The 72089-nt window shown below is 40.1% G+C and overlaps 4 protein-coding genes across 16 annotated transcripts in view; all 4 read left to right on the top strand.

Moving 5' to 3' along the window:
* The window catches only part of LOC148870781 (26S proteasome non-ATPase regulatory subunit 7 homolog A-like), a 7213-nt gene extending 3661 nt beyond the window's left edge, over positions 1-3552 (top strand). For all 3 annotated transcript variants that reach the window (XM_088969293.1, XM_088969294.1, XM_088969292.1), the window contains 8 exons: positions 49-130; positions 694-790; positions 1052-1127; positions 1333-1391; positions 1590-1712; positions 2773-2830; positions 2930-3015; positions 3139-3552. In XM_088969293.1, the coding sequence (XP_088825419.1) occupies positions 49-130; positions 694-790; positions 1052-1127; positions 1333-1391; positions 1590-1712; positions 2773-2830; positions 2930-3015; positions 3139-3210 (653 nt within the window). In that variant the 3' untranslated portion in view covers positions 3211-3552. The remainder of the gene's footprint in view (positions 1-48; positions 131-693; positions 791-1051; positions 1128-1332; positions 1392-1589; positions 1713-2772; positions 2831-2929; positions 3016-3138) is intronic.
* Positions 3553-31815: 28263 nt separating this feature from the next.
* On the top strand, positions 31816-53727 carry LOC148870779 (S-adenosyl-L-methionine-dependent methyltransferases superfamily protein). 8 transcript variants are annotated; one of them, XM_088969379.1, is made up of 15 exons: positions 31818-31852; positions 31935-32039; positions 37513-37662; positions 37959-38010; positions 38210-38254; positions 38374-38467; positions 38862-38911; positions 47391-47440; positions 48031-48139; positions 48864-48924; positions 49008-49060; positions 50517-50609; positions 51956-52019; positions 52330-52437; positions 53257-53727. In XM_088969379.1, the coding sequence occupies exons 5-15, from the start codon at positions 38228-38230 to the stop codon at positions 53484-53486; spliced, it is 939 nt and encodes a 312-aa protein (XP_088825505.1). In that variant the 5' UTR covers positions 31818-31852; positions 31935-32039; positions 37513-37662; positions 37959-38010; positions 38210-38227; the 3' UTR covers positions 53487-53727. The 8 variants fall into 8 exon arrangements, with proteins under 8 accessions (XP_088825499.1, XP_088825505.1, XP_088825507.1 ...); XM_088969381.1 differs by having other exon boundaries at positions 38184-38254; XM_088969378.1 differs by having other exon boundaries at positions 37513-37777.
* SETH1 (phosphatidylinositolglycan synthase family protein) lies at positions 34627-35617 on the top strand. Its single transcript, XM_088969382.1, has one exon. It carries the CDS (start codon positions 34627-34629, stop codon positions 35536-35538), a length of 912 nt encoding a protein of 303 aa, XP_088825508.1. The 3' UTR covers positions 35539-35617.
* Positions 53728-65942: 12215 nt separating the features above from the next.
* Positions 65943-72089, top strand: part of SQD2 (sulfoquinovosyldiacylglycerol 2) — a 6521-nt gene continuing 374 nt past the window's right edge. The window contains exons 1-11 of one of the 4 annotated variants that reach the window (XM_088968481.1): positions 65943-66443; positions 67163-67229; positions 67553-67623; positions 68036-68153; positions 68271-68344; positions 68872-68927; positions 69029-69112; positions 69828-69915; positions 70000-70077; positions 71032-71088; positions 71723-72089. The exon at positions 71723-72089 is cut by the window's right edge and continues 374 nt beyond it. In XM_088968481.1, the coding sequence (XP_088824607.1) occupies positions 66319-66443; positions 67163-67229; positions 67553-67623; positions 68036-68153; positions 68271-68344; positions 68872-68927; positions 69029-69112; positions 69828-69915; positions 70000-70077; positions 71032-71088; positions 71723-72089 (1185 nt within the window). In that variant the 5' untranslated portion in view covers positions 65943-66318. Of the gene's footprint in view, positions 66444-66861; positions 66960-67137; positions 67230-67552; positions 67624-68035; positions 68154-68270; positions 68345-68871; positions 68928-69028; positions 69113-69827; positions 70078-71031; positions 71089-71722 lie in introns of those variants that run through there. The other 3 variants (XM_088968483.1, XM_088968482.1, XM_088968479.1) reach the window with 3 other exon arrangements.

Here is a 72089-nt window from a genome sequence, read left to right as displayed (position 1 = left end):
ATCTTCAATCTGTCATTATTTGATCAAATTGACTGTGATGTGTTTCAGCCAAGGAGCATGTTGTAGGTTGGTACAGCACAGGTCCAAAACTGCGGGAAAATGACCTGGATATTCATGGATTGTTTCACGAGTAAGATCCAGTCTTTACATTAATAGAAGTGTGAGCTATTTTGCAAGTGCTAAGGAACTAACTTTATGCATTTTTAGTATTATCCTCTTTCTCTCGGGTACTTTTGGAATTCTGTTTTTTTTGTAAGCAATGGAATATAAATATTTTATTAAGCAAAAGGTAAAACTTCCGCAGAATAGTTTATTGGGATCCATAAAATTTTTATGGTTGATCACTTGAGCAACAGCTGAATTATAAGCAATGCATTTTCTATGCACAGACCTTTCAAGGAAACAATTTATCTTCCTTTTAAAGCGTGAAGTCTGTGCATTGTATTTGGCATTCCTTTTTTCAGACATTTTGACATTTGGTGGGGAGTTCCAAGAAACTTGGTTGAACTAATCAAAGAGTGCTCCAAATCTGGTCTTGGTCATCATAGATATTGTTTTTTAGTGTAGAGCTCATTGGTGTGCTTTTTGGTGTTTATTGTTTATCAGAAAATTTTCTGTTTATTCTATAAACATTTAGTTTAACCACTGGTTCTTCTTTTGCTTGTTTACTTTTTAATTGAATTGTGATTACAGCTATGTTCCAAACCCTGTGTTGGTCATTATAGATGTCCAACCAAAAGAACTTGGAATACCCACGAAAGCTTACTATGCTGTTGAAGAGGTTAAAGAGGTGAGTAAAACTAACTAGTCTTGCACAACACAATAATTATCTTGCATTGCTTTGATGCCTTATTGGTCATATTCTGTTTTAATCAAGGTTCAAAGTATCGATACACCTCTGTGTATTGACAGAGGTGTATCAGTACTAAAAACCATGTGCTTTTATATTTTTTTAGTTTTTTTTTTCAAAAATTGGTTTTAATGTTCAAAGTTTTCTTTCCATGCTGCTTATTCCTATGTATTAGCAAATGATGTTTGGATATGGTCACAGAATGCCACTCAAAAAAGCCAGAAGGTGTTCATGCATGTACCTTCAGAAATTGCTGCTCATGAAGTAGAGGAAATTGGTATACCCATAGATCTTTTTCCTTAGCTCTTTTTGGGGGATGTTGGAGAACAATTTTCCTCACTTTTAATCGGAATATCTGTTCAGTTATGTTTTCTTGTCACTGTTCATATGTTTCCTTTAGTGTGTGTTGGAGGGGGAGGGGGGATGCTGGGTTAATTGACATCTCCTATACTGAATATGTGATCTTTCTTCCTCTTCAACAGGTGTGGAGCATTTGCTCAGGGATGTTAAGGACACAACTATTAGCACCCTTGCAACTGAGGTAAACTCCCAACCCTGAAGAGAGACAAATGGGAAGAAGAAATCTTTAATGTGGACACTTTGTTATGTGAAGTTTATTATTAATCATTTTTATTTAATTTTGGGAAGAACTGATATGAGGTGGGTGGAAACTTAAATTTCTAGTTCTGATGTTTTCCCTACAAATGAAGCATTAGGCCTACTTTTGTTCTGTGTATAGGTTACCGGGAAACTTGCAGCATTGAAAGGATTAGATGCACGATTACGAGAAATACGTGGTTATCTTGATCTTGTTGTTGATGAAAAGCTCCCTCTAAATCACGAGATTCTGTACCATTTACAGGTACATTGTTCTGTCTCCTTATGCCACTTTGCATCTTGGCATTTTGCAAACACTTTCCAGCAGTGTCCTTAAAAGTATTACTTTTGTGTATGTGTGTGTGTGTGTGTGTGTGTGTGTGTGTGGTAATATGCATACGAATTACACAACTGAATCTAGGACAATTTCACTATATTTATTTCTTGAATGTTATCCCTCCCCCCTTCCTCTCCTTTCTAGAGTGCTTCTATCGTAGGTGCTTATCATGCACCAAATTCCCTCATAAATAAGCTCAAGCTAGGAAAGCAAAGACTTATGGTTGACTGAGGTTCCAATAGCAGCCATTTGAACACATTGCCATTTTCATATCCGAGCTCGTTCTAGTCCATCCATATGCTACGATAAACTTTATGTGCATTTTTTCGGAATTTTGAAATTGAGGTTACTTTATTGAAACATCACATCTTTTCTGTCCAAATTGATAAAGTTGCTTTATGTTGATTAAACAATCAGGTCCAACGCCCATCCTCCCCATTTCTTATTGATCAGCTCTTAGTATTTTGTTACTGCCTGGTGAGAAAGCAAAGTTGGGAGAAATAGGTTTTTCTTTGGAAAGGAGGGGGGGGGGGACTTTCTGTTGTTGTTGCCTTGACTATGGAATAGTCTTAGTCTCATGGATCCTATATATTATTGCATTAAGTGCCTTTTTACAAAATTTTATTGAAGACATTGTATTTTTACCCAAAGTAAAGAAGCATCTGCTTTCCCTCTTTCAAATGTATAGATAATATTATGCTCTCAGTCCTGATTCCTTGAGCTGCAAATTTATCTCAGGTTCAGATTATTAATGGCCCTTGGTAGGGGTACATTAAGAGTGATGGGCCTCATGTCCATCATGGTTCTGTGAGTTCACTTACATGCATCGAGGGTGATGAACTCTGGGTTGACCACGGATCTATGAAGAAATTTTGTTGTGTTTTCTGTGTTTGTTTTAAAAAAAGCCAAGTGCTCATTTTGTTTGGATATCTTCAATCTACTTCCGTGGAATAATTTTGGATTCTTACTACAGCATTCCCATCTGCAGGATGTGTTCAACCTACTTCCGAATCTGAATGTAGCTGAGTTAATCAAGGCTTTTGCTGGTATGCAGTGATCTTACAATCCGCACTTCTATTTTTTATAATTTTTCCCATGAAGTGATCTTTTTGGAACTTTATTTAACCTTTGTCTCTGTTATTCAGTGAAAACAAATGATATGATGTTGGTTATTTATCTTTCCTCTCTCATTCGAAGTGTAATTGCTCTTCATAATCTGATCAACAACAAGGTAATAAGCTTTCTCCTGTGGTAATAGTTTTTGTTTAGTCTTTATCTGATGTAGAATTTAATGTTGACATGATGACCTTGTGACTCGAATCTGATGACATCAAATTCTGGGATTTGATTTCAGATGCTCAACAAAGAACATGAGAAAGCTGAAGATGCAAAACCAGCAGCCATACCAGCTGCTGCTGGAAGCTGAAAATGGGGATTATCACCAGGCATGGATATTCTATTGTCAAGAGAGCTCGAGTTTTGGGGAGCACATTGCCAGTCGTACCTTTATGGGGGCTCGAATTCCTGGGAGCTATGTTTTCTCTGAGGATAAGAGGAGAGGGTGTGGATCCTAACCTTGGAGATCCATTACCCCCATTCATTTGTTTGGATAATTAAGAGCTTTATTTTACTAACGTCACAATTTCTGAAAGAGCATTTCATGAGACGGAATGAATGACTGAAAGGCATCTTGTTTCTGCATTTCATACTTTGATGTTTCAGTGCAATTATACAGTGGGGGATTTGTTTTCGCCTTGAAAGTCTAAAACATTTTGTTGTGCCTTTTCCAATCCAAGCAACAACAAATTGGGAGGGGGGGAAGAGTAGGGGAAAATGATTAATCCATTGATTGCAACTGAAACATAATTTAAACGGCAAACGCGATCGAACATCCTTAACTGCAATTACAGAATGACATTTCTAAATCTCAAAATTCACCATTTTAGCGTAAAACAGTGACACATCAGTGTCGTGTTAGAAAAAATGGTGCTTTCAGGAAATGTCTGTTTGTTTGGAATAGTTTTTCTCTCTAAACCACGCTTTAAAAATTGAGGTGTGGTTTGGAGCAATACCGAATTTGATGTTTTCTGGAGTTGCAACTTGTTGCTGTTAACAGAGACATGACGTGGCACTGGATAATAGATACTAGTGCTGAAAAAAGTTTCTTAAGCAACATTTCCAAACAAAAAATCGTTCTCAGAAAATGGTGCTTCCAGCCCACATATCTAGGGGTGCTGACGGTTTGGGTAACCGAACCGTGGACCTTTTTTTTTTTTAACTGAATCGGCAGTACTGGTTTTTGGAAAACCGGTAACCGGAACCGAATGTAAACCAGTTGGTTAACCGATTGATTGGTTCGGTTTGCTAGTTTTTCGGTTTTTTAGTTTTTATAACATATATTATAAAAATATATAAATATATAATAAAAAGTTATAAATATATATAAAATATTATATTTTAAATAATAAATAATATATTATAAATATATATTTATATATAATGCACATTTATTAATTTATAATATATGAAAAATATATATAATATATACAATACATATATATGTATAAAATATATAGAAAAACATGTATATCGGTCGGTTTGGTTAACCGTTGATTGTTTATATTGATTAACCGGAACTGAACCAGTACCTTTGGTTTTTTTAAACCACTAAACCAAAACTGAACCGATTGATTCAATTTACCGTTTTTCGGTTCAGTTTCAGTTAATTCGGTTTTTCAGTTTTTTTTCTCACCCCTACACATATAAGCAGCAAGTTAAAAAAGTTTTATGCCACGTGCCACCCTTTCATGTTCAATTAGAATTACTCACAACTACATATTACAATTTGATACATCGAGACCTGAAATAATTTGAGTTTTATTAAATTTATCTAGCCACATCAATTCACACAAAATTGCATTATATAGAGGTGGTGAACGTTTTCTCTTTGCTAATCTCGTTGGGTGCAAAGGATCAAAATATTAATATGGTACACATTATTATACGCGGATACACTGATATGAACATATTTTAAAACTTTTAAAACATTAAGAAAAAAAAATGATAGAACATAGAAGGAATGTCTAATCATTAATTCATTATAAAATAAGCAACTGGCTGGTTGGTAAAGTCTGGTTGTAGTCTGTAAGGGAGACTTGGGATCAAATCTGCTTGAACCAGGGTCGGGGTTGGGGGAGGGGTATGGGTTTAGGGTTTGATGCCCTCGGAGATAAATCATCAAGTTAAACGCTCGACATCAGATACCGCACAAAATCCATCCTTAACTGTCCTGCATTGTAGCATTTTAATAGTAATTTTAGGTTTAACCATACCACTTGATGTAGGGGTATTGGCAGACCTGCCGACTTTGACATGTGGCATCGGCCAGATGCATCCCGGCCATCCCGTAGATCCTGACACGTGACGTTATCTAGATACATCCTGACCATGCATCGTCAACCACTATCAATCTCCGCCACCTGCTCCCAACTACATTTCTTCTAAGGCAATTTTGGCTATAAAAGGGGCTCCCACATTGAGGTAAAGGGACACAAACATAAGCTCTAAGTTTCATCTCTTGTTTGGTCTAACCCCTCAAGCTCTCGACTAATTTGACCATTGGAGTCTTTGCCCCTAGGCCAATTCCCGGGACCTTTGACATATTTCTTTCTCTTAGCAGGTTGGACTCATTGACCTTGAACACCAGAAATTATGTTGTTGCCCTCGGATCCTTATTTAGCAACAACAATTGAAACCGTCTGTGAGATGATCTTCTAAACTTTCCCTAAGGAAAACAAATTTGAATTGATCAACTACTAGTCTCTGAAATGCATGACAAGCAAGACCCCACTCCTAACATTCAGAACTAAGTCATGATTGACTAGTTCGAGCTGGTCCTAAAGAGGCTAGACAACCCTGGCTCAACATTTGGACAATATAGGGCGTTTGGCAAGAGGCCACCCACAAGGTGGCCGCCCCGTCGAAAGCCGTAGACAACACGATGAGTGATCTACCCATACCTCACTAAGCCAACACTTGGGGGTCCGAAAGGGCCAACCCCTTGGAGTCCACTAGTAGCAGCCGATGGGCTAGCAAACCCCATTCCAAGACCCCTTAGCTCCCTAGCCAAGGGGTAGAACCCATAAGGTCCCACGCCGAGTGCAAGAACCACGATTGACAGCATCGCCGCGTTGTGACCAATCGGGACGATGGCAAGCACTCAGGCCACTACAGTCCCCCCAGGGGCGAGAGGCTGGAACCGTGCCTCTTCCCCCACCAGTTTCTGACCTCCGCGACCTCCTCATTGATCACTGTGCCCGCAAGGCTCAGGACGTGCCGGCGTCTGAGCACTCTAGGAATAGGGCCAGCCCGTCCAGCGTGAGAGAAAATCAGGACCAAACCAAGGCAACAATGCCTTAGATAGACCAGTGCCTCAGAGATATCTAGGAATAGATTGGCACCATTCAGGATAAGTTTCAACAAGTAAAGGAGGGTCAAGGTGACGTCTCTACCAGTTGCCATGCCTCATTCACCTGGATGAAGGCCTTTGTGGCCATCATCTCCAAGCCCCTCCTACGAATTTCAATACCCCAACGCTGGAGTCCTATGACAGGAGTATAGACCTCGAGGAACAGTTGAAAAGCTTTCATGCCCTCATGATCCTACACAAATACTTCAACGCCCTCATGTGTCGAGCCTTCTAGGCCACATTCAAGGGAGCAACATGCCAATGGTTCTCGACATTGCCTCTACACTCCATCAACTCATGGGAGTAGTTCGCGGACCTCTTTCTAAGTCACTTTGTGAGTAACCAACGATGTTAGAAAACCGTCATCTCCCTGATGTCTGTCAAGCAGAAGCGCGATGAGAGCCTTCAGGACTATATGAAAAGATTCAACTAGGAAGAGCTCGAGTCCCTCATCCATTGCAAACACCAAAAAGACTATGTTGAAGGCAATGCCTCGACGTCATTGAAGTCATAGTCAGGGGCTCGTTCTTAGGGGGAGCATCCGCCTCGTCTCGGAAGGCATATGCTAGGCAGTGTAACGTTTAGAGTCCAACACCAAAGAGGCCAAGGCTAGAGGACCTCATCTCCTTTTCGGATGATGACTTACAAGGAATCTCAGTTCCCCACGATGATGCATTTATGGTGTCAATGATCATCGCCAACTACATGGTGAAAATGATCCTCAGAAACAACGGCTCCTCAGTCGACATCCTATTCTATGAGACATTTGAGAAAATGCAGTTAACACTAGATCAACTGCAGTCCATTGATGTGCCATTCATCAGGTTTTCTGGAGCAGCTATCAGACCTAAAGGAAAGATATCCCTACCGGTCACTATAGGGACTGAACCTTGGCACGCCCATTGGATGACTGAGTTCTTGGTTGTGAAGATAGGCTCACCTTACAACGTTATCATAGGGAGGCCAACCCTTCACACACTCAAGGCAGTCATCTTGTCTTACCACCTCGCCATGAAGTTCCCCACAGAGCATGGCATGGGGATAGTTAGGGGAAACTAGCAAACTGCCAAACAATGCTACGTTGTGGCACTAAAAGGTAATAACAAGGAAGCCTTACCACCAGAGGGGGTTGACCTCAAGGAGAAACCGTCAAGCCGAGGACCTCATCTTAGTTCCCCTAGACAAGGCTGAGCCTGAGAAAATGGTACAAATTGGGTCTCACCTCCCTCAAGACACACTTTTCAAACTAATAAGCTCTCTTAAAGCCAATACCAACGTGTTTTCTTGGTACGCTGTGATATGCCAGGAATTGACCCATCGGTCATTTCTTACATCCTAAGCATGGAACCGAATTGTAGGCCAGTTCAGCAAAAGAAGAGGAACTTTGCACTAGAGCGCTAGAAAACCATTGGAAAGGTGGACAAGCTACTTGGCATTGACTTCATAAGAGATGTACACTACCCTAAATGGCTATCTAACATGGTCATGGTTAAGAAAGCTAATGGAAAATGGCACATATGCATTGACTTCACAGATCTCAACAAGGTCTACCCCGAAGACATCTTTCCTTTATCGAGGATTGATCACCTCGTCGATGCCACCATGGGGTATGAGCTACTAAGCTTCATGGACACTTTCTCCGGCTACAACTAGATAAAGATGCACCTAACTGACGAGGAAAATATCTCATTCATCACCGAGCAAGATAGCTACTACTATAAGGTGATGTCTTTTAGACTGAATAACACTGGGGCCACTTACCAAAGACTAGTGAGAAAGATTTTCAACAAGCAGATGGGGAGGAATGTAAAGGCCTACATGGATGACATGGTGGTGAAGAGTCTTAGGGCTAGCTAGCACACCTTGGACCTCAGCAAGACATCTAGGGTGTTGAGAAAATACAACATGAAACTGAACCCCACCAAATGAGCATTCAGAGTCACCTCAGGAAAAATTCATGAATTTTGTAGTCACCCAACAAGGCATAGAGGCCGACCCTGAGAATATACAAGCCATACTGAACATGGAGCCCCTGGGTCAATTAGAGAAACCCAAAGGTTCACCGGCCGAGTTGTAACCCTTAACCAATTCATGTCCAAGTTGACTGACTGATGCATATCCTTCTTCTGAGCCATCAAGAAGTTAAAGGATTTCCAATGGACAAAAAAATTCCATAAAACCTTCAAAGTGTTAAAGTCCTACCTCGCATCGTCACCCTTGCTTGCGCAGCCCATCTTAGGAGAAACCTTATTCTTGTATCTCTCGATTGGAGATGAAGCAGATAGCTCGGTGTTGGTTCGAAAAGACAAGGGAATTCCGAGGCCGACCTATTATGTTAGTAAGGTCCTCCGTGAGGCCAAGACTAGATACCTAGAAGTGTATAAATGCATTGGTGGTCTCATCCAGGAAGCTAAGGCCCTACTTTCAAGCCCATAGTATCTCAGTGTTAACCAACCATTCCCTAAAGTCGGTTCTTACAAAGCCTAAGACCTCAGGTCGACTAACCAAGTGGGCTATTGAATTGCTAGAGTTCAACTTACACTATCAACCGAGGCCTGCAATAAAGCTGCAAGCATTTGTAAAATTCTTGGTTGAATACATCTTCAGCCACGACCACATCCACACCCTTGAAAATGAGGAGCCTCGACCAACCTAGACCTTGTTCATAGGTGGATCCTCAAACACCAAAGGAAGTAGAGTCAGCCTTATACTTCTTACCCCAGATGATAAGGAACTGGAGTATGCACTATGGTTCGGTTTCCCTGTCTCTAATAATGAAGCTAAGTATGATGTCTTGCTTGTCGGCCTCCAATTTGCAGAAGACCTCGGAGCCGAGCACATTGGAGTCTTCAGTGACTTGCAATTAGTTGTGAACCAGGTGAATGGTGAATATGAGGCCAGGGAGCCAAATATGGTCAAATAATTGGGCAACGTTCAAGAGTTAACTAGTTACTTCCAGCGCTTTTCTTTACACTAGATCCCATTGACCGAGAACATATGATCTGATGCCCTATCAAAACTTGCAAGCTATTTGGGATTGGCCCTTAGTCGCACTATGCACCTTGAGAAGTTAACACATCCCAGCATCGAAGAGAGGCAAGTGTATCCCGTCTAGGCTGAACCTTGCTAGATGGATCCCATTTTAGCATACTTGCAATATGAGCAGCTGCCATCCGACAAGAATGAGGCAAGGAATATCCGATGACAGTCAACATGGTACACCATACTTAAGGGCATGTTGTACAGAAGATCCTTCACCCTACCCTATCTCAGATGCCTTTACTGAGAGGAGGGCAAGTATGTGCTAAGAGAAATCCATGAAGGCATCTACGACAATCATCTAGGGGGCAAGGCCTAGGCACAAAAAGCACTCAAGCAAGGATATTTTCATCTAACTATCCAGAAGAATGCTATTAAGTTAGTACAAAAGTGTGGCCGATGCCAAAGGCACTCCAACATCCTCCATCGGCCTACGACAACCCTCAATAGCCCCTGACCCTTTGCAAAATGGGGAATGGACCTCTCCTTAGACCCCCCCCCCCCCGGCGCCATAGGGATCAGAAGACACCTTCGTCATGGTAGTAGACTACTTCACCAAGTGAGCTGAAGCCGAGGCCTTGACAACCATTATGACTAAGATGATTCAGAGCTTATTTAGGAAGAATACCATTTGCCAGTTTGGTATCCCATACATGTTTATCACCGCCAACGGTCAATAGTTCGATGACTCCAAGTTTAGAGAATGGTGTGGAAGCCAAGGGATAAGGCAGTAGTACACCTCAATCGGCTACCCTCAATCTAATGGGTTAGTTGAGGTCATCAATAGAATGATCATAGACAAACTGAAGTCAAGATTAGACAAAGCCAAAGGGCTTTAGACGGACGAGTTGTTCAACATTCTATGGGCCTATCGAAAAACACCTCGAACTGCCACAAGTGAAACTCCCTTCAACTTGACATATGGGACAGAGGTTGTTGATGAAGGGTGATTTGGCCCGACCTAGTAAAAAGGGGACACGTTGACACTACCTGACCAAGAGATGATAACTCACCCTGACAAGTTCAAAACGCAGTGGTTGAGCTCGCATATTTAGTCACCTCGGCTTAAGGCCCACCTCGAAGTAGGGCAACCTCAACGCAAGTCTCAACTCGACATCGAGGCGTCTCGATATTCAAACCAATTCAGAACTAAAAGACCAAAGTACCAGTTCGGAACCAACAACTCGAAGTGCCACGTAACTATCGCGTAACCCATTCCGGAGGTCTCTCCAATGAATCTCGAGTCCCTCGAGATCACGATGAGTTACCAGACCCTGATTTTTCCTGGATCACTATAAGCACTTATCCTCACTCCACTAGAATCGGAGGAGGAACGAGATAAGCCTTACCTGTATGTTGTTCCTTCGGAAGCGGAGCGAACTCCATCTCCACATCCCGGATACCCCGAAACTCTTTCGTGTGCCCCATTAATACTCAACTATATAAAGGCTCCAACCCCGGTGGCATGAGATATGCGTGATTTCTCTACTCTCTAGCTCTCTAGCTCTCTACATTCTCAAAGATATTTAGATCGCAACAACTTACTAACTTAACCATCGGAGTGACCTCACCGGGCTAGCCGCCCTGGGTTCTCTAATCTTATTTTGCATATTTACCTAGCTTGCCATCTGACTGGAAGCCAGATCATCCTCCAGCAGGGAGCAGCCAGATCATACTACATCAATTGGCGTCGTCTATGGGAAGACGATCAAAAAGCCTTCTTTACAATCAACAGTCTTCATCTGAAATCAATGGCCTCTTCCAGTCATGCCGAACAGAGCAGTGAAATTAACGTCTCTGGGGGGCAAGCTTAGTTCCCATCAGTGTGCATTGGTCAGTTCACCATACCGCTTACTACGGATGTGGTCCCAACACTGATCGCGCCACAAAACGCTACACAGGTGAACGCCTCGCTCCTTCCAGTGATGGGCGCAACCTTCGCTGAACTGTCTGTGGTTCCCCTGGAGTCGGGCAATCTCAATTCGATGACCTAGTACACTGTGTGCGGGCCATTCAAGTCCAAATGCAACAGGTCCAATAGTTCTAGCAATACCAGCAACATGTGTTTTATCAGTACTACCAGTAGCGGTTCCCTCCACTGCTGTAAAGCCAGTAGCCGGTTCCACCTCGGCACCCAGCAATTCAGTAGAACCGACCTCGTGTGCAAAACATTACTTGATCTCCCCACTGAGGCAAGGAGACTTCCCAGGTCCCACTTCCTCTCGAGAGCCACGTCTCACCTCATGGCAGGAGAGACAGACAAATCACCCCGCCTGCTTCGCAAGGCAACATTGGAAATAGGTTCGGGGACACTCAGCCCAATAGAGCTATTCTTCCTCGGTGTTTGCATCAAGAAGGTGGATCACTCGCATGTAATCGGTTCGGGGTTTTGGCCGCAAACTCAAGGCAAGGCCCTTCTATCCGCAACAATCAGCCTCAAAACCCAAGGAACCAAGAGCTACCTCGCATCAGAGTAGTGCTGGACCATACAGAGGTTAGCAGCACTAATGCAGAGCCGATGAAGCAGCAACAACGAAGGCGTCTCAAGGCACGCTGAACTTCAGTTTAGAACAGCCACCTCGTGAGGCCAAACCAATAGGAACCGGTTAAAGGTAAAGAAGAGGCGAGCTCGGTAGCTACAAAGACCGCTCCCCTACTCTCTAGGTCGTCCCCTTTGTCTCCAGAGCTCTTGGCGACCCCAATGCCCAAGGACATCAAGATGCCTCCCCTCGATAAGTATGATGGATCTTTTGATCCTAACGACCACGTGGACTCTTTTCAGTCCTAGATGCACCTAGCTGGTGCTTTCTCCACCACATTCAAAGGAGTAGCTCGCACATGGTATCGGACCTCGTGCCAAGATCGATCAAGAGTTGGGCGCAGTTCATGGAGTTGTTCACCTCTCACTTCATCACCAGCAAGAAGTGTCCGAGGTCCCAAGAGAGTCTCCTTAATGTAATTCAAAGAGAAGGGGAGTCCATCAGAAGCTATATCAAACACTTCAATGATACACGCCTGCAGATCCCCGACCTAGATCTAGCGGTGAGACTCACGGCAGCAAAAAAGGGCATAACTCGCAGGGAATTCAAATGGCATGTGGTGGCCAACAAGACAAAAGATATCACAAAATTCCTCAAACTCGTCGACTAGTTCATTGGAACATAGGAAGAGACGAACCCGAAGACCGACAATCCAACTGAGAAGAGAAAAAGAGATGGTGACAATACCGGTAACGACAGTCGTAAGAAAAGAAAGAAGAAGTCTCTAAGCAGGGGAGGAAACAAGTCTGGAAGTCGATCTCCTTCGCGATCTCACAAGTCAAGTTAGCGCTCCAGAACCCCACCTCTTGACTTGACTTGTGAGATCGCGAAGGAGATCGGTTTCCAGACTTGTTTCCTCCTCTGCTCAGAGCACTCCAGAACCCCACCTGTTGAAAGGACGAACTACACACCCCTAAACGCTAAACGAGGTGAAATCCTGATGGCCATCAAAGACTCCTCTTTTGTCAAGTGGCCACCTAGGTTGAGGGGAGATCCTGCAACCATAAACCAAAACGTCTACTGTCACTTTCACAGAGACCATGGACATAGTACGGAGAACTGTAGAAACCTCAGCGACGAGATAGAGGACCTCATCCACCGCGGATATTTGAAGAGCTCCATACAGCAAGAAGGAAGAAGCCAGGCAGACCGCCAACCAGACCGGTAGGGGGACCAGAGAAAGAATGCCCCCGAGTCTAGTAGTAGACAGAGTGAGCAGCCACCATGGCAGTTGCCCAAGGAAAGGCCGATCCGCGGAGTCATCAATATGCTTACTGGCGGGTCCATCATCGCAGGGTGCACTTCGGTAGCAGGACGAACTTCAGTCTGTGAATTAGAAAGCGAAGAGCAGAACCCACCAAAGTGACCTAGAATTGAAGAGTCGATCTATTTCATGGAGGATGATGCGTGTGCGATCTAGTATCCACATGACAATGCCCTCATGATAAAGCTAAGGCTCAACGACTTTGAAGTCAAGTGCATCCTAGTGGACTCAAGTATCTCGGTCGACATACTATTCAAGGACGTCTTCGACAAGCTCCAGCTCCAGGAAAGCAACCTAAAGCCGACGAATACCCCCTTGGTGGGCTTCAGCGGCGAGGAAGTCAAACCCCTAGGGCGAGTTTCAGTACCTATGGAGGTCGGCACATGGCTAAACATAGCGAGGTTTGAGCGCACGTTTCTAGTAGTCGCAACCCCATGTCACTACAATGCCATAGTAGGTTGGCTCATTATGCATGCCCTACATGCGGTAGTATCCACCTACTACCTGGCAATGAAGTTCCCTATGGACTATGGAGTAGGAGTTGCAGGAGGAGATCAGCTCGAATCTCGCAAATGCTACGTAGCTACCCTCAAGGGGAAAGCCAAACTAGCGGCTGACGTCGAGCTCGAGCGACCTACGGAGTATGCCGAGGAGCGAGCTACACTGACAGAGGAGATGGTTCACATCCCGGTCTCAACAAATGGTCCAGCTAAGACACTCCAAATCGACGCTTTCATCGAGGAGCCACTTCGCTCTCAGCTGGTAAGTTTTTTTACTTCATAATTTAGATGTATTTGCTTGGTCCGCAACAAAAATGCCTAGAATAGACTCTAAAATTTTAACTCACAAGTTAAACACCGATCCCTTAGTCAGGCCCCGGAACACTGGAGGATAGTCGATGAAGAGGTTAGGAAGCTCTTTGCGGCAGGCTTCATCAGAGAAGTCCATTACCCGAGCTGGGTAGCTAACCCAATTCTGGTGAAAAAGGCCAATGGTAAATGGCGCATGTGTGTCGATTATACCGATCTGAATAGAGCCTACCCAAAGGGCTGCTTCTCACTGCCCAAGATCGACCACCTAGTGGATGCGACATCAGGGCATGAGTTGTTGAGCTTTCTAGATGCATACACTGGTTACAACCAGATCAGGATAGACCCCGCCGATGAAGAAAAGACAACCTTTATAAATAATTGAGCTCGGATTGTACTGCTATAAGGTTATGCCCTTCGGACTAAAAAATACCGGGGCAACCTTTCAAAGACTTGTAAATAGGATTCTTGAGCCGTTAAACGGCAATAAAGTTGAATGTTATGTAGATGACATGGTCATTAAGACCCAATTTTCAAAATTTTTATTAAATGATTTGCAAAATGTTTTCGAAATTTTACGAAAGTACAACATTAAATTAAATCCCAATAAGTGTGTCTTCGGGGTCACCTCGGGTAAATTCTTGGGCTACATAGTCAACTGACGTGGCATCGAAGCCAACCAGGAAAAGATAAAGGCCATCTTAGATATGAGACCACCTCGCAAACTAAAAGAGGTTCAGAGGCTGAATGGTCGCATAGCCACTCTGAGCCATTTTATGTCTAAGTTGACAGATCGCAGCCTACCCTTCTTTTAAGGCTATAAAAAAAAGTAAAGACTTCAAGTGGACTACGGAGTGTAAGCTCGCCTTCGACGAACTAAAAAGATACTTAGCTAGTACCCCAGTTTTGACCCGACCTGAGGAAGGGGATATTTTAAATCTGTACCTCTCTGCAAGTAACGAGGTGGTCAGCTCGGTACTGATAAAAGAAGTAGATCGGGTCCAATGACTCATCTACTATTTTAGCAAGGTTTTGCAAGATGTTGAAACAAGGTATCCAGAAATCGAAAAACTAGCGTATGCGCTAGTCATAGCAGCTCGGAAGCTTCGTCCGTACTTCCAATCCCCCACTATCGTCGTCCTCACCAACAAGCCTCATAGGCAGATCCTACTCAAGCCCAAGGTGTCTGGCAGATTGACAAAGTGGGCTATCAAACTCATCGAGTATGACATTTGGTACGAACCTCGGACGACAATTAAAGCTCAAGCCTTGGCCGATTTCGTGGCAGAATGTACATTCAGTACCGCAACTCCCGATCTGGCTGAGCTCGAGCACACAGTGGAAGCTTCAACCAGTGTGACACCAATCCCGATTGAAGCAGGTCCGACCTGGAATGAGGAGCCCTGGATCCTCCACGTTGACGGCTCGTCCAACCAACAAGGAAGCGGTGCAGGAATAATTTTGTACGGTCCAAGTGGGGTGAAGCTGGAATACGCGCTTCGGTTTGGGTTCACAACATCGAGCAACGAAGCAAAGTACGAAGCATTAGTCATCGGGCTCTCTCTAGCAAAGGAAGTGAAGGCCAAGCATCTTGTCATATGCAGCGATTCCCGACTTGTGGTCAACCAAGTAGACGGTGAATATGAAGCCCGCGACCCCACCATGGCAGCCTATTTAGCCAAAGTCAGGGAGATACTACACAGCTTCATCTCCTATTTCATCAAGCAGATCCTGATATTCGAGAACGTTGAGGCCGACGCCTTGTCCCAGTTAGCTAGCACAAGCAACAACACCATGCAAACCGTGTACATAGAGGATTTACCTCGGCCTAGCATTCTTGGGGGGCAGGAGAGGTCGCTCCTGTAGCACAAGTAGAGCCGAGCTGGATTGACCCACTCGTGAGTTATCTGCTTTACGGAACCCTCTCTATAGAACGCAATGTGGCCCAAAGGGTAGAGCGCCAGTCGGCTAAGTACATCATCATAGACGGACAGTTGTACAGGAGATCTTTCACACTCCCTTACTTGTGCTGCTTGCAACCCTTAGAGGCCGGGCTCGTTCTTTGTGACACCCATGAAGGCTTGTGCGGCGGACACTTGGGGAGTAGGGCTCTTGCCCATAAAGCACTACAACAAGGTTATTACTGGCCCATGATGAAGGTAGACGCACTCGATCTCGTCAAGAAGTGCGACAAGTGTCAGAGGCACGCCAACATCCACCACCAACCTGCTGCCGACCTCAAATACCTCCCCAGCCCATGGCCCTTCGCACAGTGGGGAATCAACATATTTGGCCCATTCCTGCCTGCAATAGGACAAAGGAGAATTCTAGTCGTAGTAGTGGACTATTTTATGAAGTGGGTGGAAGCGGAACCCCTAACGACGATCATGGCCCGCAACATACAGAACTTCTGGAGGAACATAGTATGTCACTTCAGGCTACCTTGGGTACTCATCTCTGACAACGGGAAGCAATTCGAGGACATTAAGTTTCAGAATTGGTGTGCCGAGATGGGAATACAGCAAAACTTCACCTCGGTGGCACACCCCCAGGCAAACTAGCAAGCAGAAGTCACCAACAGAAACATACTTCATGGACTGAAAGCTCGCTTAGCTTGAGCAGAAGGACTGTGGGTAGACGAACTGCCTAGTGTTCTATGGGCCTACCGGACCACCATCAAGACCACCACAGGTGAGACTCCCTTTAATCTCACTTACGACATGGAAGTGGTGATCCCAGCAGAAATCGAGGTGCCTACGCTACACTTGGAGGCCTACAACGAGGAGACAAATAATGCCCGGGTCAAGAAGTGCGAGACCTGGCATACATTCAGACTGCAGCTTACCAACAGAGAGTAGCTTGGTATTATAATGCCCGGGTCAAGAAGCGACACTTCCGTGTCGATGACCTGGTTTTGTTAAAGGTTATGGTACCTGAGCCCGGTATTGGTAAGCTCATACCGAACTGTGAAGGTTTGTATCGAGTAAGACGGGTATTCAGGGAAGGTACGTACGAGCTCGAGACCTTGGAAGGGAAGCAAGCACCTCGAGCGTGGAACATCAGCAACCTGAGAAGATACTACTTGTGATCGCCGTGTTGGAGAGAGGACTGCGAGTCACTCCCAGAAGCCCAAGGGCCATGTTGTTGAGCTGACATATGACCTTAGCACTACGAATAAGTCCCAGTCCCCTCTTCGGCATGGGCAAACAAGTCCCAGTCGCCTCTTCGGCATGGGCAAACAAGTCCTACTCGCCTCTTCGGCATAGGCAGATAGGTCCTAGTCACCTCTTCGGCATAGGCAAATTAGCCCTCATGCCTAGGCATAGACAGTTTGGGAATAAACCTTATGACGTCTAGCCCACCTAGGCATATAATAACAGGTTGGTCCCACTAGCTCTAAGGGACAACCGACATTTAAGCGAGTAGCCCGTGGGCAGACAGGTCGGGTATATACCCTACGATGTCCGCCCACCTCGGCGTACATTATGTGAAGTTACCCCTACTCCTAGTCTAACTCATTAGCTCAGCAGTTCGGGGTAACCTACACTTGGAAAAATTTTATTTTGGTTATCCCTAGTAGTCCAGCTCGATAGCTCGATAGTTCGGGGTAACCTACACATTTCTACTCCTACATGGTTCAATTCACTAGTTCGGGAGTTATGTACACAACACTTTTGCATAAAGAGTGTCAAAATGTTTATATTTCTATATTTCATTGATGCAATTTTGAGTACAAGCAAAAAAAAAAAAGAAGAGAGAAATTTCCATTATACACCAAGCTCGAAGGCCTGGGGTACACAGTATAGAAGATTGGGAGACATCTAGTCGTCTTGGGGCTCCTCGCCCTTGTCCGAGGCTTCAGCAGGAGGGTCCATCTTCATACAGCTCTCATTAGCGTCGGTCTCCTCGAAGTCATCGAGCAAGTCGCTATCACTTTCCGCTTCGGAGTCCGGATCCTCAGCAGCTTCGGCGGCCATTTCCTTCGTAATCCTCGAGGTGGTAATGGTACTGAGATCGAGCTGAGGGAACTTGCACTGGGTCAACCACCTACTGAGCTTGAAACCTTTCCAGTAGCTCACGGTTCCCACTTTGATCATCTCTTTCCAGTACTCTTCCGAGGCTTTGTATTCCTCGATGGCCTTGACCTTGGCCTCCTCCACCACTTGAAGGAGTATCTCAGTCTGCTTCTTTACACGGGCCTTGAGATTCTCCACCTCCCCTCTTCAGAGTCGCTTTCTGCTCTGCGAACTCCTCCTTCTCAGACATCAGTAGCGTGATCAACTCCTTCTTAGCCCGCACATCCTTCTTCAATTGGTTAACTTCATTGTGGAACAAGTTTAGCTTGGCGTGAGCCTCGCGAGAAGAAGACTCAGCTGTGAGAGCCCGCTTCAGATGCACCTCGGACTGGTAGATCAGGGCGTGGATAGCGGAGTTCACCTGCCAAGAGAAGAGAACAAGAGTTAGCACAAGAGGAGCTAAGTACAAAATCGAAGAAGTCAAGACAGAACTCACCACCATGTAGTGGGTAGCCGCTCGTGCTCCGAGCTGAGCGACTGGCAGCTCGGCCCAGCTAGCAACCTCCTCGGCTATACTGCGCTTTGGCTCTTGAGAAGGCTATATTTTGGAGTCAGAATGCTCTGAGCTGCTTTACCGCTACCTAAAGAAGTGGCAGTTGCAGGGGTGGGCTCTAAAGACATTGCCTCCTCAGAAGCGCGGGGTGGGGAGAGCTTCCTGGATTCCTCTTTGACCAGATCGATCACGGGCGGTTGCTCGGTAGATAAGGGCTGCTCAAGCTTTGAAACGGTAGTCTGCAGAGACTCAATGCAAGCTCTTTTCGAATCTCGCTTCTTCTTCCCCTTCTTCATACTTCCGAAAAGCTCGGTCGTGGGGATGTCCATGATAGTTGCAACCAAAGCACAGTTAAAAATGATACAAAGATAAAGCAAAGGAAATACAACAAAAGACGACCTACCAAGACTCAGACTGGCCTGCACAAGCTTGTCCTCAGTCACGTAGTCCACGAACTTCAGACCAAGCTCCGCCTAAGATCGGAGCGCTTCCCTTGTCTTCAGGTCCAACCTGACACTGGGGTCTTGGATGCCCACCCTCCAGTGGGTCGAGAAAAGCCACCCCTCAGTGTTGTGGACCACAAAGTAATGCCTTTTCCAGGTCGGGACCTTGTTTGGGAGCTCGTGCAAGAGTTTGTAGCCGGGGCGAGGGGACACGTAGTAAGCTCACCTGTGTTCAGGCAAAACACAGGATAAATTCTTCTTTATAGAGATAATGGAAGAGAAGATATCAAGATTGAGGGGAAGGTTGTAGTCATGGAAAAGGGAGATTGTTCCTACTACGTTACGGATGGAGTTCGGGTGTAGCTGGTCTATGGTAATGTTGAAAAGCTTTATGACCTTGACTATTAAAGGGTGTAGTGGAAGATGAAGACTAGCTACGAGTTGTTCCTCGAAAATCACGATCTCGTCATGACCGTACTCCCAAGGAAAGTTACCTAGGGGAATACTATAGTCTAAGTTGCCTGGAAGCCTATACGGAGCTACTAGGGGCAGGAGCCTGTCTGCCGTCATTGTCAACGGACCAAAGTTATTTGGCTACCGACCTCGATGTGAGGTGGACGCCAGATCACCTGAGGCCTCTCGCTCCTCCTAGGGTGATTCCACCTCAGGAGGATCGCGAGCCACATCTTGACCCAAAGTAACTTCTTCGGTATGGCGATCTACGACCTGAGCTGAGGTACCTACCTCGGCCCTAGCGGATCCACCGCTCCCATCTAAAAGACTGTCGAAACTAAAGCTAGACATGGAAAAGACACAGAATAAAAAAGGAGAGCTAGGGAAGACTCACCAAAGAGAAACCGAAATGAAGGAAGACGACCTTGGGAAGACATCGAACTGAAGAGACACCAAGCTAAAGAACTTGAGCACGACCTCAGACCAAAGGCTAGCAAATTTGTAGCAAAGTAAATGAGTCTCGGGCCCCCTATTTATAGCCGATGTGTTTGAGAATCAACAATCGAGATTGAAGTGATCCAATGACTCCTTGGAAAACCGGCTGTGCGACCCCCGAGGTTGAAATCAGTTTGGCGTGTGTTTTGACGTCCGCAGAGTTTATAAATCGTGTGACGTCTACACGAAAACTGGACGCGACCTGGGTTATTCCTGGTTGAGCCGGGTGGCCGAACAGGTCTAACCAGCGATTTGCCCGACAAGCCGCCTAGACCTCATGCCAAATCCACCTGGACTTGTCATGAACTCCCCGCACCAGGTTGGGACCCCTGGCTCGGGGAGTGGTACAATTGATGAAGGGTAATTTGGCCCGACCTAGTAAAAAGGGGACACGTGGACATAACCTGACCAAGAGATGACAACTCAGCCTGACAAGTTCAGATCGCAGCGGTTGAGCTCGCGTATTCAGTCACCTCGGCTTAAGGCCCACCTCTGAGTAGGGCCACCTTGGCGCAAGTCTCACCTTGACATCGAGGCGTCTCAGTATTCAAGCCTGTTTGGAACTAAAAGACCGAAGTACCAGTTCGGAACCAGCAACTCGAAGCGTCATGTAACTACCGCGTAAGCCATTCCAGAGGTCTCTCCAATGAATCCCGAGTTCCTCGAGATCACGATGAGTTACTAGACGCTGACTTTTTTGGGATCACGATAAGCACGTATCCTCACTCCGCCAGAATTGAAGGAGGAATGAGATAAGCCTTACCTATATGTTGTTCCTTTGGAAGCGAAACGAACTCCATCTCCACATCCCAGATACCCCAGAACTCTTTCGTGTGCCCCACGAATACTCAACTATATAAAGGATCTAACCCTGATGGCATGAGGTACGAGTGATTTCTCTGCTCTCTAGCTCTCTAGCTCTCTACATTCTCAAAGCTATTTAGCTCGCAACAGCTTACTAACTTAAGCATCGAAGCGACCTCGCCAGGCTAGCCATCCCGGGTTCTCTGATCTTTTTTTACATATTTACCTAGCTCGCTGTCTGATTGGAAGCCAGATCATCCTCCAGCAGGGAGCAGCCAGATCGCACTACATCAGTTGTCATCCTAGTAGAGATTGGCCAACTGACACTTCAGATCGAGGCATACCAGGAAGTTGAGAATAGTGAAGAGTTAAGGAACAACCTTGACCTATTGGAAGGTGTCTGAGAGCAAGCCCAAATCAGGGTCGTGACCTACCAACAAAGAGTTGCAAGATATTACAACTCTTGAGTTAGAGAGTGTCACTTCAAGGAAGGTGACCTCGTCCTCGAAAAGGTCATGGTTCCTGAGCCCGACATTGGAAAGCTTAGCTCAAACTAGGAAGGGCCCTACAAAATCAAGCAAGTAGTAGGACTCATCACCTTTTGGCTAGAATACATGGGTGGAAGACCGGTGCCTTGCACTTGGAACTTTGAAAACCTCTGAATGTACTATCAGTATAGTTATAAATACCTTAGTGGAAAATTATAAATAAAAGGCGCAAGTTCCTCTCACTTTGGCTCATTCTTTGTGTAAACATTCCCGTCCCTTCTAGCCGCCAAGACCCCTCGACTGATCGAACATAGCATATGACTTCCCTTAAGGTTATACGTGCGGACTAGGCGTCGACCCAAGGAATATGACACTTTGCAAGTCATACACATAGTTGTCTTTTGAGCTTTTTTGACTAAGGCAAGAGCTTTCAGGACCTCAACAACTATTGATAAGTGACCCATGGCCCCAACTTTGACCTCAGACCCTTAAAGAAGCGAGTCTTTGTGAAGTCCAAAGAACCAACATCGGCCAATTACTTAATAAAAACACGATGAGTGACGCACAAAGTAAACAACATTTCCCCACTAAGGCAATTGTTCGTGGCCTCGGCCTAGAAGAGATTTTTTCAAAAAGGCAACAAGTTCCGAGTGACTTGTGACATTGGTTTCAGCCTAAAAGACTCTAATGTGGAACATTTTCATGAAAGACCAAGTAAATAACACTTTCACAAAAAAATAGTTGCTTTACTAAAGAATGCCAAGTTTCTTTACAAAGATGCCTCTTCGGGGGGGAGGCATCAACCCCTTGTACAAAGAACGAAAAAGAAGAAAGAGAAAAAAAAGCATCTTGTGACAAGAAATTTAAGTTCCATTAACTCAAGTGTCTTTAAAAGAAGGCCTCTTATGGGGGAGGCATTGTCCCCATACAAAAGAAAGAGAAGAAAAAGCATACAAGTCTTGGGGGCATGCAGGCCCAAACAAAAGAAAAACTCTCTATTGGTCCCCTCCAGTCTAAGTGGCAGCCTAGGCAATGGCATCGGTAGTGGCATCGACAGTCGAACTTTCATCCCTCCCTAATATATCTACTAGCTATTGAGCTTCAGAAGGGAATGGGTCTAGCTGGCTAACGTCGAAGCTTGGAAGAATCTTCAACACTTGGGCCTTGCAGTCGTCGAAGCCCTCTAGGTAAGATTGGGAAGCAAAGGAAGAAAGGTCTAGCCTCATGCTCCTCTGAGGCTTTATACTATTCGATCACCTCCTCCACCTGTGCTAGGGAAGACTTCAACTCCTTCATGAGCTCCCTCTTGGCTGCCACCTCGGCCTTGACCTTATTGCAATGTTTGTGCTCATCATGGGCCCGCCCCTCAACCTCTGTTGACTATTGCTTTAGGCACTCAATCTCCTCTTGCGCTTGGTGGATGTGTTGCCTGTTGAAGTTGTTGAATTAGTACCTCCACCTTATCGGAGAGACCAACCGAGTAGGAGACCATCTACACAGAAAAAGGAAAAACCGTCAATCACATTCTACCAAGAAAACCTCAACCACATAACGGACTCGGGGAAGTGTGTGCATACCTTAATGGCCTTGTCTAGAAGTGTGTCTCGAACTGAGTCGCTAGGAGTGCAAGTAGGGCGGGTTGGGTCGGGTTTATGGTCAACCCAGGCCCGACCCTAAAATTTGGGCTTAAAGCCTAAGCCCGAGGTCAAGCCCAATTTTCCCAACCCGAGTTCATCCTGCCCTGTAATTTGATGCACTTAGGTCGGTTTTGGGCCCGGTCGGGCTCGAGTTGGTCAATGAACCCACTCTAAAATTATACATATATAAATGTATTTATACAAATATATATTCCTATATTTATGTGTGTATGTAAATATGCATGCCAAATATCTATATAAATGTTATATATATATATACAAATATGTATGCAACATTTACGTATATACACATATATGTATAAATGTATATAATTGGGTTGGGCTCGGACTACCTAAGGGCTAGGTCTGAGTCTAGCCCGGAAAAAAAAAAAAAAAAAAAAAAACCTTCTTGGGCCTAAGCCCAGCTCGAGGACCAGAAATCCAAGCCCAACCTATATAAAATTCCGGGTTGGGCCAGGTCAGGCTTTGGATGGGCCTGCCCAAGTTGCACCCCTAGTGGTCATTGGGAAGGACCATGCCGACTGCTAACTGTTCGTCGATGCTTGCCACCCCAATAGGGAGTCCCCCTCCTGCATGCTCCATTGCGGCCAAAAGATCCGATGAGCATTGAGTGGGTTGTTATCCCGAGGTTGAACAACTGAGGCCCCCCTTGGTGAGATCTGCCCAAGGCCCCCTTGGCCCGGCGCTGTTCGAGCAACTAAATATTGTTTGCTTGAGGGTCTCGGGTCACTTCTACGCCATCATCTTCTTATGGGTAGCCTCAACCTCTGCCCATTTTTTGGCAACCTCTTCCTTTGGTGAAAGATGAGGCATTCTCCCAAGAGCTCCCTTCATGAAGGCTTTCTTGGACATCACAACCTCCAACAACTTTTCCTTTCTAGTGCCATCCATTTCTACCAATAAGAGAAAGAAACAACTTAGAAGAGTGATGACGAAATCCAAGTGATGACGCAACTAGCAGATAGCGGGAGTGCCCATACCAAGGGGAGCATGACTAAGGTCGACCATCACCAAGGCCTCATCCTTCACTAAGAGTCTGACATGAATTGTCTTGCCCAGCAGAAGCCGATTCATCACGGCCTTCTCTTCGCCGCTGTTGTGGGGCGCGATCCTCTCGACCATAGTATCTGGGTTCCTCTAATCAGACCGAAAGGACCAGCATTGGGGGCAACTACTAAAGAAGAATTTCTTCTTCCAATTGTGGACAGACAACAAGTTAACCACCACCTTTCCCCGTCGACCTTGGAAATACCACAAGCCTTCCCCAACGGGGTGGTTCCTCAGTGCGAACAAACTACGAAATATGTTCGGAGTCACAGACACACCTCAGAGATGGGCCATCACCAACACAACCACTATTGTCCTAACAACATTGGGAAAGAGTTGGCTAAGGGTTAGGTTGTAGTGGTTAAGGATCTCGAGGATCAAAGGGTGTAAGGGAAAACGCAATCCAAAGTGAAGGAAATGGTTGTGAACACACACCTCCCCTTCGGGATCAAGCCACGGCCGGTCACCAACGTAGGGTACTTTAATCCTATAGCCCCCCCATAATGTAGTACTTCTTGGCTAGAGCCCTAACTTGCTACTTGCCAAGAATACTGTCTAGGTCAGAGTGAGGATAACACCCTTGCATCACCCCTTGGCGCTCAACTTCGGTTGTAGGTCCCTCAGTTTCTTCCATGTCTACTACTTTAGGAAACCTAGAGCATTCCCTGTGGCATCAACCTTCGGTCACATGGAGCCAATTCTCTCATTTGTAGAGTCTACACTCTACTAGTCATGCTTGGCCCTGCAAGATGTTACCCTCTCCCTCAACACCTAGACGTTGGACATCCGAGAGGAGCTCTCAGAGTCACTACTATTGCTCTCACTGTTATTGGGGAGTACTGCTGGGAGCACTCTAGTCGGGAAGTTTGTAAGTTTCAAGACCAGAATCCGAGGCTGAGATGTCGAGGGTAGAGATTCTTTACCTAAGAGATTTTTGCAAAAATAAGTCTAAGGAACTAGTTGTGGAAAGCTAAGGTATCCTCAATAGCTCTAAGGTTGAAGGTTTCGAGCAAATGGTGGTCTCGCTCAACCAGCCTACCTATTTAAAGGAAAATGTATGGCCCTGATTCAATTGATCCAACAACCATGAATCGATCGACCTAATAGCCCAAACCAATAGGCTCCGTATGGCTCACGGATGTGCCAAACCGGACCCCCACACAGTCTCGTGCATGGCCTCAATCAGTCGACCACAACACTCATCTAGTGTACGGACCTACGACTAATGGCATCAGCATCCGTACAAGGCATGGACGATGCACGCAGGTGGCTATGCTCATATGGGCCACGATCACACACCCTCAGCCTGGGGTGATCCTTTATTGATGCGAAGGATGAATGGAGAATGAGGCGTCATAGAGCCACTGAGGAGAGTTCCACAGCCGAGGCTGACGCCGCCATGCGAATCTACTATACTCTCTTTGGCTGAAGTCAATGCCTCGACACAACCCACCAACCGACCTCGGTCACTATAACCTTGAGAGTGGGGGGGCAAGTGATGTAGGGGTATCTAATCAACTTGCGGTCCTTGACACATGGCATCGCCCAGATGCATCCCAACCATCTTGTGGATCCTAACACGTGGCATACTGCATGCATCCTGACCATCCATCGTCAACCACTACCAACCTCTGCCACCTACTCCCTACTACCCCTCTTCTAAGGCAACTCCAGCTATAAAAGGGGCTCCCACATTGAGGTAAAGGGACACAAACTTAAGTTCTAAGTTATATCTCTTGTTCGGTCCGACCTCTCACATCTCTTGTCTAATTTAATCGTTGAAGTTTTCGCCCCTGGGTTAACTCCCGGGGCCTTTGATGTCTTTTTTGTCTTAGCATGTTGGATCCATCAGTCTCGGACACCAGAAATTACATTTTTGCCCTCAATTCCTTATTTGGCAGCAACACCACTCTTTCAAAGTTATGAAAAATGTTATCTCGTCTTTTTTGAATCCCTTTGGTTGGTGAATCGCCTAAGTATTTGGGCCTCCCACTCATATAAATGCTTCTAAGTTGTTGAAATTTCCTTACAAAATACTTTAAACTAGGGTTGTTCATAAGAATGCCTAACTCGACCAAACCGACCAATTCGGACCGACCCCAACCTGAGTTGGTCGGGTTTTCATCCGTACTGGTCGGTTTCGGGTTGGGCACATACATAAACCAAAATCTCAGGTCGGTTTCGGTTTTCTTGCATGAAAACCGAAACCAACCCGACCCGAACTGAACTAGTATTCTACCAGTTTGGTAGTTCCTACTTCCTAGTTTGAGTAGTTTCCTAATTCCTAATAGTCTTCTACTTTTAGACTTCTAATAGAACTAGAAGTTTACAATTAGAATTCAATTAGGTGTCCTTTTTTAGTTTTTTTACCTAGATTAGAATTTAGAAGGTTTCTAAATTTTTATTTTATTGATTTACCTACCTAGATTTACCTTGTTTTTTACTCTAGAAGGCCCATTATTGACACATGTTTTTACATGAAGAATTTATTGATTTTATTCTTTACCTGAATTAAATTTAGATTTATCTTGGACTCTTGAATATCAAGTTATCAACTAATTCAGATTTTATATGGCTTTGTACAGGAGTACAACCGAAACCGACCCAAACTGACCCAACCCGACTCAAACTGACCAGGTCGGTTTGGCCAGTCAGTGGGTCGGTTTCGGTTCCCACCTTAGCTAACCCGACCAAGTTGGGTCGGTTGGAAAAATCCCAAGAAACCGACCCAACCCGACTCGTGAACACCCCTACTTTAAACAGACTCCAAGGCTGGAAACATAAATTATTGGATCACACAAAGAGGTGCTAGTTAAATTTATGGAGTAGTAAGTCCTATGTAATGAGTTATTTTAGACCCCCACCTCAATGTATAATAAAATGAACAAGCGACATGCAAAGTTTATTTAGGGATTGCAAAGTGAAGGGGTGAATGAAAAAGTTCATTGGGTTAAATTGGGATTTGGGGAACAGATAAATAATAGGTAGCTTTAGGTTTGGGCTTCTACAAGATTAGGAGTTTATGATAGAGGTGTAAATCGGGTCGTGCCACTTGTGGCCCGGCATGAATTTGGACCATCTCAACTCGACACGACATGATAGCCTGTGGGCCGTGCCAGGCTCAACAAGATGGTTTATGCCGTGTTGGGCCTGCTGTTTTAGGTCCATGGGCTAGGTCATCCTGGCTCAACATGGCTTGTGGCACGACCCATATATATTATTTATATATATTATATAAATTGTAATTATATAAAATATATAATATATAATATATTAATAATTTTTTTTTAATTTTATTATACTAATTTATTTAATTATTGTATATATAAGCAATTCTATAAACAAAATTCATATAAAATTAAAATTTTAAGTTTTTTGTCAAATTTTTTTAAGTACATAGCTTTGGCTTGATGCACAACCCAACCTAGCCCAAGGCTCAGCCCACAGGCCAATCCGGTCTACAACACAACATGGCACGGGCCTCAGCCATGGGCTGTGCCGGGCCAACCCCCAAAATTTTCACTAGGGAGGGTGGCACAACCCATGACGGCCTGTGGGCTAGCACAGCATGGCCCACCAATGGGCCGAGCCGACGGCACAACCCACTTTACACCTCTAGTCTATGACTTGCGTCTCTTCAATCTGGCCCTCCTTTCTATTACGGCTTGGCGTTTTTGTCCGAGTCCTCCTCATTACATTATGGTCTTAACTTTTATAAGGAATTTGTATCCGTTCAAGCATTTTTTCTCTTTGCTTAGTTTGAAAGAAATACAACTACAAATATGTAGAGTGCAAAACCTGATATTTTATATTATTTTAGGGTCCATTTGGTTCGTAGTCAGAATCAAAATCAAAATCCTCTGGAATCAGAATCGGAATGGTCCATTCCCATAATCTGTTTGGTTCATACAGGAATGAGAATGTGAATTAAAATCAGTAGGAATGAGATTTCATTCCCAAGAGAAGGGTAAGAAATGGCAATTCTCTCAATTGGGGGAATACCATTCCAGCAGAAATTGGAATGGGATTCCGATTCCGTCCAACCAATTGGAATTGGAATAGCCCATTTCGATTCCGATTCCAAACCCCTATTCCTGCAAACCAAACGGACCCTTATATCTATTTATAATGTATATATTTGTATTTGTACTATTTCCAAATCAAGTCTTATAGATCAAAAGGGATTATACAAGATGCGGTAGCATGTCGTTAGACATTCCCAAGGGCATTGTGAAACCATGGTTTTCAAAACTGGACCGGACTGAACGGTTAAACCAGAAAAAACCAGGAACCAATCACCTAATCAGTTCCGTTTTTCTTCAAAATCATTGATTTTGGTCAGCAAACCACTGAACCGATTAGTTAATCATTCGAATGACTTTAACCATTTTTCAAAATTTTTATTTTTTTTAATTTTTTATTTTTTGTCAGAATGAACCAACCATTCAACCCGATAACCGGATCCCTGACCGATTCGATCAGCGGATCGGTTTTAAAAACCATGTGTGAAACAATCAATCAGCAGTTTGATTAGGTTTACGATATCCATGAGATGGCATTCCTCAATATTCTTCAGTCTCGGAGGTGGATGCGCACTGCAGTGCCCAACTGCCCATCCATGTTGGGATTGGTGCGGTATCCGTGTTGGTTTGGTTATGACCTCCTAGAGCAGAGGTTAACGAGGAAAGTTGGTGACGAAACTTCCATTCAGATTTAGGAGGATGCTTGGATCATTTCCCTTCCCCATTGCCATAAGTATAGAAACTATAGTCAAACAAAAAAAAGCACAAAATTGGTGCATGCAATGATGTAACCCAAGCGTAACACTTCAAAATTAGACGGTACAATTAAATAGGTTTAAAGTCATATTACATGCCTGTTTAGCGTTTACAACATTGATTATTTCACTATATTCATGCGTTTTCATAACATATCTAATAATAACACTTCAAAATTAGACGGTACAATTAAATAGGTTTAAAGTCATATTACATGCCTGTTTAGCGTTTACAACATTGATTATTTCACTATATTCATGCGTTTTCATAACATATCTAATAATAACACTTCAAAATTAGACGGTACAATTAAATAGGTTTAAAGTCATATTACATGCCTGTTTAGCGTTTACAACATTGATTATTTCACTATATTCATGCGTTTTCATAACATATCTAATAACTTCCTTAATTCACAAATCTGAATAAGATAAAAAAACATGCGATTATTTAAATTCAACCAAATACAATTTAATTTCCTTTTCGTTTTGAGAGAAATTCAATTTATATAACCACTCCTTTATAGATATTAAGCATCTATACGATATAGGGGTGTAAATGGATCAAATTCAAATCAGATCAGGCAATATCTAAATTTGAATGTCTGATTCGATTTGAATCTGATTAGAAAATCTGATACCCAAATTCGATTTGATATCTGACGTATATTAAAAATTAATATTTAAATTCGAATCCGATTAAATATTCAATTCGATTCAAAGTTGATTAATTAATTATTTTGGATAATTAATAAATATATAAAATAAATGTTTTTTGATATAAAGTATATAAATATATAAACTATTTATATAACTTAATTATTATATATAAAATTTATATAAAATATTTTATATATTATATATAAGAATTAAATAATCAACCGAATTCAGATATTTATTGAATAGAATCAGGTCATATATGAATTTGAATCCAATTAACTATTCAGTATGAATAAAATATCCGAATTCGACTGATTAAATATTTGAATTATCTGAATTCAATTCAATTATATCGAATATCGAATTTGAAATCGGATTTTTGAATACCGTTGACACCCCTAATACCATATAAGTAGATACTTGCCTTAATATTGCTACAGGTCATACAATTTTAAGGGTATGTTTGCTTTATAGTCTGAATCGGAATCAAAATCTGAAATGGTCTATTTTCATAGTTTATTTAATTCAGACAGGAATCAGAATGAGAATTGAAATGGGTTGGAATGGATTTCATTCTAGGGGGAGCCACCAGAAATAGGGATGGGACTTTGATTCCATCCACCCAAAACAGTCAGCTATTCCGGTTCTGATTCCAGACCTTATTCCTGCAAACAAAATGGGCCCTAAATATAATATCATATTATATAAGGTTTGTCGTGTCTTTACATGCTCTTACACTATTCTTTTTATAATTACATTCCGTGCATTGCCTTTCTAAGAATTGACTTTTTTTTTTTTTTTTCACTTTTCTTTGTATGCATTTCCTTGTTTCTTGCTAGTCATGGGAAAGGTTGTTCATCAACAATTTAAAAATTCAAAGCCATGAACAAAATTTCATAAAATGAAGGATCAAAGTATTAATATTAGATATTATATCAAATAAATAAGATGCAGATATCCTTTGGAAACACATTGATGTGGGTGAAAAATATGAAAATGCTTAGATATATTAAGAAAAATCATACAAATCACATAAATACATTAATAACACTAAATCTAAAGCTGAATAATATACATATAATATATAAACACATGAAAAATGTATATTTTAATAGGCTATATGAAGATAAACATTACAATCAACAGTACTTGGAACTCTAGAACATGTACACATCATACAAGTCAATAAATAGTTTCACCAAATTAGGCATCAATGTGGAAGAAGGATTAGTTGAACATAATGGCTGTTGAGCTGGTTGTAGAACGGATGATAATTTTCAATGCCATTAATAAAATACATGGGTCCTGCAACCGTTGCTTTAAGCTAATCTAAATTAATCAATATGCTTTTGTATCGATGCAAATTGGACAATATCCACTCATACAGCGTGATACAACTTGATGCAAAAGTGTATTGGGTTGGCATACATGACTTATAGGAAGCATACCCAGTTGTGTGACGTGTTCTGTTTTTATGGCAATGGATGCGATAGCAGTGCAAAGAAGTAAAGGTGGGATACATAAGAGATGTTGATGAAAGCATGATTGTAGAGGGCCTCAAGGCTTGTCGATGATAGCAGAATGCCAAGTTGCCTAGGCAATAAAACTTCAAAAGAAAGAAAGAAAACTAAAATTATAGGTTAATTCCCTAATTTTGTATACCAACCACTCAGCGATAATGCATATGATTAGAAAAATAGCCTGAAATTTTGGAACCTAGATTCTTTATTCATTTTTTCTAAGCATTCTTTACCCCTGTAAATTACATTCACACATCTCTCAATTCATAATAGAGATGTAATTCACCATGCATAGAAAAAGTGAGTAGGAAATCTCGTTTGGAAATTTTGCACATATGTTGACCTTGTCCACTACATTAATAGTTAATACAATACTTTCACTTATAAAAAAAGCAATGATCCTTAATAACAACAAATATTTTTTTTTGAAGCCTTAATAACAACAAAATTCATTCCAAAGCATAGAAAACAGTTGTATCTAAAAGATATTAGTGTTTTAAATTTATTAATTTCAATATTTTAAGTATAATATATGATATAAAAATATTTAATGGTGCAGTTGCATGCCAAGAAAACTATTAGCAACTAAAGAATACTGTAGTTTTTATCAAATTTTGTATCTTCTACATTTTTTTTTTTTTGTGTTATTGAGAATAAAATATTAATGTGATGGATAACCTAATATTCGAGCAGGATATAGGACTTTTTTGAAAGTATTTTGATTAGTATAAAACATATGTTTTCATGATATCAGCAATTTCAGTTAAGTTTCTCACGTTGAGTTAACGGAGGAAGCGTAGATGCAACAATATTATAAAGTTCAGGGGACGATGGTGCTATTAGAAAAGAGGATATTGAACCGCAACTGTCAAAAAGTACGGGGAGGTCTCAGAAATTTTATAAAAATACATGCCCCAAGTCGAATCTGGGCATTCGATTAGGGTTTTCTTTTGGTCGGACGAAAGAGGGAATTCAGTTCGAACTTGACACTAATCCTCGACGGTGACCGGCGACAAACGTTATTTGCAGCGGCGGTATGGGTTTTTCTACAATGATTTTTCTTCCAAAATCTAATTTTTTAGCTTGCTGAATTTGCTCCACCGAAGTTATTTGCAGCGGCAAAGCGGCGACTTCTCCTTGCACCGGGGACCTATAGCACACCGAATCCTTTTCTCTCTTCCTCTCTTTGTTGTGACACCACCATTACCAGCGGTGGTTAAGGTATAAAATACACCGAATAATCCTTTTTTTATATTTACTGGAAGAAATTCTATGATATATTGATGTTTGATTTTGTGAATGAAATGCTATTGATATTCGATTTTGTGAATCAAATGCTATGCTTATTATTATTATTATTATTATTATTTTTTTTTTTAATTTTCTTGCTACCATTACCAACAACGGCTACCTATTTGCTATACTTCTAATTTTCTTGTTTCTTGCTTCTTGCTGTATTTTTTAATTTTCTATAAAACGTGAAACCTAAATGCTGTGTAATTTTATATTTCTGTGAGAGCATATCGGCACAATTGTGTAGTGTTGTATATGTGAAAAATGTTTTGTTAAATTATTCAAAAGTAAATTAGTCTATAATAGGCTTAATAATATAATATTCTCTGCAAGTTTGTGCAAATAAATTTTTAGTTTTTCCATATGATTTTTTTGAAAAAATTTCTTGTATTTATTTAAGTTTAATGGTATTTTCATTATTTATAAATATTTTATGATATAATTTCAGAATTTATAAATATTTTCATGTTTCTTATTTTACTATTAAGTAAAGTAAGTTAAATTATTCAAAACTACTCGACTTGGCCAAAGCAGTTTTGTTTCCAGGTCAGTTTTCAAAACAAAGATAAAGAGAAGTAAAGCACACAGATTTACGTCGTTTGACTTATACATCCACGGGTGAAAGAGGAGTAGAAATCTACTATGGAATCAACAATGGGGATTCTAAAGTTGTGCACAACCTCTCTCACAGAAACTCTAAACCCCAGAACACCCAAAATCTCTTGATTTTCCTCTCAAGCCAAAAGATACAAAATAAAGAAAACCCCAAACTATATAACTTATCATATTTTGGTTGGACCCAAAAGCTAAATATGGATCGGGTCCATATCGCCTCGGGGCTCTGCTGCTGCACCCTTGGTGGTGATTAATTGTGGGCTACAAGCTATACTTCCACCATAAACCACTAAGAAATTTTGCTTTTGGGGTTTCTTAAACTTGATTTTGAGCAGGTCATGAAGCAATTCACAATAAAGAATTCAAGGCACAAAACATAATAAATCTCCACTTTGATTTGAATTCCTTCAAGCATCATGAATAGCAATCTCCCTTCATATTCTCCAAATAAGCCCTAATGGGCAAGCTCAAGTGCTACATACACTGATCAAGTTCAAGCATTGCAAATAGCAATCTCCCTCCATCTTCACAATAAAGAATTCACAAAACATAATAAAGAATTCACAAAATTTATTTTGAGCAGGTCATGAAGCAATTCACAATAAAGAATTCAAGGCACAAAACATAATAAATCTCCACTTTGATTTGAATTCCCGCAAACATCACAAATAGCAATCTCCCTTCATATTCTCCAAATAAGCCCTAATGGGCAAGCTCAAGTGCTACATACACCGATCAAGTTGAAGCATTGCAAATAGCAACCTCCCTCCATCTTCACAATAATATCTCCCCACTCAGCAACACCACAAACAAAATGGTACTTTACATCAATGTGCTTTGTCCTCTCATGATACATTTGATCATTGGTCAGATGAATAGCACTTTGACTATCACAATAGATGATAGTCATCTTTGGACCCAAGCTAAGTTCACCAAACGAATCTCTCAACCAAGTAGCTTCTTTAATAGCTACAGTTACTGCTATATATTGAACCTTAGTAGTCGATAAAGCAGTTGTGGACTGTAAAGTGGCTTTCCAACTAATAGCACGACCACCAATAGAAAGCACATAACCTGTAAGTGATCTTCTCCTGTCAATCACCTCATAGTCTGAATTAATATAACCCATCAAATTGTCACTGCTCCTCCCAAACTCCAAGCAAATGTTTGATGTTCATTTCAAGTACCTGAGAATCCACTTTACTGCCTGCCAATGTCTTGTTAGGACCAGACATATATCTTCCCACAACACTAACTGCATATGAAATGTTAGGTCATGTGCAAACTATAACATACATAATACTACCAACTGCACTAGAATAAGGGACATGTGACATATATTTTAGTTCTCGATTTAGAGTGGGACATGATCAGGATAGACATGGTTTCATGAATTTTTAGAGAAAATTCTCAGATGGGTAAGCGTTATGCTATTATTTCAAATGTTGCTGAAAAATAATAGCTTGTCTTAATATTCTTCTTAATTATGTTTGATCTCATTAGTATTTAAGTTGAAACATGGTTTCAAGAATCACAAAGTTGTTCTTGTTCCTCAAACTGTAATCTGTGTCAAGGGCAGTGGACTCTTTTCTTCTATTTTTGTTTTTTTGTTATGAAAACTTGTGGTGATATAGGTCTCCTAAATTTGATTTCTGCATTCCAAATTTTATGGTGTGAGGACTGTGAACTGTAGTTCTTGATTTGGTATAGGTTTCTAGAGAAAAATGATGATGATGTTTTTGGAACTTTACTCTTAGAGGCTTCCTGTGTTCTTTGCTTTCTTGGGGAGCTTTTGGGAATGTCAAGAAGGCAGGTGATGACAGTCTCAAGTTTGGAATTCAGGTTTCCTTACAGTTGAACCCAAGCAGCATTATCTGAAATACAATCACTTTTGGTGCTAATGGAGGCCAAGGTTGAAGGGAACCCCTTGATAACTCAGTCCAAATGGAGAAAAGTGGCATATGGTGGGATGCAACCTGGTTATGATGACAATTACACTGATGAGTCTTTTCTTGAAGATATGGTGATGAATGCCAATGTGGTGAAGCGGGACATAGTAAAGGTGATGCGGGACTCAGTTTCCATCTCTCAGTATATCTGTGTTGTTGCACTTGTGGTCTGTGTCTGGACCTATACTCTAGGTGCCACCATTGATGAGACTTCTCTCTTGCTGCTTGATGCTGGCCTTCTAGGATCAGGCTTCTTAGTGCTCCTCCTAACTGCAAGGAGGCTTTCAATTAATCTTCTTTCCCACTATCTCCTGAAGATATCCTTCTTTATAAGTGGGTTGTATGTTTTGGCTCCTATCTACCACACGCTCACTAGATCTATTAGCTCAGACTCCATTTGGGCACTGACAGTATCACTTCTCATGGTCCATCTCTTCTTGCATGACTACTCGGGATCCACCATAAGGCCACCTGGAGCATTGAAAAATCCAACATTGACCAGCAATATCTCTTTAAATGCTTCTATTGTGGCTTCAGTTCTAATTGCTTCTCGCCTCCCATCAAGGCTTCATGTGTTTGCAATTATGCTCTTCTCTTTACAGGTCTTCCTCTTTGCACCACTGGTCATGTATTGTATCAAGAAATACTCTTTTGGACTGCATCTTTGCTTCTCATCGTTATTGATGACTGTGACACTGGTTTTGGTATTTACACTGCATCGACCTCTATTTGCGTTGTTACTAGGTCTATTGGTTTTTGTCACGGTTGTATGCCCTTTCTGGCTTATAAGGCTACAGGAGTACAAATTTGAGATTAATGGTCCTTGGGATGAAGCTAAGCTTTGTTTTGATATTACAGAGTGACTGCATCAACATTCACCTTTTGTATCAGAAAAACTTTATTAACCAAGTGAAATTCAATTACTTTCCTTTTTCTTGATTAGTAACAGAGTTTTTATTAATTCATGTTAATTAATGTTACATCACAATGCAGTGCAAGGGATTCATTCCAACCACTTTTAAGAGTACAACAACCCAAAATTACAATTGTGCTCAAAACAATTGTTCTCTATGAACCCCTCTGCTTGGCCAACGGACCAGCCAACCCAATGGAAAATTACTTTCCCTTTTGTTCTAAATGACAACCGTCTAGTTCGGATAAGAATGCTTGTATGTATCTGAAGTCCTCTAGATTTTAGGATTGTTTGGAGTGTGAGGGTAATTGTGATTTCACTGCAGAGTGACGGGGTGGCTACTAACTAAATTTAGCCAGTTATTTTTATTTTTTATATTTCCTCTGCCTTCTGACTTCTAGTTCAGGTTGGGATTTCTGAAACCTTAAAATGAGCAGGCTTGGAGTGGATTGGCATTTCCAATTTGAAATCAAATTGACTGGTTGACTGAGATGCCATTGGACAACCTTGCTATTTCTTTTTGGATTTCCTAGAGTTTGGTTTCCTGTTATTCTGCCTGCATATAAACTTGGGGGGGGAGGGGGGTGGAAAGGTTGCAATTCAATGAGGGCCTTCTCAATGTGAGGACATTGTTTATTTGGTCAATTGGTGATAGTTGGGATTCATGCCACTATTAGGTGGGTGTATTAACCCAAATCTAATTTGAAACGATACTCAATCCTTGAAACCAAGGTTTAAAATGCTGCTGTCGGTGGAAATACCAGCCATCTAATATAGGAAACATGTTGCAAATGTTGGAAACAGCATATGGAAATCTTGTAAACATTATAGATATAGTGAAAAATTGTGAAATATGCAAAAATATAGAATGCTATTTTATGGAATGATGAAAGATGCATAGGTAGACCTTTCTAAATTATTATCTTTTTCCAAACCATCAAAGATATATCATAGAGTAAGCTCAAGGCTTCAAGCAAAACCTAAACTCATATAAAGTGCAAATGATTCCAAAGATCAATCAAATAACTTATTGTACAATAAAAATTAAGATTTAACTTCATGTTTGAAAAGAATTTTGAGCTGGCTCAAAGTGGTAATTATGTCCATTAGGTGGGAATAAGACTGCTACTCCACATATCTAAAATAGTCTCCATTTATGTTATAATACTACTTACCAAAAACTTATCTTATGATACATTAATATTATCTCTATTGATAAAAAATACATTAATATTATCTCTTGTACTCTCCATATGGCACCGGTAGCTTGCATTGGGGAATATGTTGATTTTAGTAATATTTTGTGTTGGAACCCATGGAAATGGAAGTATGTCATGGAAATATTAATAAATAGATAGCCAACAAAATCTGACATCATTGACTCAAATCTTTAACCTAATCGCTATTACTGTTGAATATTGAAGGCATTAGTTTAAAGTTACAGTCAGTTTGATGCTCATACAGAGATTGCTGTAACCATCTCTTAATTTGGACCAGTCAATGGGAGTGCCCACCCCTTTGTGAGTCAATTGGTGATTGTTGGGATTCATGCCAAGACAAAGTGTACTGACCCAAATTTAATTTGTGAAGGCACTCAATCCTTGAAACACTTTCCAATAGATGACCAACAGAATCTGACATCATTGACTCAAATCTTTATCCTAATCCGTTGCTATTGCTATTGCCATTGAGTATTAAAGGGTAAAGGCATCGGTTTCGGAAACTTATAGTCTGCTTGATGCTTATATAGAGGTTACTGTAACAATCACTTAATGTGGACCAGTTAATAAGAGTGTCCACCCCTTTGTGTGTCAATGCAATTTCATAATGTATTGAAGATATTTCCAGAGAGTCCATCCCTTTATGCATGAAATATATTCTTGCATAAGTAAAGTTTGTGCAGTGTTGTCTTTTTCTTTAACAGAGGAGTTGCCTATGGTTGGAACAAAATGGAGGAGCAGTAATGGATCCTTTCTACCAACTCTTTGTAAGTGGGATAAGGCAGATGAAATGAATACACCATCAAGAGGAATAAGATTCATGCTGCTGATTCCGTCTAGGCAGAGTGAGGCAGGTTAAAAGAATTTTCTCCATGTGTCATCTGTCTATCTACAATAGTCTACATAATAAAACTGCTGTCCGGCACAGCAGTGTCATAACAAAAAAATGAAAGAAATGCTCCACTTAAGGTTTGAAACAATATCTGATCATTTGTCCTTTTATGGGGTTTTTGTCTTTAGAGAGAACAGATTCTATTTTCTTTCTCTCACATTAACACGTGCGTGCACACACACACACACGCCCAGACTGCTTTCTCTCTTTGGTTTCATCTGCTAATGAATCAAGAAGCACATACTCTTTAATCCTCAGAGCCAGGGCTACTAGTCGTGCTGCAATTCTCCAAAAGTTTGTGACGCAATAGGTAGTTTGTTTGTCTCTGATATTTTTGTTTCATATTTGACCATTTTTTGAGTTTTACACACTTCAATCTTACTGTTTACTACAAGTGTTTTGATTTTATCTGTTTAATTTGTAAGCTAGTTTGTTACAATTGTTGTTCATGCATTTTATGGTTTCTTCTGATTTCTGTTTAAGTGAACTCTGCTGGTAATGGTGTTTAGGATACAGACTTGTGAAGGATGGGTAAAGCTTCGAGGGACAAGAGGGTAACTGTTACCATTCTATCCCTTCGATAATTTCTGGGTATCTTTTGAATAAAACTCCCAATTTCTTGCCTTTTTCCTTTTTATGATAAGTTCTGGGTTGTGTTCGTTTTATTTTTCAGGATATCTATTATCGGAAAGCAAAGGAAGAAGGTTGGCGTGCTCGGAGTGCCTTCAAGCTCCTTCAGATTGATGAAGAGTTCAATATCTTTGAAGGTCTGACTTTTTTTATTTCCTTCTGTGTCACTTTTTTAATGTTTATTTTGTTAAAGGTGAAGTTGACCACTTTTTATTGCACTAAAATGGTGAATATAATAAAATGAAAATTAATATACAAACTTACAATTTGAACTGCATAAATGGACTTCAATAAGGAGATACATGCTCCATAAACACAACTATTTGTATGGTTTTCTGTAGAGATGCTGAACTAAGACTTTTCAGTGTGTGTCTCTGCCAATTTGATTCCTATTGTTGTCATCTGCTTCCATGTCCAGTTGTTAAGGTTTTTCCTCCTGATACATATTCCATAGTAGATATACCATTTTCTCTTCATCCCTTTTTGCTTGATACATTTGAAGCGGAATCTTGTATAAATCTGGGTGTGCAGGAGTTAATCGTGCGGTTGATCTTTGTGCTGCGCCTGGTAGCTGGAGTCAGGTATCTATAAGCAGTGATGAACAATTACATTGCCTATTGGAATGCATCATAGAAAACTGTTATTACTCCACAGATTAACTATGACCTCTCTTATTTTATGAAATTAATTCCCTGCACTGTCAACGCTTTTGGGATGCTATTTTGTTCTATTTCCAAAACACTGACATTGTAGGGCTGAGTATCAGGCCTCAGGCTTACCTGGCTTGAGTTTTGGCCTGGTGAGCAACAAGCCAAGGGCAAGGCCTGGGCCAAATCTTGGCCCAAAATTTAGTTTGGGCTGTAATCTTATATTGCCATATAAAGTAGATACCCCGCTTTTGTGTGAGTGCATGCAGAAAATCTATACATAAAGTGGACCTTATATCCTTTTTCTTTCCACTATCATTACCATGTGCAGTGCACATGCTTTCCTGCTTATATATATGGAATATAAGTATGTTATATTCTTACTATGTAAAAGGGACCATTGTTTGGTATAATGGTTAAATCTTGGGCTGGCAAGCGTGAGAAAGTGGATTTGAGTCTGAGAGTGACCATGTGCAAAAGAAATGCCAAGGTTAGGTCCGTTTCTACACCACCCCTTCCTTGATCCCATATAACTGGGACTAAATTGGGTTATTACCTTTTTGTATTTTTACCATGTAAAGGATGTAAATACACATATGTAGCAAGTTTGGGCTGGCCCGAGGTCTCCATCCTACATAGTTATGCTGGGTTCAGGCCAGCATCTTTAGGCAGATGGCCTGCTGCTTACACCTAGACCAAGCCTGAACACATGCACATCCGTTATGAATAGGAGTCATTCAACCAGAGTATGTTCTCATACATAGTTCCTTACTATGTTTTTGATTAGTGAATATTCAGATTTATTAAATCAAAGTCAAAGAAAGTACAACTTAGGGAGAGGCACGAGATGCTACCTCCTCTTTAAAGAGGGGAGATGGAAGAAACCATCAACCCTTTAGTTAAAGAACATAACAAAGGAAAAAGAAAATTACAATGAAGCCCAATACAATGAAACCCGAGTAGCCCCTTGTTTATCAAGATAATCAGCCAAGGCATTGGCCAATCTACCCAACCACTGAACTCTAACTGTCATACCCCTCAATAGCCATTTAACCTTTTTTAAAATATCCTTAAAGTTCCAAGTGACAGTACCGGGGTCAGCCTACCATCCTACTACCACCTTGGAGTCTCCTTCAATTATTAAGTTTTGCACTCCGAGTTGATAGACAATCTGTACCCCTTGTGCCGCAGCTAGGAGTTCAGCCCTCACAGAGTCCTATTCCCACCGGTCCCGAAAAAAGGCAATAATGTTGCTGTTCTCATCTCTCAGTAAACCACCAATCCCGGACAATCCTGGGTTACCCTGACTACTTCCGTCAAAGTTCAACTTAATAAAACCCTCCATTGGCGGAGTCCAAGTTACTTGGACTCTAGGCTTCGTAGAGGAAGTGAGGGCAATTGCAGACCAATTCCTCATTAAATCCTCAAAGGAATAATCTTCAAAGAGCTTTAAGGATTTCAGCCACAAAATAGTCCTTGTAACAATACACTCTTTGACCTCAAGAATGCTTCTTTCCTTTTCCTGAAAAATTCTGGAATTTCTCTCTTCCCAAATAGTCCAAAGGAGATCTGCTCTTATACACTTCAACATGACTCTCCCTCTTCTTGTGGTCCACACAAAGGTAGAAGGGGAAAACAGCAAATTTACCTCAGCTAGCAAGTTCCACCTACACTCAAACAAATCAAACACCCAATTCCAAATGGCTGTAGCAAAAGGACAAGAAATCAATAAGTGGTAACAGTCCTCATTCTACGCTTTGCACAAAATACACCAGTTAGGAGATAAACACAAAAAAGGTCTTTTCTTCTGTAGGTTATCCATCGTGTTGATTTTACCCAAGTAAACTTCCCAACAAAATACAACAATTTTTGGGGGAATAGGCCTAGACCAAACTTCCTTAACTGGGAAAGCCCGAGGAGAAGAATTGGAGCAGAGGGAATTAAAGAAAGAAGCACAAGTAAACAACCCTTTCGGAGTCAAAGTCCAAATCCTCCTATCAGGATTTAGTGGGTCCAGACAAGCAAAATCAAGTAACAATAGGAGCTCAGAAACTAATAAGGATTCCTCATCCCTCAACCCTCTACAGAATCCAAGGTCCCAATTTGTCGACAAAGGGGTATATAGGGGCAAAATAAAAGGAAGACACAGGTTCTTTTTTATAAAGGGAAATAGAGAAGAGAGAAGGGAACAGATCCTTAAGGGGCAAATTTCCCACCCAAGTGTCTTCCAAGAAAAGAATACGAGTCCCAGAGCAAGCAACATACCTTACGAAGCGTAGGAACTGTGGGAGGATGCCATGAATTGCCTTCTAAGGTGTTGCAAGAATTGCCCGTCTGGATACCCCTGCATCCCAACCATTTCCGGAATAGCCATGGATACTTGCCACCACTTCATGCCATAACCTCTCCCTCTCTAAAGGCCACCTCCACAACCACTTACCTAGAAGGGCTACATTCTTGAAAGTGATATTCCCTATTCCTAATCCTCCCTCCTCCTTACTTCGACTAACTATCTCCCATCTAACTAGATGATCCTTCTTCTCTTGCCCCGGCTCCCACAATAAGTCCCTCATCATTTTCTCTAACCTCTTAGCTTCCCTAGCAGGAATCTTAAAGACAGACAAAAAGTAGACCGACAGATTAGCAAGTGTGGATTTGATCAAAGTCACTCTACCCCCCACATAGATATAGTTCTTTTTCTAGCTTGCCAACTTCTTACCAAACTTTTCCACAACAGGGATCCAAAAGCGGCTTTCCTTTGGGTTACCTCCTAGGGGAAGGCCTATATAAGTTAAGGGCCAGGAAGAGGTGGAGCACTCTAAGCAACCTGCAATAGCCTCTATTTCTTGAGCATCCATATTGACTCACACCACAACTATTTTCAAAGTTGATTTTTAGATTTGAGGCCTTTTCAAAAAAATTAATTAAATTCTTAAGGTTCCCAACCTTCCTCAAATCGCTTCCTTCACAAAGATTATAGTATCATCTACAAACTGAAGGTGAGTCACAGGCACACTATTTCTTCCTATTCTCCTACCACTCACAACCTCCTCCCTGTCTGCTTTTGATATCAATCTACTTAACACATCAGCAACAAGAGTGAATAAAAAGGGGGAGAGTGGATCACCTTGTCTTAGGCCTCTACAAGCTGGGAAGAAATTGTTAACTACTCCATTGACAAGGATAGAATAATGGCAAGAAGTGAGACAACCCTTGATCCACTTGCACCATCTTTCCCCAAATCCACACTTACTTAGTACTTCTAAGAGTAATCTCCAGTCCACCATATCTAGGCTTTTTCAAGATCCAATTTGCAAACGAAGCCCTTCTTACCTGATCTCTTCATCTCCTCCACACATTCATTAGCTATCAAAATTTGATCTACTATTTGTCTGTCTTGTACAAACGCACCTTGAGCTTGACTAATTAGAGAGGGAAGTACCACTTTAATCCTCAAGGATAAGACATTAGCCAAAATTTTGTAAACACTAGTCACCAAGCTGATTGGTCTGAAGTCCTTAGGATGTTTAGCGACAGCCTTCTTGGGAACAAGAGCTACAAAAGTAGCATAGACTCCAGGGCTAACAACCTGATTATCCTCAAACTCCCTGAAGACCTCAAATAAATCACTTTTAACTATGTCCCAACAATCTTGATAAAAGGCCATTGCGAATCCATCTAGCCTAGGAGCCTTAGATCTATCCATTAGGAAAACTGCTTGTCTGATCTCTTCCTCCTCAAAATTTCTTTCCAGCCATCCCCTCTCCCTCTTAGAAAGACGTAGCCAATCTAGGCCATCCACTTCCACCCTACAATCAAGAGGTCTTCTCAGAATTGACTTAAAATGATCTACAAAGCATCTGGCTATCTCTTCTTGAGAGGAGATTTCCTCTCCAATCTCAAGTTGTCCTACAAAATTTTTCCTCCTCCCATTGGCCATTGCATGAAAAAATTTTGTGCTCCCATCTCCTTCCTTGATCCATTTAAACCTTGATATTTGCCTCCATGGAATCTCTTCTCGCAGCAGGACCTCTTCTAATTCCTTCTTTAAATTCCATCTCAACTCTCGTTCCTGTGCATTCATAGTCCTTTAGGATTCCTTTTTGTCCAATTCTTCAGTCTGAGTCAACAAGGAAGATTTTAAATCCTCTAACCTCCCAAATTGGTCCCTGTTCTAGGCTTTCAATTTTGTCCTCAAGTTCCTTAGTTTTCTATGAAAACTAACTCCTTTCCACTTTACCCCCCTTAGCTCTTCACTCTACCAGCTCTCAATATTTTTTACCAAGTCTGGGTGAGTCAACCACATATTCTCAAATCTAAAGGGTCTAGGTCCAGAGTCTAATGGTTCCTCTCCTAACTGAATAGGGCAGTGATCCAAAGTAACTCTAGGTAACCCTTTAGCCATCAACCCCCTCCATTGATTCTCCCAGGCTTCATTGACCAAGAACCTATCTAGCTTCGAACATGTTGGGTTCTCCTGAAAGTTGGACCAGGTAAAATTGGCTTGCAAAAGAGGAATCTCCTTCAGCTCACAAGAGTTAATAAAATCATTGAATTTCCTCATGCTAGTAGTGATGGATTGATGAGGGTTATTTGACTCTGTTGTGAACCGAATAACATTGAAATCTCCACCTAAGCACCAACCAAGGACCTTCCCATAACCCTTGAATGCCATACAACTCCTCCCACAATTCATTTCTCTCTCTGTAATTATTGGGCCCATACACATTGGTTAGCAGCCAAGTAAAATCACCCTCCACCATTTTGAATTTCAGAGACACAGAGAAGTTACCTACTAATTCCTCAACTGCTTCTACCACATCTTCTTTCCACAAGGTAATTATCCCCCCTGAAGCTCCCTAAGAGGGAGTTGAAGCCCAACTAATCCCTCTTGATTTCCACACACTTCTAGCCCACCTATCCATCCCTTCTAATTTTGTCTCTTGTAGCATAACCACATCAGGCCTTTCCCTTCTAAGCATCTCTTTTATTAGTCTTCTCTTCCTTGCACTTTCTAAGCCCCTCACATTCCAGCTTATGATTTTCATTAGGAAATAGTAGAACTCCCTCCCAAGCACCCTTACTCCTTTACTTGAGACCCTTTCTTCTCTCCCCTCGGCCATTAAACTCAATATCACCCTCAATATTTGAGATTAGTCTTTCCACCACTGATCTTTTCTTTTTTTTTTTCCTACTTTCATCTACTCCAGCACTTCTAAAGCTCTCTCTATTCCCCTCCTGTTCCAATTTTGTAGGGGTAACCTCCATTTGCTCTTCTTTCTCTTTATAATCCTCCAAGAGAGCACAAATCGGCTCCCATATTCTCTCTAATTCTTCTTCCTGCTTCCTTTTTGATAAAGACTCCCCCTCCTCTTCTCCACAACCCTTAGTCACATTCCCACTCTTCCTTCCGTTGGCCATTCCTTCTGGCTGAGAGGCCGAAGTACCTGTTGCAGGCATAGGACCCTTGTTAGTACCAGAAAACAAATCCACAGGGGTACCTGATTCAAAGGGAACTGGCAGAGTGGGAACAGGAGCAGAATGTGCTATCGGAGGTATCGAATCTAGGTCTGATTCCCCTGATTGATTGATCTTTGGAAGTTGTTTAGGTTCAATCAAATCTGTATTAACCAATGCAGCCGAAGCTACCTTTGAGGGTTGCCCCCTAACCGGTGATTCTGTGTGGAACGGCAGTAATGAGTTCTGATCCCCTAGATAGATAATCTGAGCATGTTGCAGTCCACAAGTGGATTTGTTTGTTGGAGTAGATGTTCCCTGTACAACTTCCGTAACAGCCATTGAACCCAAACAAGCCTTATGTGAAGTACATCCTGGCGGGGGGGGGGGGGCGCTGCTGCTTGAAATCCTAACAAAGAGCCACAACCGTCTTCCTCTAGGAACAACACTTCAGTGTTTAGACTGTCATCTTCAAAAGGGTCCTTTGTTTGAGAGAGGTCGATGCTGCCAAGGCTCAAAGTATCCTCAGTTTCAGAATCCGAAACATAGCAATCCTCCTCATCAGACGAGAGATTCAGGTTACATTTCTCTGGATTGCTGCTTTTGACAGAGCACAGATTACGACGATCAGGAGAAAGTTGCTGAGCTCTTTTCACTGGATGCCACTGTAGAGAGCTAGCTGACTGAGAAGGCATCTTCGAAACAGCGGCCTGGGAAGAAAGAACTCTTCTCAGAAGTTGAAGAGCTTGAGGAAGACAACAATAGACGGTTTCTGTCGTCTACCTTAGTAATAACCCCAGTCACGTGACTCTTTAAAGGCTCATACGGCTTTTTAAATGACTGGGTCGGGCCCGCTGACCCATTTGGGCCTTTATTAACAACAGTATCATTCCACATGGGCTTTGGCTTTGGCCCATTCTTAATAAACCGTGACCTCACGTGACTTTTAAAAGGGTCACGCACGTCCAACCCCAGGCTCGGTTTGGTTTTATCAGGTCTAGGTTCAGTTCTTCCCTGGACCAACCCCTTTTCCTTGTTTAAGAAAGCCAGATTGGCGCCAGTTACAACCTGTGCAAAAGACCTGCCACCCTCCAGACTGTTCACTGCTTCCACACGCATAAGACCCACCCCCTGAATGCTACCTTTTTGTTTCTCCAGCATTTGTTTTTCCATTTTAGTGAAAGTGCTTTTCTTGTTTGAATCATCCAATCCTTTCTTACCACGCAGTTCTTCTTCTTCAACCTTCTCATCTCCCTCCCTATGAGCCTCTTTCCAAAGCACAGATTCAACGGATGAAGCCAGCCACACTGAGTAACATTGTCCTTCAACTAGCACCTCTATCGTCCGAGGAATCTCCTCAGGTTTTACTCCATTCAATAAAATGGAAGCTGAAAAAAGGTCTCCCCAAAAGGCACCCCCTAGTGATCCTCCACACATCAGAGCAATGGCTTCATCCGTTTCTTGCTTCCACAAGTGAAAGGGAAGGCCTAAGAGATGCACCAGCACTCCATCTTCAACAAAGAAATATTTGGAGTTTGATCCCGGACACCATCTTGATAATGTGAGATTTCCAAGTTCAGCTTAGATATTTAATGCCTCAATTTCTACTCTATTCTCAAGCAAGTCCAGCAAAGCCTTGTCTTTCTCAAAAGGTGTTAAAATAAATGTACTCTTCAACTTCAAACTTGCTGTTAACAGATCTGCAACTTTCCTCTCTAGAATGTGAGCTGAAGCTTTAACTAACGGTTTACTTTCCCAATCTCCTCTCTGTATGTTTACTCCCATTCTGTATTTACCTGCCCCAGCTGTCACTATAAGAGTCTTGCTTATTATTGCTCACCGAACTAGTAGAACTGCTTATCTTCCTTTTTACTGTTACTCCTCTTTTAGCACCCAAACGTTGTAGCAGTTCACATAAGACCCCATGAACTGCCTTCCAGCCCTGACTCTTCCTTCCCTCTGGGAAACAGACCATCTGCTTCCTACCCTTGCCAACAAATTCTGTTAAAGAAATAAAAGAACCCTTAAATTTTCTCTTACACTCTACAACAAACCTTTTTCCAGTTTCTGAGAGAAACTCTTTCCAGCTATTTTGTTTGCCTTTGTTACTTGCACCTTCCACAAACTCCTTGAACCCTTCAATTACCCCCAAACCTTCTAACAACACCATCCCTCTCTTTGCTTCCCTGATTTTCAAGCTCAGCTGTCCATTTAATCTCAGTTCCTCAAATAGAATCTCCTTAGCTTCAATCTTCAAAGCTTTTTTCCAGTGGCCTACCTCCACAAACTCTCCCATCTTCAAAGCTTTCTTCTCAATCTTCTCAGCCAATCTTGTTAACAGCAAAACCATCTCAGGTACAGAGACATTTTTTTTCGGACACAGTCATTTGTCTTTTGATATTATGAACAGAACAATCTAAAGGATACCCGCTTCTCCAGATGCCGGAGCATAGCTGCATCATGACAACTGCATACTCACAAAGCCACATGCAATGCTCGACGAGATACCGAACCGTTTCTCGAACACCTGAAGAAATGAGATTCGAAGTGAAACCTAGGAACACTTTGCACCTCACAGACTCTCTATAGTCAAGGTCCTTTTCCTCCTCACTACAATCTTCACTCAGAACCTCATCAGCGAGCCTCCAATCTAGCTTCCCTTTGAAAGATGCTTTCACAAACATTTTCTATCTCCTACAAGAACAAAACTATCCCCCATTGTGTTTGCTTTCCCTTACTATGTTTAATGATCACCATCTACCAGTTCTGTAACTTATGGATCCTTGGTGTTGGACTTAGATCTATGAAGATTCATATTCTGAATCAGGAAAATCTTTTTACCTGAAGTGAACAGTGAGTTTTTGAAATTAAATGCCATAATTCCTGTTTATACTTTTTGGGTATTGATTTTTAATGCATGTTGACTGCTAGCTGATTCTGAGTATACTAAATGTAGGTTTTGAGCCGAAAATTGTATCTCCCTGCCAAGATGTCATCTGAGCCAAAGTAAGCTCACATATTTTATCCTCATGCTTGATTGACAAATGCAACCAGTTTTTTCTTTGATGCTCTATGTCAAATTTGTCTGAATTTCTTTTTCCTCATGGCTTAGTAAATTATGATACATGTCCACCAAGGGTGACCTCTTCCCAGGCAACCAAAATTACAGGGTAGGAGGTGCCTTCTTGTAATATTGTTACTATGGGTGCATCTTATTAGTATGTTTTTGATACTTCCTAATAGAAATTACATTCGGCAACTTGTTTTAGGGATTTACTGTTGGAATAAAAAAAGATTCAAGGGCTTTGATAATAAAAAGATAAAAGAAGATAGCCCCTGTGTTTTGTTATTCTTTTCTTCTTGTAATTATTCTCTCTCTCTCAAGTCTTCTATTACTATAAAACTATAGCATTCTTTAGTTGCTAATAGTCTTCTTGACAGGAAACTGGCCAACTGCCCTAATATATATATATATATATATATATATATATATATATATATATATATATATATATATATATTTTCTTTTGAAGTTTTATTGCCTAGACAATTTGGCATTCTTCAATCATTGACAAGCCTTTCACATTATTTTGCAGGGATGATAATCTTCCTCTTATTGTTGCTATTGATTTGCAGCCCATGGCTCCAATTGAAGGTGTCATTCAAGTGCAGGGTGACATTACAAATGCACGGACAGCTGAAGTGGTAAAAACTATTTCTTTATGCATTTCTTATCCTTATTCTGATTGAAAATAAATTCACTTTGCTTGGATAATATTTTATCTGATACATGATGATAACTTTTCTGTCTCAGTGGCTTAATAAGCTAGACCCTTGTTTCTTAAGGACTTAATAGTTACTCTTCTAATTCTCAATGGTAAAAAATTGTAGTTAATTGGATTAAGTCCTACCTTTTGCACATGAACCTCCTCCAATGAAAAAAAGGAGAAAACACTATTGGATAGATCAAAAAAGAAATCTTTTGTCTTGAAAATGTCTTGAGGCTATTGGATAGCAGTCTATATGATTGGATTTAATTGTTTTACTGAATAATGGACCGACAAATGAGATACGTTACAAGTAGTTTCTTATGGTGCATGAGTGGGTTTTCACAATTTCCACATTTTCTTTTGCTTATTAGCTCGCTTGTCTATTATGATTTATGATACCATCATATTGATCATTGTGACTTTGACAATGGTTCAATCCAAATTTTCAAGGTTCATGACAGCCCAGTTTCTTCCCTTAGCATTGCTATATTCTATTAAGCATGTATCTTGCCCTTCATGACCTGCTCTTATCCTCAATTTTTTTATGACATTGCTCCTTAAAAAAATTCTTTTAGTTTAATATGCATTTCATCTTTAACTTAAATTTATTGGTAATTGTGAGATACTTCTATCTCTAAAACATGCCTTGTTTCTTTCAGGTAATCAGACATTTTGATGGATGCAAAGCAGACCTGGTTGTCTGTGATGGTGCTCCTGATGGTTAGAAAAAGACATGTTCTAATTATATCTATGGCTTTTTGTTGATGATCTTTTGGGCTCACTTGTCAACTTGCTGGTTGCAGTTACTGGACTTCATGACATGGATGAATTTGTTCAGTCACAGCTCATACTAGCGGTTAGTGTTAATGTTCCTGTTACACTAGGAAACTTTTATATGGAAAATTATAGTTGTAAATGTTATACATCCTTGCATCTACAGATGGAAAATAAAATAAATCTAGCAATATTTTTAAGTGGAACCATTCTGATAAAAAAATGTGAGTGGAACCATCAATCTGGTCAGTCTCACTAAGTAAATCTTTAATTGCAACCTTCTGATTTTGGTATAACTTGATCAGGTTGAGCTGGTCTTGACCATAGTTATCAAGTCAGGGAATTGGTTTCATACAATACTGGAGTAACTGGCATTAATAGCTTCATTTTTTTATATGTTGGAACAGTGATTTAAAAGGCATGCCTAGGCGCACAGGCAAGGCACATTTTAGGGTATGCACCTCGCCTAGGTCCTAGGCACAGCCCTTTGTGCCTTGCGCCTCAGCCCAGGCGTGTGCCTTTTGAAAATTTGGCGCTTTTTTGCTTTTTTTTTTTAATACAATGGCTGGGCCAGGGGCTCCACCCCTGTGCCACGCCCCTTGAGGCAAGCCCAAACAAGTCCATGTTAGGTCATAAATTCTTAGTTTTCACACAAAAAATAATGGTTTTATAGTTTCAATTGCTTTTTAAGAAGTCATTTTATTAGGATGAATGAATGAGCAACATTACCAAATTGGGGGTTCTTGGAGCTTCGGTGAGCGAGCTAATTGAAGACATTTTATTTGGTAATGTTGCTCATTCATTTATCCTAATAAAATGCCTTCTTAAAAAGCAATTAAAACTATAAAATCATTATTTTTTTGTGTGAAAACTAAGAATTTAAGACCTAACATGGACTTGTTTGGGCTTGCCTTGAGGGACGTGGCACAAAGACGGCTCGTAGAATCAGGAATGTAATATGTTTTACATTACATTAGCTACTTCAAGTAATACAATTGAGTGAAAAAAGAGATTAGAGCTTTTACATGCTTGAAAATGTTTTATATGTTTGATTTTATTTTTAAATTCTCATTTGAATATGCTTTACATCTTATGTTTATGTATTTGAATTTTAGATAATAGGTTTTTTAAAACATTTATTTTAAAATTTAAGTTTATATTTTTTATTAATATCATGTTTAATATTTTTTTATTCTGACATTGTTTTGATTTTTTAGCATTTTTTGTATTTTTTCACCTTGCTTCAAAAAGGCGCGCACCTCAGGCGCAAATTGACCCATGCGCCTTTTTTGCACATTGTGCTTTTAAAACACTATGACTGTGTTGGAATGTGTTATTATTTATCATTTCTCATTATGTGCTCATATGCTTTTCATTATTTTCTACACATCCCTTGCACATTGGGTGGGATAGTAGGGGTAACCCAGGTGTGGGGGCTTAAGACATCCTATCACCAAGTGATGATGTCTATATGAATCCTGTTGAATTGTATTATTTTCATATTGGAAGTGATATGATTGTGGGAAACTTACTTGCAGGGTTTGACCATTGTTACTCACGTACTTAGAGAGGGTGGAAAATTTATTGCAAAAATATTTCGAGGTAAAGATACAAGTCTCCTATACTGTCAGGTATGTCACACTGTTCACACAAAAGTAGAAACAACTTTGTTTTGGGGTTTCAACATCTTGAAACTCAGCCTTTTTTTTCCAACACCATGAAGGTTGAAATTTGATTATTGACTAAAAAAATTGTATTATTCCAGATTCCTCTCTGTACTGTACCACTAGCACCCTCTCCTAAACAATTGAAGTTACTTATGAACACCTACACTTTATAACCTGAAGAACCAAAATCTTTGGGTTTCTTATTTTCTCAACTAATGTGATCCAAAAATTAAATTAAATAGGGATTGCCCACTTAGGCCGTTTGATGCAATCAGATGGGTTATATTCTCAAGTCAGAATTAATTAGGGCTGTCCAAAGCATCCTTAGGACTAACTGGCAAGTTTTAGGAGCATTCTCCTGCCTTCAGAGATCATTAAATTGATTCTAGGACGACTGCCTCTCTTTCTTTGTGCCATTAATGTGTCATCTAGACAGGCTATTTGCGTTTTACAACTTTTCAGAGTTTTTTTCCTGATATTCCTGGTGTTTCTTAAAATTTTCAATCCGATTTTTTTTTTTTAATTCTTTGTAGTCCTAATTATTGATGTCATGGGCCATAGTTTAACCCATAACCTAATATACTTGATACTCAATGTAAATCCCTTTCATCTTGATATATTTTAGTGTTAGCGTATCACTGCTTAATACCAACTTCTGGACATAGATATTTATTTTATTTTGCTCATCTCTTGATTGTCTTAATGAACAAATTAAATCTTCATCTTGTGGCAATCATTTAGGGTAGGTTCTTCCTTTGGTGATATTGTTGGTTGATCTTGTTGATCCATTAAAATAAAAGAAAGGCAAAACATCTTCCCTTTGATATCGTGGACTTTGAAGCTTTGCAGTTCAAGGGGTTATATCTTTACTACTTGGAGGGATGACATACAGAATTAGACCATCAGTCTGATGGAGATTCTCTGGTTGGATCATATATTTAGTGTCCTTTTCATGTTAGCCTTACACCATTTATGAATAATAGCCCTCGACTCTTTTAGATGTAGAAAAGAATGGCTAATTTTTTCACATGGAAGAAGAGACTGATGTGGCAGAAAAAAATAGACCTTTTTCAGGTTTGTGCCCAGCTGCCACATGTAAAATTTTGTATCGATTGGTTTTCAAGCATGTTTAGTCCATACATAATACCTATATTGTAAAGAAATTATGTGAATCTGAGCACTGCTCTTAACCAAGCCCATGTAGTTTTAGCCTTTTAGGCTTGTTTGTTTTTCATTAGTATATAACAAAATATACATTTCTCCAGAACTTTCTGATGATGGGGTTCTTTGGTGTTTTCTCTCTCTTGCAGCTGAAGTTATTTTTCTCTGTTGTGACTTTTGCAAAACCAAAAAGTAGCCGTAATTCCAGTATAGGTGAGAGTAATAGTTTTCTTTGTTGGCTTAGTTGCTTTTTAGTTCTCTGTCTAATCTCCATAAGATTGTTACTCAATGTTTAAAAAAACTTTAGCTTTACTTGGAAATTGGTCTTCAAATGTCTGACTCACCTGAGCTGACAATGAGTTAAAGGATTAAAAATTATTTGGCAAATTTTTCAAAAAGTGAATAAATAACGCCATGGTGGTTGAATCTACATCTTGTTTGATAATATTTTTTGAAATAGTACTAAGAAATCCAACTAAAAAGAATCTTTCAATTATTTGGATTCTTGTGCTTGTGATAACAGAGGCATTCGCAGTTTGTGAGAATTATTCCCCTCCTGAAGGATTTAATGAGAAAGATTTACATCGCCTCCTGGAAAAGGTGGGCAGTCCTTCCGGACAAGAAGACTTGGGTAAGTTTAATTTTGCCTGGTTTACCTTTTAAACTTCTGTGTTCTTAAGTTAGCTAGTCTCATAGTTGACTTCTTGAAAGAATTATATATCGTGGTCTTCTCTGAGCATAAAGCCAACCCTGAATTTTTCTAAGACAACTTACTGGAAATTACAAAACACAATGAACATCTCCTAGCCTTTTACGCATAGTGTTCAAGTCCTTTCTGTAGATTTTAGATTGAAAAAGCTAATTAAGTATTAGAACTTTAACTTAATGGAAATTAATGATCTGTCTTTATGCATCCATTAATAAGAACCACCACATTTACTCGATATGTTCTTCCTTTTAAACTAAAGCCAACCTATAAATTGTAATATTTCGTTCATCCTCTTTTGTTCATTTATTAAACTTGTGCATAAATTTTTAATTGTACTTGTAAATTATTGGGATGATAAGGTGGTTAAAGAAAGACTTGATTACCTACTGGCTCAACTTTCCTGCATCTGTTGCCAAGCGTGCTGCTGAGGCTGGGAAGGCAGCTTCTTCCAAGTTCCAAGGGCAATTTTGTTCAAGTTCTCCTTGTATTGGGGGGGGGGGGTTAAACTATTTTTTTGATAATTGTTTTTCCTTAAACTATTCAAGATTAATGAATATTAAAACCAAGTGAACTACTCGATTTGGTCCTGACTCCTGAGTTCTCTACTAAATTGCAGTGTCAAACTTATATTGTAATTGGCTGATAAAAAAAAAAAACTTCTCTTGTAATTGGCCCTTTTTTACTGTTTGGAAAAACTTTCCTGTGGGTATTAACTTTATTATTATTTTTTTTTGTGAGCAGATTGTAGTAGTGGATGGTTGGAAGGACCAAATAAGGTGTATATTCCTTTTTTGGCTTGTGGGGACCTTAGTGGGTATGATTCAGATCGCTCATACCCCCTTAGTGGAACTTACCAGAGTTTGGATCCAGTTCAACCACCAATTGCTCCCCCTTATAAAAGAGCTCTTGAGATGAAAAAAGCTTCAAGCCACGGGATCCGGGAGTCAGAAAAGCTATCCCTAGAAGGCTAGAATTTGATCTTCTATACTTCTTCATTGAAACCCCTGCTTCAACTAATGAAAAGGATTTTGGTATAATTGAACTTCAGGTAATGAAAAGAATATTGGTTTTTCACGGCATTTATGCATTTTGTTAGGCCACGGGTCTGGGCCATGTTAGTCTTGTTTATGCATTTTGTTAGCATTTGGATGCCAGTATCACATGAAATGGAAGTTTTTCACGACATTTATCAATAAAGAAAAATTCGTGACATCTGAAACCAGTCAACTCACAATTTCTTGGCTAAAGCAGAGTTAGTTTAAGGAGTCTTTGGACTGATTGGTGGATAATGAATGGAGGTAAATTTGCTGCAGCAGATGAGCTGGTGAATGAGCATCAAATAAAGATGGGGCTTTAGTTTGGACCCCAAGAATTACTAATGAATTAAGGAATCTTGGAGGGCAACTGGAGATGGCTGATAGCAAGCTTGTCCATCAAATGCGGTGAAAAAACCATAAAGAAATCATTTCATTTCATGTGGCATCATCCAAACATGCTGTGATTGAAGTTGGGCACGCATTGTAGCCATTGTTGTTGCTCCCGCTTCACTTTGACCTACCACCATATAAAAGGTGAAAATAGATTATACGTGTTTGTCTTGAAGATAATACATGAAATTCTTCCCATGTACAAAAAAGGAAAAAAAGCTCTTGAATCGATAGTGCAGTCGGCCACTCACTACATGGACAAATTTGGGCTGAGCCCCCACCTTATCTATGGCGCTGAATTAACGGACTGACACCCTTTGTGACCACTTGCCATCTGTCATGGTCAATTTTAGCCGAGCTCAGGATGTCTCCGGTCTCCAGGTCTTACTCAAATTTATATGCCAAAACCCGAGAGAGTGTAAAGATAAGGCACCATTCTATTGTGAGTTGTGACTACTCTATTGTCTGCCCCAGTGTCACGGTCGGACATAGGTTAATGTTTGGTGGGCTTACGTTAAGGACATTATCGTTATTTTTGCCTGTAAGATTTTTAGAAAAAGTGATATTATCTTCAGGCAGACCATTAAAAGCTTATCGTACTCTTTGAGGAGGGGTGGTCGACATCATTGGGTGCTTAACCTTGGTACTCCTAGATGATCATCTCTTGTAGGGTGGTCCTGATTAATGGTTAGTACGGTTATCAGGGTTTCTTATGGGTGCATACATGCTCATGGGGACAGTGCATGGATCGACATTGCGTTGTCGACATTCAAGGGAGGTTTGGCATGAGGGCTTGGTTCAAGCATGACCCTTCACCACGCCAGCTCTTTGCCCAAACTGAGTGAGCTACCCCGTTTCCCATAGCGCACGGGTGTATTCTGGCCTAGTTTGCTTTTCATCATAGCTTATAGGTGCCTACATCATCGACAAACAGGAGACTCATCACATTGGCGCCCAGTCGCGTTTCATCGGCGCTCAGTCGCTTCGCATCATGGCTTTCACCCTTTAGCACGTAAGTAGCGCCTCCCATAGACTGGCCAGAGCTAGCCAAATTCTCCGGCCACGCGACTTGAGGTCATGATTCGATGCTATTAATCTTGGTGGAGCCATCTCATCGAACAACTCCTAGCCTCCAAGCACACATAAGGCTTGTCCAGGCCTACCTTATCCTGGACGTCGCACGGGTTTCTTTCGCTATAGAACTACCCCCGTGATACTGGAGCAGGCACAACAGTAGCTGTTTCGTGGAAGAAAGGATTCTTGCTGAGCGGACATAGGTCGCCATCCGCCCCTCACCATAATACTACCCGGTAGAAGCATTAAATGGAATGCCGGAGAACCGACCATGAAAGTAACTTAGATGAGCTGAGCTGAGAGAACTGGAAGATGGTGGTGATGTAGGACCACCCGTAAATAAAAAATTTGTGGGTGTTAGATGAGGTGTACAGTGGTGGGGAAACGAATGTAGACGTACGTACCACATGATGTGAGTGGGGCTGGAGCCTGGAGGTACATCATCCTTCATGGCCCCATTCTCCATGATCTGTACAATCAATGGGCCATCATGGGTGTACAGTTGTCTCAAGAGCTTTAGGTGGAGTCGTGCTTGGCAGCTTGGGCAGTGGTTTATCTCTGTTTGCAAAACCGTTTGAAAACACGTTTTCATGCCCATTTACCTTTATTTATTTAGTTGGAGAGTTGGGGTAAGTTGGTCAGTAGCAAGTTTACTATAATACATTATCAATTTAACGGCAAGTAAGCGCTTTATCCCTCTCACTCCCACCCACCACCTTCTTTAGAATTTTATTATTTATTGGGACAAATTTTACTTAGAAAACACTTGTTCAAGGAAACGCACTTACCTAGTTAAGTAAAACTAATGGCCCAAGTATTATTAGTTCCACATTTCAATTTTACAAGCAAAATAAATGATAAAACGTCAGGATTCAGGAAGAGGGGTGGGGGAAATGGTTTATTCACTGGTGTTTGAAAAGTTGTTGTCATCAATCTTAAATAAATGATATAAATAAAACATTAATTACTTTTAGTCGCTCATAATCTCTGAACTAAGATAAGATTATTCTATTCCTCCCATGAAGTACATGCTTTGTCATGGATTTACCAGCAACAAGAAGATAAATCTTTATAAGACAAAAAAATGTGTAATTTTAGCTTAATTGTATTTGATTGTAGGTATGCTACCAAAATATCCGAGACACTCCCAATCATTGATGGTTTAATAATGATAATAACACATTAATACAAATGCAAGCATGCTCTTCTCTTTAATTATATTTCCATTTCAAGTTGGAAATATTGAGATGGGGAAGTCACAGAAGAAAAGATTAGGGCATTAGGCCATGGATGAAAGTTGTTGAATAATGTTGATTCATGTATACTGTTGGCCAAGGATGAAGGTCTCCCCATCCTGTTTGGAGGTGGACTGTAACAAAATGCAGTTGTCATTGCTTTGTAGAGCACGGAGCTACTATAGATTTCGTGCTTACCTTGAAAGAAGGTTTAAGCATTTCGTGATGCAGACTCTCAGAAACAGTTACCCCATTAAATCTTGCTGAATATTTCCATCCTCCCAAAGATGAAAGCAGCTTTTCTCTCTCTCTCTCTCTCTCTCTCTCTCTCCAGGATTGCTTTTCTGGGTTGGTTTTACCTGCTCTTGAATTCTAGATTGGATTATGGAGTTAGTTTTGGGATACTAATTCAAAAAAAGAAAAAAAACTCATAAAAATGAAGAAGCAGTGCCTGTCATTGTCAAGTACCACCACCATCATCATCATAATATATAACATAATTAAAATTTGTTTTCTTTCTTCTCTGTTCTGTTCTTCCATTTACATGTTTTCCATACTTAGCCACAAAATCTAACAAGAATTCGTCGAGACGGAATTGGACCTCTGAAAACAAGCAGTAGAATTGATGAATTCGATGCAATCTTCTATAGCCTCCGTCCGATGAGAATCAAGCGGTGCAACGAACGGCCTCGATCTTGAGTTGGACGAGGAAACCTTAGAGGAAGATCTCCTCCTCCTCGTCGATACCATACGTAGAGCTGTTGCCACCTTAGACCCAAGACGCCGAAGAAACCTCACCGGCGAGAATCCTGAGCTCTTGGGTAATCGGAAGCTATAGGCTCCGGCATTCCTCTTGTTTCCGGTAACTCTTGTACTTCTGCTGTGCTTTAACGAGACAGTTGGCCTGTCGTTGATATCTGGACTAAAATATGCTAGTCTACTTGTTTTTCTAGACATCTCCAGACCTAAAGATTATAGTGCAGAAAGAGAAATAGAGACAGAGAGATGGGGGGTGGAGTGGAGAGGGAGAGAGACTGTGAAGTCAAGTAATGCTGGCGGAAGGAGGGGGCAGTTAGTGGGGCTGGGTGGTGTATTTATTGATGGAAAAAGAAAAAGAAAAGAAAAGAAAAAGAGAAAAGGAAAAGAGGGAAAGAAGTTAGGGGTTAGGCCGAGGTTGGTCTTCAGCCTTCTTATGGGAAATGGTTTCTTGTATGATTCGACAAGGTAGACTGAAGACCAAGGCAGCGTCTGGCTCAGCCTTCTTATGGTAAATAGTTTATTTCATGTGCCCCATCCCCATCGATTGTAACACTAACACACAGTTCTCTTAATATGCATGGTTTGTAACTTTATATGATGCATGCCATGAATCATTTACACCGTTGCAGATTATAAAAAGGCTGATGTGTATGAAATTTGAAGTTGGGCTTTTTTTCCTTTTATCTGTTTTCTAGGTGGAGTAATCGAGAGAATGAGAAATCTATAGATTATGAGATCAAATTGATTTAGAAGAAAGTGAATTGTCTCACAGAATCACAGTCACTAATCACACCCAAACAATGATGAAAGGTGAATTATTATTAATACAGACAGGGTCAATGTCAATGCATGTGGCACTCACAACCTGATATATGGTTGGGACTTGGGACTTGGGTGTGAAGATGTCTAGTCAAAAGATGGAGAATGAATTGATATCCCCTGTTAAGTGTCCGAGACAAGATGATGGAAAGAAAAAGGGAGAGGTGGTGTGGTGGCTGTAAACAGTAATAAGTATTTAAAGGGGTCGGGACTCGGGATGGATGGATAGTCGGGGTTGGGTGAATGTTTATGTCAATCTCTTGAGGTTTTGGTAATTAGAAGTGCTTGGTCCGAGAAAGGGTGGTCTGGTGGAGGTGGAGCCGTTGAAATTTTGAAAAAGATGACTGACTGACGGGATAAAGGGGGAATGATGGAGGAATAGTGAGGAGTGCTAAGGACAACAATACTGTCACCCTCTCCATCAGCGTTTCTTTTTAGGTGCCGTGCAGGCCTACTCTTACCTGCTTTGCTTTTCAGGCTCCTCTCTCCTCTCTCTTGATTCTGTTGAGATTCCAGATATATGGCCCCTCTCAACAAATTAAAAGTGGGGCTGTGGGGGAGAGAATGAAAGAAAATCCGAGAGAGAGAGAGAGATCTATATATATATATAGGTTGTACATGGTTGGATTGGCGGGAAATAAATCAATATTACCCTTTCTTTTCTTTTCTTAACTTGTAATGGCAAAATTTCTGAGAAACAACAAAGAAATGTCCAAAGTAAGCAAATTGAAGTTAAGAGTTGTAAATTATTGCATCTTGAGAACAACTTACCAAGAACAGGCCATAGTCGATGGGGAATTGCAAAAAGGAAGAAAAAGGTAAAAATGACAGAGACATTCATACTTCATAATAACTTTTTGACCAAGATGCCTTGGTCAGGAAGCTCAATTTTGGATTGAAATTGAACAACCCGAGACCTTGTGGGTTCAACTTTAAACTGGATCTCCATTCTCTGTTCCTTCACTGCTATTATTCAACTGCAGTAGATTTTCCTCATTGAAAATCAAGACAAAAAGATTGTTGCAGTCATTATGTGATGTCCACGGAATCAGTAGAAACTTGTGGCCTGTGGGGAAGAATTGGCTTGTTTGGACCGCAGAACTGTACTGTCTATTTTTGGCTTCTCTCGTTAATAGTGGTCAAAACAAAAGCTTTAAAAATTTGGGACTGGGGGACCCTTTTACTTTGATAGGTGTTTGGCATCGGTGCTGAGAACATCGCCTTGATTAACGAACAAACAATGGCACACAGTCACACCCATGGTTTGAAGTTTGAACTTTCCGGGTTGGGTTATTCTTATGCCCATACCCACAAGTCCATAACCATCTATATGCATTAGGTCGGGTACTCGGGTCCTATTATCGAGATGGGCTCTCTGATAATGCAATAGCTACTGCTTGGAAATCCGATTTCTCGAACAATACAGTCTTTTCTACTGGGTACGAGAATACTTGCCATCGTTTTAGACAGGAGATAGCCACTGTGATATCAAAGAGGTATGGATCTCTTCACTTTTATTACAAGGAAAAGAAAAGGAGGAACCAAATCAGTTGCCGACAGTGTTTGGTGCTGTATCTGAATCTTGATCAATGCTATACTAGAACTAGAGTCTAATATAGGGCTATATGTACCGGGCAGAGTTGGAGTTTTATGAAAGATTTTTTTCAAGCTTTTTTGTCGCATCAGTGATGTCGGTCCGTTGAGATGCTCCTTTTGCTCAATGAATAGCTTTAATTTTAGCAACGGCATAAAATTCGACATAGATCTAGTGCTGGGCTTCCGTGTTGTCAATGAAAACCAGCATACTTGTGCTTTTGGCAGTGTTTCCATGTTTGCCAAAAAAAAATGAGAGACCGTATATTTGTGGTTTGGCATGCATAATAAATAGCCCGTGAGGGAATATATCCAAACAAGGCTCTTTAAAAAAAAAAAAAAAGGGTCCAATAAGCCCTGAAGCTTTCACTTCGGGCTTTATTTGGGAAGGGTGCAAATATCGGTTCATTTCATATATGCACTCTGGTTTAGTTTTAAGTCATTTGATAACAATGTATTCATATATTTAAAATGACATCAATCATGTTTGCATTTAAAATGAGAACAAAATTAGATGCACATTTTTTCATATCAAAGTTGGTAAATTGTTAAAAAAGGTAGATTTTGGTATTGGAATTCATGTTTACATCCATCCTAACTAAACCAACGTTTCAGTTCTATGAACTATATATATTTATATTTGCAATGGACATTTTTGCATTTATACTCTTCCCAAAAAGGAGCTATAGCCTCTTTCAGCTTGGTGTTTGATAACCGTTGTAATTAAACCTAAAAGAAAAATGTATAAAAGATTCTAAATTTTTTGTTATTGCATATTACATATTACTAGGAATCAAACTGTGAGACAGCAGGGTGCATATTATGTCCACAAACCTTATCATGGAGAACTTGCAATTATGCGGGACCCGATCTAGTAGGAACAATATAAGTAAGCATGTTAAATGAGCACTTGATAAGTATTTTGACAATTGTCGGAAATGGGTTTTAATCTTTTTCAAGGGTGCGCTGAGGGCATTTTTAAGGAACAAGTGTCAAAAAAAATTTTAAGTGTTCATTAAATGCGCTTACAACGTTGTGCTTACCTGATCCGAACTGCAACTATGCATGATTGATCCTACACCTCTATATTTGGAGGGACGCTAAAACTATGTTTGGTTTGAAGGAAGAAGTAGGGAAAGGCAAAAAAACCTTTACAAACTTTGTATAGGTTTTCATATCTTTCCCTTCCTTTCCCTGCCTTTTCCTTTTAAACCAAACATAACCTAAATGACCATCTTAATTTGTTGCTATGTCATTGATGATTCTAAATTTAAAATTGTGCTATTCAACATATTCAACACTAGTCAAGAGTCAAGACCTATTTAAGAGATGATTGTTAATATTTATGATTTTGATTTTTAAAAACAAAACAATTACCACATCAACAAAGTTATTTTTATTTTTGCTCATGAGGTAATTATTATTGTTTAAAAATTTGAAATCTACATTGGATGACACCCCTTTGATTTTTGAATTATTGAAGCATAGTCAAAGGGCTAATTATTTTACTCTTAAAAAAATTGTCATATACCAATAATGCCTGTGCAGTTTTGAACGGATCAATTGTCCTTTTGGGTCTTTGATGTTTTTGGGTCTATCTATGTAAATAAACCTAAAATTCAATATATCACAGGTGCATATAGCATGTGTTTTAGGGTTATTGATATGCGAAATACTTTGAATTAGGCCTATTTAATAGTTTTAAATGCTAATAATCCTCTTAACATAATATTTGCATGTGAAAAAAAAAAAAGAAAAAGAATATTGAAGTTAGGAGTGAAAATTTATGTTTCCGTGTCATTTTGGTATCCTGTTAAGCTAGGGGTATTTAGATATATGGATTGACATGAATATAACATGATTAAGTAATTCTTAATCATGTCAAATTTTTAAATATTGTTGATACACGTGTAATAAGACCCATGTACCTTGTTTATTTAAACAAATCATTTTCAATTGACACAACATGGCACAAAATGGTCTTGAAAACCCATTTAGTTTTATATTAAGTGACACATATAATTCAAATTAAGCAAAACCAACATGATTTTGCTTTTTATCATTTGAAAATTGCTGCATTTTCAATAGTGAATTGCACTTTAGGATTGTTTTAATATTGTTGAGGATTGTAACGAAAATCTTGTGTGGTCATTCTTCTCAAAATGTATTGAAGAGAAACTTGTTGATTGGCACAAACCTTCAATCTATGATGAAGAACCTATTGTTTAGGATGAATATATTATCCTTCATCATGATTTTTAAGAGGATGAAGACAATATTTATCATACTAGTGGCTTTAATTGCATTGTCTTCATACAATTTTATGAGGATCCATATTAATAAGCAATTTTGCAAAATTCAGAATGATCAGTAAATGAAGAATTAAATTATTTGAAGATCAAGAAATGTGTTTTAAAAGTAAAGAAATATAATGAAGACATTCCAATTCGTATTCGCAACAGCAAATGCTGGCGACCTCTCAGATGGTAGCATGAATTTGAGGTCGGACTCTCTCCAACCCGGAGAAGATGATGTAATATAGGATTCAAATCAATTAAGTAAATATTTACAAAGTTGGTTTTCGAAGACTCATCTTAACACGTATGAGAGGAATATGATAATGATGCAATGCTGAAAAAAAAAGATAAATAAATTCTATGTATGTTGGGATCACTTCAAGACACATAAGAAGCTAAAATGACGTTATTGATCCAAACGAGTAAACAATTACCAAGTTAGCACCAGTGCACAACTTTTATTTAGTTCGTAATTACCAAGTTAGTGTTAGATCATGATTTTTGAATTTGTATTCAATTAGGACTTTTTTGAAGTGATCTATTATTATTATTATAATAAGGAGTGTTTTATTAGACTAGTAAATTTCCTTGTAAGAGATTTAGTAAGATTATAAAGAGTGGGTGGGGTAAAATTAGGGGAATTTATATTGATTTTCACTTAATAATTCAATAAAAAATTCTCTTCCTGTTTATTTTCTCTGCACTTAATTTGTTTCCATACTACGCCATTCCCCATAAGCTCCTGTGTGTTAAAAATACATTTCATGTGTGCAGCTTGGGTTGTGCTCAATCTGAACCTCCTTTCTTTACATGGTGTAGACAGTACAATTCTGAGTCCAAACTCCAGACTTCAAATTCAATCCAGAGGTCCAAAGCCTGACTCACCTGGAGTTGGTCAGGTTGGTCGACTTAGATTAGGCCAGATTAATATATGGAAGTGAGGACACAGACAAACATTACTATACAGTCCAGAGATCTGGGTCTAGATTTTGTTCCTGTTAATATGAAGCAGGGCGGAACACTTTCTAAGGACTTACCAGCTCTACTTCATGTCCTCCCCTATTGACTGTTGATACCTACTCTCTTTTTTCTGACCTTTCTCCAACCTATTGGACAGGCGTCCTTCATTAGATGATCTGAATCGCACCTTGGGATTTAAAACAGGCCAAAAAGTTTGGACAGTTCTCATGTTCAAAGGAATGAATGTGCCAATGGATGCATCCCATCTACGCTCCGTACACGAGACGTCTGGTCTGGAAAAAATAGTTTTACAGCTGAACTGAGAAGTCTTCTCGTCAGTCTTCACTTAAATGACTTTAGCTGTAACTACCCAAATTCTCTATTTGGGCTGCTGAGAACAGGATTACTTGATCAGCCCAGCCCATTGGAATCCGTCCAGGCCCATTGGAATATGTATATGGGTTTCAGATCAGTGCCAATAAATTAAACCATCTAATGGCTAAAGGCTAATGCTGTTTTTCCTTCAGAATCCGTGCTACGTTTCTGCCCAGAAAAAAGGAAAAGGAAGCAGTTCTGTGCAAGTTTTTTGACCTGATCAAATTGTGTCCTTCAGTTATCCCCTCTTCAAATTAGAATCGTCAATTGTATTTTCAGAGAAGAGCAACCCCTTTTATCACGTTTCATGTCTTTGATTGTTTATGTAACTTTTCACTTTGAAAAGAATTTGCTTTCTTTGTCCTAATCATGCCAAAAAGGGGGAAAACGGTTTTCCTTTTGGATTAATTAACTATACAATCAGTTCAAACCCTTAGCTTAAACTTACAAAATAAGGATAAAGAGGAGACTTCCATCCGCAATTCAATCAAATCATTGCTTTGATCTTCTTCATATTCATATTGCGCAAGAAATCTATATACATATATAGTAAGTGCTGGCTTCCCTCACGTTATCTAACATTTGCTCTCATTATTAACGGAAACAAGATAGGCTTGTTCTCATGATTTGAGTGGTTAGTGCTAATATTTTATATGCAGTGTTCAGTAATCCAACTTCCTCCGTCACTTATTTGTGCAGATATAAATATTTGATCCCATGTGAGGGTGGAACCAGTAATCCATTACGTGACCCAGAAGACAACTATAGCAATAAAAGAATATTCAAAGGCATATCTCAAAATTCCCAATATGTTGATACACATCAACTTTGGAAAGAACATTTGCAAAACTATATTTTTTAATTAATTCAAGTTTTTTTATTTGAAAAAATTAATTATTGCAGCACTTTTTTTTTTTAATTCTTATAATACTTTATACTATTTACATATGAATTAATTTGATGGGTTGGACTATATATAACCAAAACTTATGCCTAATCAACCAGTACCATAAAATCAGGGGGTATTCGTCAAAATTATTCATAATTGGTTACAACTCTTCCCATGCCATGTAGATTTTCCCTTAATTTGACTAAGATTCCAAGGTTGATTTGTTAAAGCAAAATAAATTTTGCTAATTCCCATTGATTAACCATCAACCCCCCCCCCCCCCCCAAGTAAAAAAAAAAAAGAGGGAAAAACAGGAGAATTAAAAAGAAAGGAAAACTTACAGTCCTGTGTTATTTTGTTGAGGTTAACAGAAGTGAGATGGCAAATGGACAGACCCAAGTAGAGGATGAATATGGTGACTGAAAAAACAGTAGAACGTGAATATGAATTGAAGGAGCAGTAGACGATGCGGATTGAGATATCTAATGCATGGAACTGGTATAAAATTGAGAAGTAACAGCAATAGAGTTATGAGTGTCGTTACTTCCTCAGTTCATTGTTTGTGCTTGCAGAATATGGATAGAATTCTTAAAACCCTCCGAATTGATTTCTGGTTTCCTTTCAAAGATTAAACATCAATCCGCTGGGCGTTGGCGGGTAGATTATTCCTAACGATCGCCGCAAGTTGAGCAGCGCCCAGCACTTCCCATCTGCTAAAGAGTATTAGACAACCTCTCTCTCTCTGGCTATGGAACAAAAGGGTCTTTATAACGTGATAATTTTGACCATATAGAGGTAGTTTAATTGGTGGGTGTTACACAAGCTCTTCTTTTCTTTATATTTATATATTTATTTATCATTTGTGAGTCATTCAATCCGCTATGAATACCTAATTGTGATCATCTCACCAGCTAGCCTCTTACATTCTTCAAGGCCTACCCACAGAGCACCACCATCATGTATTGCAGTATTGGGAATATCTCCCCATGAATGACAAGGGAGATATTCCAAATGTGCAGTTGTCATGTCTCATGGATAGCTATAGATGTGGGAACATCTCATGGGTAGTAGATCCAATGTCATTGAATTACACATCCAAGGGTATATCCCCTCTCCAATAATCTATCCATCACCAATTTTGAGTCTAATTAGGATCTTCTGCCAACAAAATATGTTCCAACACTCAACCAACTTGATCTTACACCACACATCTCATTATGAAGTTGAGGCCACCATAAAAGTGGGGCTCACCAAGTCGCCATGCATGAGAAGTGTGGTGTATGAAATTGAAGCCACGTGGATGGAAGATTTCTGTTGGAGGATTCCTAACTCGTCTATAAAATATAATTTTAATTTTCAAGTAAGGGGTGTTAAATTTAAGGAAAATTCCACTTTAGTACCTTGAACTTTGGGCATAGTGTCAAGGTAGTACCCAAGCTTTCAAACGTATCACTGAAGTACCTAAACTTTCAACAAGCATCAAGTTGGTTCCTGTCATTAATCGACCGTCAATTATTTATTGAAAATATCAAAATCACCATTCAAAAGAACACTATTCATTATCTTCTACCTTGAGACTGAACCGGTGATCTTCAAAGAAAAAAAAAAAAAAACATGAAATATGATAGAGGAAAACAACAACTGAAGGCAAAGAAACAACCAGACAAAAATATGCTTCAAATCTAAAGGTAGAAGACAATGAATGACTTCATTAATTTATATTCTCAAACACCTAAACTGGTTTAATCTCAATATAGAAGACAATGAACAGGTCTTTGTTTGAATGCTAGTTTTGACATTTTTCAATAGGTAAGTGACGTTGGTTAATGGCAGGGACCAAGTTGACACTTTTTGAAAATTTAAGTTTTATAATTACACATTTAAAAGTTTAGGTACTAAATTGACACTACCCCAAAGTTAAGGGTAATAAAATTGAATTTTCCCTTAAATTTAAAATTAAAACAGCTATTAGATCTTGCGTAGAAATATGGCATATACTGATTTAGTATCCATTTATTCCTTCCATGATCAAGGAATATCCATTCCCATGTCCATCTTCAGATTCCTTTTTATCTCCCATTGATTCACCAAGATACCAAAAATTATAAATGAATCAAACTAACTCAGCAGCAACAACAACAACGAACCATAAGATTATGCGGTTATGCCTTCTTCTCCCTCTCTCTAAATTAAGTTCTGTCTCTTCCTCTTTTCCTTCTCTCTTCCCATTTTGTTTTCTACTTTACGTACTCCATCTTCTTCCTTCTCTGAGTAGAAGACCCATTTGTGTCTCGTGAAAAGAAGCGCCTTTCCTGCATTTCATTCAAACAGAGTGAGGCAGAAGGAGAGGAATAGCTGCTCCTTCAGATAATAACATGACCATTACAGAATTGGAATTGAGAGAAGAAGAGGAAGAAGAGGTGCCTCCTCTTTTGGAGGAAACAGAAGCCAATTCGAAGCCCCGGCGTATTGCTCTGTTCGTCGAACCTTCCCCTTTTGCGTGAGTGTCAGATTGTTTCTCGACAATTTTTCTTTTCTATTTTTTCTTACTCTTGGCTATCTGATGTTTTTGAGCTATGTGATTTTGTTTTCTAAGTTGTAATTTGGTGAATCTTGTAAGTTTTACCGAATTGAAGATAGTTTTGCGGTCTTACCTCTAACTTTAGTGGGTTTTAGAAGTATAGTTTCGTGAGTCATAGCCCATCAACTTTGTGGGTCTCTTTTGCTTCTATGTTATTTTAGTGGGTTCTATTATTTAGACATGATTGAAGTGTTTATTTGAGACTAATATCTGTATCATATTGAACTCTGTAACATTTAGCTGTTTCTTTTGTGGATTTCATTGTTGTAGCTCAGGTTGCTGTTGCAAACTATGAACCTCTATTGTTTCTCTAATTTTCACGTTACAACAATTGAAATTTCCCGACTAACATATGGGTTTTACCTGTGAAACAAGAAGCATGAGAGACACAAGAATACTGCTTCGGTTAATAGAAATTTCGTGGTTTTATTTTTGGTGTTTCTTTCTGTAGTTTAATCTTTATATCTTTACATGATTCTTTACAACATTTATCTCCAAAAATGTGCATATACAACTCAAAAGTTACACAAATTGCTAGCTCGGAATGCTGCTTAGGAAATGTTTGACTTGCTATTTGTTTAATAGTTTAAAGCATGCGTAATTTGATTGACAGGTAATTGGTATTTTTGATGTTGCAGTTATGTGTCTGGATACAAAAATCGGTTCCAGAATTTCATAAAAAATCTACGCGAAATGGGGGATGAGGTGCGGCATTTATTTTTTTCTGTAGTTCAATGATCTTGTTTCTGCAGGGATTACATAATTACATGTGTTCATGTGATATTTATTTTTCTCCTTTAGCATGAGTGCCATTGAGAATGAAACTGTGTATTTACTAGGAATTACATGAGTTAATAATCATCACCTGATACCTAATAAGCAAATCTTTCATTGACTCATTCTGAATATCTTTATTTCTTTTTTGGTGGTTATTCTGACTATCTTTAAGGACTGGTTTCAGAGCTGAGTTTGAGTTGTTGCAGATTAATTTCTTAATTATTCATGACATTGTTTGATGCATGGTGCAGGTCATGGTTGTGACAACCCATGAAGGACTGCCCCAAGAATTTTATGGAGCAAAACTTATTGGGTCACGGAGGTTAGAACAATGCCTGCAATCAATGAAATGCCTGCAATCAATGATTTGTTAAATTTTGTTTTCTTCAAGTTTTTTGCTTAAACTATTCTTCTCTGATCTTAGTTTTATGATTGTATTACAATCTGCTGGGGGGAGGGGAGGTTTAAACCACAGAAAAATGTAGGCACGTACTGAATGGAGTCACTGAGTCTACTAGGTTTAGTTAAGAGCAAGTCAAGTCAAGTTGAAGGTTAACTGACCTGTCTTAAACCCTCAAAACAGTAAATCTACTAGTTGAGATGAGAAACTAATTGCACATTTCACATGCTGTAATTGATTTAGTTGCTTTATCAAAATTTTTAGGTTTAAGGTTTTTTGGTTTAGATGTGCCTCATTTCTTCTTTTCCCCAATGCTTGTCAAATAATGTTGCAGCTTTCCCTGCCCCTGGTATCAGAAGGTGCCCCTTTCACTAGCACTCAGCCCCAGAATAATCTCAGAGGTTGTCAGGTTCAAGCCTGACATAATACATGCATCTTCACCTGGAATTATGGTAATATGATCTCATGTAATAATTCGTATTTTCAAATATTAAAGTGAAAAACCTAGAAGTAAAAATCAAACAATCCCCTTGGATGCATGCCTGACATAATATTTATCTTTGTTATAGGTATTTGGTGCTCTCATTATTGCAAAGCTATTGTGTGTCCCTCTCGTGATGTCATATCACACCCATGTTCCAGTGTGAGTTATTTTTATATGATCCTTCTCATGCTTTCTATACACATAATACTTTAGAAAATAGTGGCATCAGGAATGAAGGGACATGGAGTTGTGATTTCTGCCTTCTCTATACTAGTACCCATCATTCGATGAGTCATGTAAAGGTCTACTTGGCATATAATCATCTCAGTCAGATGATTTTAATCATTTAGTTTATCACGTTTGCAAAAGAAAAACAGACCTCCAGCATGGAGTATTGATTAAAAAAGGAAAAAGGAATCATCAACCTATGAGGTGGTTGCGGTTATAGCTTAATAGCTGCATGCTTGATTCTCCTGGCTTAGGAACTCTCCTAGATTAACTGGTTCAGTTAATGGTTTCAACCTGCTTTCACAAGTGTAATTTGCATACACTGGCAGGGGCATGCCTTTGCCTTATTGTCTGATACATATTTTCTCTGTAAAGTATATGTATGTATATATGTGTATATATGTCAAGTAGAACCAGTTATCTAGTGCATAAAATGATTCTTGTAACAAATTTTTCAGATACATTCCAAGATACACCTTTAGTTGGTTGGTTAAACCAATGTGGATGATCCTAAGTATGTAATGCTTTCCTTACCATCCCCCTGTTTCAAGATGGATGCTAGATATTTGGATTGGTAGAGTGATAATCATTTTTTCCTCTTTCTTTCTTTGCTAGAATTTCTTCATAGGGCTGCTGATCTTACAATAGTACCATCAGCTGCCATAGGGAGGGATCTCCAAGCTTATCGGGTAACAGCAGGTGAAAATAAACCCCACTCCTTTCTAGCAGAAAGTCATTCACTCTTTGTGCCTCATTCAATAATATGGAAATATAACCAGGAATTTGCTTGATCAATTATGACATTTAAATATGCATAACCATTATAGCATATTCTACGTAATAATTGCACATCTTACAATTCTCATATAGTGCTGTGGTTTCGTGTTTATGTTCTCTAGAGACTCAAAAGAACAAATCACATGCTGTGCACTGGTTTCATTACAGCTATTTCTTGTTTGCAATGCACTAAATTAAATAGACATTCATTTAGGATCTAGTCCATACCATTTACATGTTAAAATCTCAGGGTGACGAGCATGAAAACATGGGTTTGAGTCTTAGAGCAGCCACTTCACAAAAAATACCAGAGGTTAGGTCTGTGTCCATCAACTCTATCCCTCTCAAGATCCCAGTTAGCTGGGACCAACATTGGGTAATGGCCTTTTCTTTTCCATACCATTTACACTGTTTACATGGGAATTGACCTCTCCTGTAGCAAATTTCTGACCATTTTTTTAGTACATTTAGGTGAGATATTAAATGATATTAATATATAAAAAATATTTAAGCTTTTCTTTCTCTTCCATGAACTTTGTCTTCTCAAAAGATGGAATCCTTACTAAATACCTAATATTCAATGCAATTTGCTGGTTTTCTTTGGTTGCTTATACCATTGTACATTACTTGTTTCCAGCTAATAAGATACGTCTCTGGAATAAAGGAGTTGACTATGAAAGTTTTCACCCTCGCTTCCGCAGCCATGAGATGCGTTTAAGATTAAGGTTTTGTACTTACATGAACTCTCATTACCCATTATATAATATGGTAGGACTATGCTCTAATCTCTTTTCTTCCTGCCTAATCAGTAATGGTGAACCTGATAAACCATTGATAGTCCATGTTGGGCGGTTAGGAGTTGAGAAGAGTTTGGATTTCCTCAAAAGGTACTTTTCTAAATTTACATATGGAAATCCTAGCCTCTTCATCTATTGAATATTGACTATAACAGGCTACATGGCATGGATTCTTGATTCTTCTTTGTTATTTAATGTCTTTTGTTAGGCTGTTACTGTGGTTTTATTTGTATCTATTAGCTTTTCTATTTTTCTTGGACCAAACGCTGAATACCCAAAACAAATTTAGGTTTGGTGCCAAGTTCTTTTGGCTCTGCAGCCTTTCATATAGTTGAATTTACCAAGATAGTTATGATATCTAACTTCTGTTTCTGAAGCAAATAAGTTTATGTTGTCCAACTTATTGGCTGGGATTCTACCTAAAAATATAAGGGCCTATGATTGTTTAAACCTGACCTACTCAACCCATGTATAAATTCCTTGGACCAAGTACAACTCGGAGGAGACTTTGGTTAGGTTAGGGCCAGCTTCTGGTTGGCCAAATCATGGATGTGTGAAACATAAGCCTCATCAGACCTCATTTTCTTTTTCAAAGAAAAGTTTTTAAAAACGATAAGTACAGAAAGTTTCAATGAACCAACGGATTTTATGTATGTATATTGAGTAAATATGGACATTTCTTACCAAAAAATGGCAAATATGAAATTAATGGACACTTAAACCAGAAGAGTTCAAGAAACATTAGACTTTTTATTTCAATACATATTGAAAAGCAATGATATTCAGTCATTATTTTTGTAACAAAAGATTCCAACAAGCGGTTGCCAAAAGATGAAACATCATGTCCTTTGAAAACTAAGTTTTATTTGCATTGTTGCTTTATAGCCTTCTGTTTCTTTAGGAGTGTGTGCCTGTTGTTTCTTACCTTTTGCTATTAATAGAAGCTTCTTCAATGTCCATTTAACAAAAAAAAAAAAAAGAAAGAAACTGCAACTAAAGATTGTGCACTTTCAATTTTTAACCTCTGAAACCATGCTTAAACAGGGTCATGGATAGGCTGCCAGACGTACGGATTGCTTTTGTAGGAGATGGGCCTTATAGGTAACCTACTCTGACTGTCATCTCATGAATTGCTTATGTTAACTCTGGGAATTCTCTATAATGCTTCATTAGAAGTCAACACCCTTGACTTGAGTGATTAAGTAGGTGTTCTCCAACATGTATGATTCTTAATTTTACTGATCTGATAGTTGTTTTGTTTTGAAAAATAAAACCAATCATGTTGCTGAAATATGTTGGGATCTGTTGGTTACCTATCGGCAGGATCAATTGCTGGATCCCCAATAGAAATTTATCTTTGAGCATGTAAACAGTGACTGCATACTGTATTGATATGGCATTCTATACTTAACACTTGAAGGTGCGTACTGGGGGATTCAACAATAGATCCCACTCAGAGTCATAGGTAACCAGCGGATCTAAAGCGACTGAACAGCCCCTAAATATCCTCACCAATCTATCCATAAAAAAATCATTCACCTTAAAACAACTCTCTTCTCCAAAGGGGGAGATATTGTATCTATTTTGTTTCCCCTACTGCAATTATGGCATTTGCCCAAGCCATAGAAAAATTTGTTTTTCCTCTTTATTTTTTAAGCCAATAAAGCTCACAAAGGATGAGCAATATCTATTGACATTCCCTTCTGTTCATAAAGCATGTTTTCTATCCACACAGGGAAGAACTGGAAAAGATGTTCTCAGGCATGCCTGTGGTATTCACGGGAATGTTACAAGGTGAAGAGCTCTCTCAGGCGTATGCTAGTGGGGATATTTTTGTAATGCCTTCAGAATCCGAGACCCTCGGACAAGTTGTATTGGAGGCCATGGCATCAGCGATTCCAGTGGTTGCTGTTCGTGCCGGTGGAATCCTTGACATAATTTCCACAGCTCAAGAGGGGAAGACAGGTTTCCTTTTCGACCCTGGAGATGTTGAAGACTGTCTAAGTAAGTTGGAACCTTTACTATCCAACCATGAATTAAGAGAAACTATTGGACAAGCTGCGCGTGTGGAGATGGAGAAGTATGATTGGAGAGCTGCCACA

Source organism: Nelumbo lutea, chromosome 2 (assembly GCF_056320005.1).
Source record: "Nelumbo lutea isolate HS-2025 chromosome 2, American lotus-T2T, whole genome shotgun sequence".
NCBI lineage: Eukaryota > Viridiplantae > Streptophyta > Magnoliopsida > Proteales > Nelumbonaceae > Nelumbo > Nelumbo lutea.
This window is presented reverse-complemented; position numbering and strand designations above follow the sequence as displayed.

Bases quoted from the DNA above. Each gene is read 5' to 3' on its own strand.
- SETH1 (XM_088969382.1), top strand. From the start codon at position 34,627: ATGGAGGCCAAGGTTGAAGGGAACCCCTTGATAACTCAGTCCAAATGG.
- LOC148870779 (XM_088969373.1), top strand. From the start codon at position 38,228: ATGGGTAAAGCTTCGAGGGACAAGAGG. The intron at 38,468-38,861 runs GTCTGACTTTTT...CTGGGTGTGCAG, and splicing joins AGAGTTCAATATCTTTGAAG to GAGTTAATCGTGCGGTTGAT. The intron at 47,441-48,030 runs GTAAGCTCACAT...ATTATTTTGCAG, and splicing joins AAGATGTCATCTGAGCCAAA to GGATGATAATCTTCCTCTTA.